General features: G+C 51.0%; 3 protein-coding genes across 6 annotated transcripts in view; 1 reads left to right on the top strand and 2 right to left on the bottom strand.

The window, feature by feature from the left end:
- The window catches only part of gpank1 (G patch domain and ankyrin repeats 1), an 18,997-nt gene extending 9,316 nt beyond the window's left edge, over positions 1-9,681 (top strand). The window contains exon 3 of the mRNA XM_059957500.1: positions 9,178-9,681. Within this exon, the coding sequence (XP_059813483.1) occupies positions 9,178-9,631 (454 nt within the window). The 3' untranslated portion in view covers positions 9,632-9,681. The remainder of the gene's footprint in view (positions 1-9,177) is intronic.
- Positions 9,682-9,989: 308 nt separating this feature from the next.
- On the bottom strand, positions 9,990-25,895 carry LOC132385433 (uncharacterized). Of its 3 annotated transcripts, none has more exons than XM_059957503.1 (6): positions 25,846-25,895; positions 16,926-17,052; positions 14,968-15,327; positions 12,929-13,189; positions 12,301-12,402; positions 9,990-11,925 (listed from the first exon to the last, which is right to left on the bottom strand). In XM_059957503.1, exons 2-6 carry the CDS (start codon positions 16,972-16,974, stop codon positions 11,825-11,827), a joined length of 873 nt encoding a protein of 290 aa, XP_059813486.1. In that variant the 5' UTR covers positions 16,975-17,052; positions 25,846-25,895; the 3' UTR covers positions 9,990-11,824. The 3 variants fall into 3 exon arrangements, with proteins under 3 accessions (XP_059813486.1, XP_059813484.1, XP_059813485.1); XM_059957501.1 differs by lacking the exon at positions 25,846-25,895 and adding an exon at positions 17,612-19,097; XM_059957502.1 differs by lacking the exon at positions 25,846-25,895 and adding an exon at positions 18,497-19,097.
- Positions 25,896-31,235: 5,340 nt separating this feature from the next.
- On the bottom strand, positions 31,236-71,132 carry LOC132385431 (uncharacterized). 2 transcript variants are annotated; one of them, XM_059957499.1, is made up of 6 exons: positions 71,116-71,132; positions 36,685-36,811; positions 34,726-35,085; positions 32,680-32,940; positions 32,050-32,151; positions 31,236-31,659 (listed from the first exon to the last, which is right to left on the bottom strand). In XM_059957499.1, exons 2-6 carry the CDS (start codon positions 36,731-36,733, stop codon positions 31,559-31,561), a joined length of 873 nt encoding a protein of 290 aa, XP_059813482.1. In that variant the 5' UTR covers positions 36,734-36,811; positions 71,116-71,132; the 3' UTR covers positions 31,236-31,558. The 2 variants fall into 2 exon arrangements, with proteins under 2 accessions (XP_059813482.1, XP_059813481.1); XM_059957498.1 differs by lacking the exon at positions 71,116-71,132 and adding an exon at positions 37,371-38,384.
- Positions 71,133-72,089: the final 957 nt, after the last annotated feature.

The following is a 72,089-nucleotide window of genomic DNA, read 5'->3' as shown; positions in this document are numbered from 1 at the left end:
CCCCCCGTCACCTTCCCCCTCACCGATCACCACCCCCGTCACCTTCCCCCTCACCGATCACCACCCCCCTGTCACCTTTCCCCACACCGATCACCACCCCCCTGTCACCTTTCCCCTCACCGATCTCCACCCCCGTCACCTTCCACTTCACCAATCACCACCCCCCCGTCACCTTCCCCCTCACCGATCACCACCCCCCTGTCACCTTCCCCCTCACCGATCACCACCCCCCTGTCACCTTTCCCCTCACCGATCACCACCCCCCCCCGTCACCTTCCCCCTCACCGATCACCACCCCCCCTGTCACCTTCCCCCTCACCGATCACCACCCCCCCTGTCACCTTCCCCCTCACCGATCACCACCCCCCCTGTCACCTTCCACTTCACCGATCACCACCCCCCCTGTCACCTTCCCCCTCACCAATCACCACCCCCCCTGTCTACTTCCCCCTCACCGATCACCACCCCCCGTCACCTTCCACTTCACCGATCACCACCCCCCACCTTCCCCCTCACCGATCACCACCCCCCTGTCACCTTCCCCCTCACCGATCACCACCCCCCTGTCACCTTTCCCCTCACCGATCACCACCCCCCCCGTCACCTTCCCCCTCACCGATCACCACCCCCCGTCACCTTCCCCCTCACCAATCACCACCCCCATCACCTTCCTCCTCACCGATCACCACCCCCCGTCACCTTCCCCCTCACCGATCACCACCCCCGTCACCTTCCCCCTCACCGATCACCACCCCCCCCGTCACGTTCCCCCTCGCCGATCACCACCCCGTCACCTTCCCCCTCACCGATCACCACCCCCCGTCACCTTCCCCCTCACCAATCACCCCCCCGTCACCTTTCCCCTCACCGATCACCACCCCCCGTCACCTTCCCCCTCACCGATCACCACCCCCCTGTCACCTTTCCCCTCACCGATCACCACCCCCCGTCACCTTCCCCCTCACCGATCACCACCCCCCTGTCACCTTCCCCCTCACCAATCACCACCCCCCGTCACCTTCCCCCTCACCGATCACCACCCCCCCTGTCACCTTCCCCCTCACCGATCACCACCCCCCCGTCACCTTCCCCCTCACCGATCACCCCCCCGTCACCTTCCCCCTCACCGATCACCACCCCCCCGTCACCTTCCCCCTCACCGATCACCACCCCCCCCGTCACCTTCCCCCTCACCGATCACCACACCCCCGTCACCTTCCCCCTCACCGATCACCACCCCCCCGTCACCTTCCCCCTCACCGATCACCACCCCCGTCACCTTCCCCCTCACCGATCACCACCCCCCCGTCACCTTCCCCCTCACCGATCACCACCCCCGTCACCTTCCCCCTCACCGATCACCACCCCCCGTCACCTTCCCCCTCACCAATCACCACCCCCCGTCACCTTCCCCCCACTTTTCTCTTGGCTTCTACCCCTATCCTGTGCAGTCCGGATGAAGGTTCTTGGCCCGAATAATCAACCGCTTGTACATTTCCATATATGTTGCCACATCTGCTGAGTTCCTACAGCATTTTGTGGATGATGGCAGATGTTTCCTCAGACTTCCTCGGAGGTCAGCGCTCACACGTTTACTCATGATCCATTGCAAAGTCAGGAAGTTTGGCGATGATTCTACCATACATGGTGGTGTTGCCAAGGAATACATTTAACAAAATTTACAGTGGGACCTTCATCGGCTGGGTAAGTGCACCGGGTAATGGAAACAGAGTTCAATTCTGATCTCCCATCAGGAACCGCCACGACCAAGGACATGCTCTCTCCATCAGGCAGGAGGTACAGGAGCCCCAGCACTCGCACCACCAGGTTCAGGAACAGTTATTACCCCTCAACCAGCAGGAATCCCCACCACCCAGGCCATGCTCTCGTCTCACTGCTACCAGCATCAGGCAGGAGGTTCAGGAGCCTCAGGACCCACACCACCAGGTTCAGAAACAGTTATTACCCCTCAGTCAGCAGGAATCCCCACCACCCAGGCCATGCTCTCGTCTCACTGCTGCCACCATCAGGCAGGAGGTACAGGAACCTCAGGACCCACACCACCAGGTTCAGAAACAGTTATTACCCCTCAGTCAGCAGGAATCCCCACCCAGGCCATGCTCTCGTCTCACATCTGCCACCATCCGGCAGGAGGTACAGGAGCCTCAGGGCTCACACCACCAGGTTCAGGAACAGTTATTACCCCTCAAGCATCTCATCTGACTGCTGCCACCATCAGGCAGGAGGTACAGGAGCCTCAGGGCCCACACCACCAGGTTCAGGAACAGTTATTACCCCTCAACCAGCACGAAGCACCACCACCCAGGCCATGCTCTCGTCTCACATCTGCCACCATCAGGCAGGAGGTACAGGAGCCTCAGGGCCCACACCACCAGGTTCAGGAACAGTTATTACCCCTCAACCAGCACGAAGCACCACCACCCAGGCCATGCTCTCGTCTCACATCTGCCACCATCAGACAGGAGGTACAGGAGCCTCAGGACTCACACCACCAGGTTCAGGAACAGTTATTACCCCTCAACCAGCAGGCTCCTGAACCAGAGAGGATAACCTCACTCACCTTCAGTTGCCCATCACTAAACTGTTTCCAAAATCTATGCACACTTCATCTCACGTTCTAGATATTAATTGATTATTTATTTATTGTTGTTATTTTCTCTCTTTTTTTATCTGCACAGTTTGTTGTCTTTTGCTCATTGGTTGCTAGTCCTGTAGGTTTCGTCTTTTATTGATTCTGGTATGTTTTACTGTGTATGTCCAGAGGAAAGCCAATCTCAGCGATGTATACAAACATACACATTGTGAATTAGCTGTGAACTTTGATAAGAGTGAGGTGTCACGTTTGGGAAGTCAGCTGAGGGAGGACATTCACAGGGAACAGTCAGGTCCTGGGGAGTGTTGCGGAGCAGAGGGATCTGGGAGTACAAGTACCTGGTCCCTGAAGATTGTGTAACGTCAATTCCAGTACAAGCTCCTGGTCCCTGAAGACTGTGTAACGTCAATTCCAGTACAAGCTCCTGGTCCCTGAAGACTGTGTAACGTCAATTCCAGTACAAGGACCTGGTCCCTGAAGGCTGTGTAACGTCAATTCCAGTACAAGCTCCTGGTCCCTGAAGACTGTGTAACGTCAATTCCAGTACAAGGACCTGGTCCCTGAAGACTGTGTAACGTCAATTCCAGTACAAGCTCCTGGTCCCTGAAGACTGTGTAACGTCAATTCCAGTACAAGGACCTGGTCCCTGAAGACTGTGTAACGTCAATTCCAGTACAAGTACCTGGTCCCTGAAGACTGTGTAACGTCAATTCCAGTACAAGCTCCTGGTCCCTGAAGACTGTGTAACGTCAATTCCAGTACAAGTACCTGGTCCCTGAAGACTGTGTAACGTCAATTCCAGTACAAGCTCCTGGTCCCTGAAGACTGTGTAACGTCAATTCCAGTACAAGCTCCTGGTCCCTGAAGACTGTGTAACGTCAATTCCAGTACAAGTACCTGGTCCCTGAAGACTGTGTAACGTCAATTCCAGTACAAGCTCCTGGTCCCTGAAGACTGTGTAACGTCAATTCCAGTACAAGTACCTGGTCCCTGAAGACTGTGTAACGTCAATTCCAGTACAAGTACCTGGTCCCTGAAGACTGTGTAACGTCAATTCCAGTACAAGGACCTGGTCCCTGAAGATTGTGTAACGTCACTTCCAGTACAAGCTCCTGGTCCCTGAAGACTGTGTAACGTCAATTCCAGTACAAGGACCTGGTCCCTGAAGGCTGTGTAACGTCAATTCCAGTACAAGTACCTGGTCCCTGAAGACTGTGTAACGTCAATTCCAGTACAAGCTCCTGGTCCCTGAAGACTGTGTAACGTCAATTCCAGTACAAGTACCTGGTCCCTGAAGACTGTGTAACGTCAATTCCAGTACAAGCTCCTGGTCCCTGAAGACTGTGTAACGTCAATTCCAGTACAAGTACCTGGTCCCTGAAGACTGTGTAACGTCAATTCCAGTACAAGCTCCTGGTCCCTGAAGACTGTGTAACGTCAATTCCAGTACAAGTACCTGGTCCCTGAAGACTGTGTAACGTCAATTCCAGTACAAGCTCCTGGTCCCTGAAGATTGTGTAACGTCAATTCCAGTACAAGCTCCTGGTCCCTGAAGATTGTGTAACGTCAATTCCAGTACAAGAGTAAAGGAGAATGAAATGATTGTTACTCTGGAGCCCATGCAGCACAAGAAACTCAATAGGTTGAAGAACATAATAACATTTTTTAAACAACAGTAAGCCTAAATGCATAAGATGGCTTATGCATTGATTGTATGTCCATAAACTGACCCTAGACGTACGTAAGGTGACTGACAGGAAATAATAAAGTAGTGGTGGGTTAGTGAGTGGAGGTGTTGATCAGCCCTGCTGCTTGGGGAAAGTAACTGTTCTTGAGTCTGGTGGTCCTGGTGTGGATGATACATCGCCTCCTCCCTGATGGGAGTGGGGCAAGCAGTCCATGAGCAGGGTGGGTGGGGTCCTTCGTGATAATACTGGCCCTTTGCCAGCACCTTTCTGTGCATGTGTCTGTGGTCAGTCGGACATTTGACCTTGGAATTTAGTATGTTATGTTGTAGTCCTATAAATGTTCGTGAAGCCATATATGAAACATTCTGATTTGGTTCGTTTTGGTCATCTGGTTATGAGAACGATGCCATTTAGTTGAAAAGACTGCTCAAGTACATTGCTGGGATCCGAGGAGCTGAGTTACGGAGAGATGTTGGGACTTCTTTCATTGTATCATGATAAATTGAGGGATAATCTTGTAGATTATCTTGTGTATCAAATTGTGAGGGGGGTACAGAGAGTCAGTGTGCACAGTCTGTTTCTCAGAGTTGGCAGATCAGGAACTAAAGAGCATGGGTTTAAGGTGAGAGGAGGAATTTTATGGGAATCTGAGGGTAACATTTTTACCCAGAGCACAGCCTGTATGTGGACCGGGGTGCCAGAGCAAGTTGGGCAGGTGTATTAGCATTTTAAAAAAAACACTTGGACAGACAGCTGTGCAGACCAAGCAGAGGTTGAATGGATCTTGGTTAGTAAGGGCATTGAAGGTTACGGGGAGAAGGCAGGAGAATGGGGTTATTATGAAACGAATAAGTGAAATGGGTGAGGTTACGTCACTGAAGGTTGGATGGACTGGGTTTGAGTTCAGAAAAGTGACTTTACTGACATGATGGATGAGGAGGGAGTCTTGCCTCTTATCCAAGAATCTAGACCTGGGGTGGCTATTTAAAATGATTTTTAATCAGTCTCTGAGGATTGTGAGTCTTTGGAAACCTCAAATAAACGTGAATGCAGTCTTCTGAATATTTTTAAGTGCTCGAGAGTGCAAAGAACATGGCTTCAGTCCCAGTAAAGCAAGGCAGAGATATTGGAACAGAATTAGGCCATTTTAGTCTGCTGCACCATTCTCTCGTGGCTGATTTATTGTCCATCTCAACCCCATTCTCCTGCCTTTGCTTCATAATCTTTGACACCCTAACTAATCCAATACCTATCATCCGCCTCTTAAATACACCCAACGACCTGGCCTCCACAGCCATCTGTGGCAGTGAATTCCATGGATACACCGCCCTCTGGCTAAATAAAGTTCTCCCCATTCTGTTCTAAAAGAACACCTGTCTATTCTGAGGCTGTGCCTTTTCATCTTAGACACCCAGACTATAGCAAACATCCTCTCCACATCCACTCTATCTTGGCCTTTGAATATTCGATTGGTTTCAACGAGGACCCCCACCACCACTACGCCTCTTCTGAAGTCCAGTGAATACAGGCCAGGAGCCATTAAATGCACCTCATGTGTTAACCCTTTCTTTCCCAGATTAATCTGGGCCCACTCCAATACCAGCACATATTTTCTTAGATAAGGGCCCAAAACTGCTCACAATAGAACCATAGAACATTACAGCACAGAAACAGGCCTTTTGGCCCTTCTTGGCTGTGCCGAAACATTTTTCTGCCTAGTCCCACTGTCATGCACCTGGCCCATATCCCTCCATACACCTCTCATCCATGTACCTGTCCAAGTTTTTCCTAAATGTTAAGAGTGAGCCCGCATTCACCACTACACCTGGCAGCTTATTCCACACTCCCATCACTCTCTGTGTGAATAAACTCCCCCTAATGTTCCCTTTAAACTTTTCCCTTTTCACCCTTAACTTTTGTCCTCTGGTTTTTTTCTCCCCTAGCCTCAGTGGAAAAAGCCTGCTTGCATTCATCTATACCCATCCATCATAATTTTATATACCTCTATCAAATCACCACTCATTCTTCTACGCTTCAGGGAATGAAGTCCTAACCTATTCAACCTTTCTCTGTAACTCAGTTTCTCAAGTCCCGGCAACATCCTTGTAAACCTTCTCTGTACTCTTTCAACCTTATTAATATCGTTCCTGTAATCCGGTGACCAAAACTGCACACAATACTCCAAATTCGGCCTCACCAATGTCTTATACAACCTCACCAAAACATTCCAACTCTTATATTCAATACTTTGATTTATAAAGGCCAATGTACCAAAAGCTCTCTTTACGACCCTATCTACCTGTGACACCACTTTTAGGGAATTATGTATCTGTACTCCCAGATCCCTCTGTTCTACTACATTCCTCAGTGTCCATCCATTTACCTTGGTCTACCTTGGTCTGTCCTTCCAAAGTGCAATACCTCACGTTTGTCTGCATTAAATTCCATCTGCCATTTTTCTGCCCATTCCTCCAACTGGTCCCAATACCTCTGCAAGCTTTGAAAACCTTCCTCACTGTCCACTACAACTCCAATCTTTGTATCATCAGCAAATTTGATCATCCAATTTACCACATTTTCATCCAGATCATTGACATAGATGACAAATAGCAATGAACCCAGCACTGATCCCTGTGGCACACCACTGGTCACAGGACTAGTCACATACTCCAAATATGGTCTGACAATGCCTTATAAAGCCTCAGCATTATATCCTAGTCCCCTCAAAATGATTTTGCCTTCCTTACCACTAGAAATCTGTATCCAGGGGAATCCAGGAATCGGGCAGGGAGCTGCATTGAGGGGAATATCGGTTCCCACCCGGGTGATGCGGCAGACAGGAGGGACCAAACGGGCTTCCCCTGATTCTCACAAGTGTTAGTTGTGAACTCTGGGATCCAGGGCAGTTAGACCAAACAGTGCCGGGTGAGACTTACCATCCTTAAGAGACAAGTTTCTGTCTTACAAGCTGCTGGAAAGCAAGATATCCCCAAGCTGTGTCAATGTTCCATTCCTGCTGCCCCTCAGTTCAACTGCGTAACTTGCAGACTTTGAGAACCCGACTCCAGAAGAATCTCATTTGAGTTGGCATCTATCTTGATAGGAGCTCCATCACTCTGTCTGTCCCCCTGGCTCATTCATACCTCCCCAGCCACTTTCCCCTGAAAACCTAGAACTTCACAGTTCCAACATTGCTCTCACCACTGCCTACTGGACAGTCTCAGTCATACAGCACCATACAGGTCCTTCGCCCCAACTGTTACAAGATTCCCCTGTAAACTTACCCACTCCAAAATCAATCGAGACTTTCCCTCCCACATGTCCCTCAATTTCACTTTCATCCATGTGCGTAACTAAGAGTTTATTAATGATTCTGCCTCTGCCAGCACCCCCGGCAGAGTGCTCAACACGTCCACTCTCTGTGTAAAGAACTTGCTTCTGACACTGCCCTCCCATTATTTTAAACTAATGCTCCATGGTATTAGCCATTTCCACTCTGGGAAAAAGTCTCTGGCCATCTATACGTCTTATCATTTTGAAAGCTCCTATTAAGTCACCTCTCATCCTTCTCCACTCCAAAGGAAACATTCTGAGCACGCCTCGGCAGTCACACTCTCATTGTGGTATCTGCCAGAGGAAGTGGTTGAGACCAGTGCCACGGTATCATTTCAGGTGAGTGTGTGGGGGAGGGGGTATGGGCCAAATGCAAGGAATTGGGATGATCTGTGGTAGGCAGGGAATGGTTGGGCCGAAGGGCCTGTATCTTTGCTGCATTGCTGAATGGCTCCAGGGTGAAAAACGAGCAAACTTTCAAGGAAGCAGCTGCTTTCTCTGGTTGGACACGTCTACGCAGGAGCTGGGCCCTGAGCAGGACAGTAAATGGCCCGACTATTCTTCTGCCAGTGGCAGTGTAAGGACATAAGACCATGAAATGCAGGGGCCGGATTAGGCCATTTGGCCCATCGAGACTGCTCTGCCATTCAATGATGGTTGTAGTTCTCTCGCCCTCCTGTAACCTCTCAATCCCTGCCTTCAATACACCCCGTGACTTGGCCTCCGCAGCCGTCTTTGACAGTGAATTCCTCTTGAGTACATCTGAACTCGCATTGTATACATCCCAGAGACATAAAGTGTCCATCAAACCCTGGGATTGTTGTTGTGAACCTCCCCCAGGCCAGCACGTCTTTCCTCAGCTATGGGGCTAAAATCACTCTCAATGTGTGGCCAATGGTAGAACTACACTTCGATATTGCAGTCGTTCAGACATTGCCTTTCCCTCAACCTGCAAATTAACCTTTAAGGGAATCCTCGCCTGGCATTCCCAAGTCTCTCTGCACCAGCAACTTCATTTAAAATCTTGTCCATACCTTCTACCAAGGTACATGACCCTACCCCTTATCTAAGGAAAGTGTGCTGGAGTTGGAGAGGGTGCAGAAAAGGTTCACCAGAATTATTCCGGGAATGAAATGGTTAATGTGTGAAAACTCTGGGCCTGTACGCTAGAGCTGAGCAGAGTGAGGTGGGGGGGAGGGGGAATCTCTTTAAAACCTTTCGAATATTGAAAGACCTAGCTGGAGTGGGTGTTTCTTATATTGGGTGAGTCTAGGACCAGAGGGCACAGCCTGAGAATAGAGGGACGTCCATTTAGATCAGAGATGTGGAGGGATTTCTTTAGCCAGTGGGTGATGAATCTGTGGAATTCATTGCCACAGATGGGTGTGGAGGCCCGGTCATTGGGTTCTGGTTGATATCAAAGGTTCTGGGGAGAGGTCAGGAGAACGGTGTGGCCTAATCCTGCCACTCCCCCAAACCGTCCCTGAGCTGCAAAATGGCCACGGTTTGGATGCAAAGTGAAGTTCTTCCTTTCTCTCACAGAGCGAGGCAGCCACAGAAGAAGTTTTGCCAGGCCTGCAGACTGGAATACCAGGAGGACACACTTGAACAGCACGAGAGGTCGACATTGCACTTGCTCAGCACGAGTGATAAGCTGCCACCAACCCATTACTTTATTCCCGAAAGCAACATCGGGTTCCAGATGATGCTGAAAGGCGGCTGGAACCAGGAGACAGGGCTTGGGCCGGACGGGAAAGGCCGGAAGTTTCCCGTGAGAACGGTGCTGAAGAGGGACCAGAAGGGGCTGGGTTTCCAGACTGACCTGAGGCCGAAAGTCACCCACTTCAACGCCCGCGATCCTCAGGCTGTGCAGCAGCCAAGGAGCACCATCGGCCGTGCACCGAGGGCCGCCACGGTCAGCAGGAGGGAGGAGCGCAGGCGAGAGGCGAGGCAGAAAGCGTGGGAGAGGGATCTGAGGACTTACATGAACTTTTAGGGTCTCCTGTTGATTTTGGAATATTTGATTAAAAGCCAGTGTTAAGAACATGGAACTGTCCAGACCTTTAAGTCCACAGTGTTGTGCTGACTTTTCAACCTACTCCAAGATCAATCCCACATTGCCCTGCATTTTCCTATCATCTATGTCCCTACCTGAGGGTTTTGTGTGTATCTGCTTCTGCCACCCCCCCCCCCCCCATAAGGGGGTGTTCCACATGCCCACCACTCGAACATCCCCCTCTCCAATCACCTTAAAGTTCTGCCCCCTTGTATAAGTATATCCACCCTGGCAACAGCTCTCTGTCTATCCACTCGATTTGTGTCTCTGATCACTGAGGTTGGTCCCTGCCAAGTGGCCCTGGTGTGTGGGCGAGGGGTAGAGTGAGGAGAACAATGAATTGGTGATTAATATGGGAGTGCTGTGAACGGGTATGAAAGGCTCTGCATCTCCACCTCGTCTTGTTTCAAAGATTGGCTTTGTCTGTCACACTCTCCCAGGATGTGCCGGGGGCAGCCGCAGGTTCCACTCACGAACCCTGACCGTACGTCTTTGGAAAGCGGGTGGAAACCGGAGCACTCAGAGCAAACAGTCACTGCAGGCAGTGACGAATCGAACCCGCATCGTGCTGGCTGTCACGCTCAGTTCCATCCTTGGGAGCACTCAACCAGGAAAGGTGATGCCAGTGTCCCGGAGGGTGAAAAATTAGTCTGTCACATCATGTCCTTCCACGTGCAAGTTGTCAGTGGTGTTTGACTGCACTGAACTCCTTGCCTGTGAGGTGTTGAGGGCTGGGTCTGAAGCTCTCAGTGGTCCAAGATGAACAGCTCAAATGTTGTCAGGGCCAAGCACACTAACTTCTGCAATCAGATTCCAGTTTATTTTTCACATGCACATTAGAATACACGGTGAAAGGCACTATTTACACAAACAACTACCGTAACCCAACGATCTGCTGGACACAGCCTGCAAGTGTTGTCACACATTTCAGCACCAACATCGTAAGCCTACAATCTCAGAGAAGGAATTTCTTTAGTGAGAGCGTTTTGTTTTTTAAATGGTGTGGAAGAGGCCCCTTGTGCTACGCTGCCCAGCATTCCCCCAGTTTAGTCACAGGACAATTAGCCTATCAACCTGTACGGTCTTTAACACAACAGCCTCTAAACATCCAGGGCTGCAGTTTTCATTTGCATTTGTCACAACAGTTTAGTACGAATGTCTTGCTGGGCTTCAAGACAAGAACTATCTCGGGTACATTTTAAAAACACCTCATTCGCCACTGTTATGCATTGAAACTTCAATGTTAAGTTATTCCAAAGGAAGACAATGGGGTCCAAAATGTGAGTCTAACCTTGTGTTCACTTTAAGCAAGGCACACACGTAACAGGGTGTTATTTTTACATATTCACTTACTTTTACAGAGAGACAGCAATGATTTATTTCAACGAAGAATGTTTAATCAACAATGTACAGAATGATTATACATTCAAACAAAGAATAGATTAACATGAGAATTATTAAACATGTATACACAATAATACACAATCAATCAACATACTTAAATATTAAATACACAACAGAATTCTATACAAGGCATCATTTCAGTACAGGCACTCACAGCAAAATAGAAATTGCGAAAAGCTACTCAATAACAAAAGTGACAGACAACTAAGGTGCAAACTGTAGAAGCCGAGATGATGAGTTGTCGACTTGTTGAAAGTCAGTCAGTGCCGAATGGATTAGGGAGCTGGTCCGATGTAAATCCCGTCTGCACTCTCTCCGTAGTATCCACATCCTTGCTGCACTGAGGTGGCCGCTCTGGGAGCTGGTCCGATGTAAATCCCGTCTGCACTCTCTCCGTAGTATCCACATCCTTGCTGCAGTGAGGTGGCCGCTCTGGGAGCTGGTCCGATGAGGAGAGGTTGAGCGAGCTCGGGATTTTCTCTTTGCAGTGAAGGAGGACGAGAGTGACGTGTACAAGATGACAGGAGGCAGGAACAGAGTGGACAGTCAGAGACTTTTCCCAGGGTGGAAATGGCCCTGTCACAGACAGCATCAACACCCAGCGTCTCAGTGGCACCTGTCCCACAGTGTGAGGTGCAGACGTCCTGTGCTCAGGGGCTGGTGGGTGGAGGTCACGGTGGAGACAGCAGCTGGTGGGAGGGACATGTTCAGCACCGTCCCGGTTCCAGGTCACACAGGGTCAGAGGAACCTCGGGACTTCTGGAGAGGACAGTCCGAACCCTCATTCTCACTGGAACTCTCCTGGCCCTTGGTTTCTGGATGTGCTTGACCTGCGAGAGAAAACGTCACACGTCAGTTCCCAGTCAGTGACGAGGGAGGGTAGTTATTCCTTCCTGAGCACCAGGGACGGTGCATCCATTCTCAGTCCCTGAATACACCCGGTTTACCTGTGGATGTGGGACTGGTGTGGTGCAGGAGGTACTTGGACATATCGAGTATAAATATATCAATCATTAGTTATAACCAAGGATAAAGATAGTAATTAGTTACAATGAGGGTTAAAGATGTTAATAATTATATATATCGGGCCTGTTTATTAGATGCTACCTGACCCGCTGTATCCTCCAGCATGTGTGTGTGTTGTCCCAACATCGGACTCACCTTACACCAGGGTGGGATGGGATGATAGCGAAGAGGATACTCACCAATCAGTACCGATTTCCTGAGCAGATGCTGACCCAAGATTAACATCACAACCACTGAGAGGACTATAAAGCTGAGAACACTTGCCCAATAATTTCTGGACTCTGGGGGACAGAAAGACGGACAGAATTAAACCTCAGTTCACTGATCCATTTCATGGTCAGAGACCCACAACCGGAATCTTTGTCTGGAAACTGGACTCCCTCCCCACCTCTCTCACTCCAGCCCGTCCAGTAGGGTCCTGGGGGACGTTCTGGACTCCAAGCAGTCCTCACTTCACATCCTACTCTAGGAGATGATATCACGAATAACACAGGAGCAAAAAGTAGGCCGTTCAGCCCATCGGGTCTGCTCTGCTATCCCACTGTGGCTGACTCATTGTCCCTCTCAATCCCATTCTCCTGCCTTCTCACTGTAACCTTAGACACCCCGAATAACCAAGAACCAACAACCTCCATTCTAAATACACCCAATGACGGCCTCCACAGCCGTCTGGGGCAATGAATTCCACAGATTCACCACCCTCTGGCTAAAGAAATTCCTCATCTCTGTCCTAAATGGACGCCCCCATATCCTGAGACTCCCCCACCACTGGAAACACCTTCTCCACATCCACTGATTCCCACTCACCGCTGGCTGGGTTGAGGTCTGCGGAGACTGGGAGGCTGATCTGCCGACTGCAGCAATTTTCAGCAATGCATTTGTAGGTGTGGCCACTCAGCCCATCATTCTGCAGGAACAGCAGGGCTCCATGGAAGGTGACGTTCCCACCAGCAGCGTCTGTCTGCCTCTCCCACCGATAGGTGACCTGTCCGGTTCCGAGAGCCGAGCAGTTCAGCGTGACGTGGGAGGCATTCCTGCTGATCTCCACCGTCGGCTCAGACACCGGCTCTGCCAGCAGAGATTTCACTATGAATTAATATCAAATTCCTGAAAACATTCCCCTCAACAAACCCCCCACAGCCAAATCCACTCCACCCCCACTGATACTACCCCTCACTGGGGAAAGGTACATTTGTCAGTGAATCACTCACAAGCTGGTGGAGATCGTCACAGCCGGGAGAGCGGGTAGTGCGGATACAAGCTCCACAATTTGTTAAATGTCCCCCATGGCGAGTCTCAACGAGCAGAACCCAGCAGAATCATTTCCACCAACAGGAGAAGGGCCCAAGGCCTGTTACCGGCACCGTCAGGCAGGTTGCTTCGGGCGAACGGGGCTCCTCGGCTGTGACTGGCAGCTCCCGCAGGAGAAGGGAAACCCACGGGACAGACTTCAGGAGGAAACCCCAAGGAGAAATCCGGAACTGGAGTCCCTGAGAAAGTTTATCGTCAGTTCCACGCTGACTGGCAACTGCAGCGATGCTGCTGGTGTCTGACTGTTTCAGTCCCTTTGGATTGATCAGCTGATGGAGATCAAAGTGGAAGTGAATCCACAGTAGACAGGGCGGTGAAGGAGACGTTTAGCGTGCTGGCCCGTACAGTCAGGGTACTGACTACAGACGTGAGGGCCATCACGGCACAGTTGTACAAGATGTTGGTGAGGCCACGCTCGGTGTACTGTGGGTGGAGTTGTGGTTATCCTGTCACAGGGAAGGTGTGGAAAAAGTGCAGAGGACATTTACAAGGATGTGAGCTACAGGAACACACACACAAAATGCTGGAGGAGAACTCAGTAGGTCAGGCAGCATCTATGGAGTCGACGTTCCAGGCCAAGTCCTGCCTGGACGTGAGGAACCGGCTTCTAGGGTGAGGACAGGCAGGCTGGAACATCATTCCTCCGATTTCCTTCCCGTTACACCTGCTGGTGTTTGGGGCAGCAGTGAAGGTTCTCCATGTCTGTCACTCAGATGTAGAAAGATTTTTCATTGCTGTTTCCTTAACCCTTATACATTACACCTTATAGACGTGTATTATAAAGGGGCTTAGAATGGAGTCAGTACTTTCCCCCCAGGGAAAGCATCAAGAAGTTCACACAAGATTTCAAGGATCCAGAGTGAGGGAGGGGGTACTGGGCTGAGACACAGCCTGCTGTCGGTCACAGTGAGAGGGGGAAGGCATAGTCGGTGGGGGGGGGGGCAGTGACAGGGTCACCTGGGTGGTGTCTGGGTCCTCGGGATCAGAAAGTCTCGTGCTGGGGACCAGCGGGTGGGAGAGGTGGGTACTGTCCCTAAAACATGGACATTGCTGGGATATGAGGACCTGGGTCACAGGGAGAGGTTACAGGTTAACACTTCATTCCTAAACTGAGGGGAAATTTGATAGAGGTATACAAAATTACGTGGGGTAATTGGACAGGGTAAATGCAAGCAGGCCTTTTCCAGTAAGTTTGGGAGAGACTACGAGAGGTCATGTGTTAAGGGTAAAAGGTGAAATATTTAAGGGGAACAGGAGGGGGAACATCAGCACCTAGAGGGTGGTGAGAGCAAGGACTGAGCTGGCAGGGCAAATGGTGGATATGGGTTTGATTTTCATATTTAAGAGAAATTTTGGATGTTACGTGGATGGGACGGGTAGGGAGGGCTATGGTCCAGGTATGGGCCAATGCGACTCGGGAGAATACATGGACTGAATGGCTGTGGCGATCTATGACACTTTCATAATTCAGTACAGACTGGATGGGCTGAATGGCCTGTTTCTGTGCTCTAGTGCTTTCTAACACGACTACTCACCAACAACATTGATCTCGAACTGGTTACAGTCACGGTTTCTCAGCTCCCTCCCAAAGTAGTTTGTCTGCACCTCGTACGTCCCCTGGTCACTCATGTTGATGCCTCGCATCTCGATAACACCATCACTCCGGAAGTGAACCCGGTTCCTGTAGGACGGCCGGATCACGTACGGACTCTCCGGTCGGTCTGACATCCAGGCCAAGATCTTCAGCTGGTTCGGGGACCTTTTCCCCAGAGTCACCTCATACTTGTCTTCACTGACATGGAGGATGGGGAAGTGGACGGATCCACCAGCAAGGACGGTGGTGATTGAGTCTGGGGAGGCCACAGCCACTCTGCACTGGACCACAGTGGGAAGGACTGGAATAAAACATGGAGAAGTTATCACCCTCACACCCGCTACAGGGAGCAGAGAATTCCTGCAGAAATTGGATAGACTTTGGTGCCAGCAAATCTTCTGAAAAACTCCTAATGAAGCATAGCCACTGGTGTGGAAGCTAGGGGAAGACAGGGGATAAAGACAATGTCCAGTCAGGATGGGCCTGGGGCAGTCGTAGTCCACCAGACCTTCAAACTGAGAATGTGCATTCCTGCAGATGGAATAGGTAATGTTGATCGTGAGCATGTGTAATCTACCTGGAGATGGTATGTCAGCAGACAGACATTTTCATCTTGGAAAGGCCTTTGAAGAACCACGATCCTGGAGGTACTGGAGACAGATGACGTAGGAATAACAGAACGATGGGAAACACACTGAACAACTAAGGGTTGGAATTTGGAACTCACGGCCTGGCAGGGCGGTGGAAGCCGAGACCTGTACAATGTTTAACAAGTCTCTCGTCCAACACTTGTACTGCCAAGGTACAGGCCACTGACCAAGGCCACTAGAACAGCATGGCTAGGAAGGGTTGAAGGGCCTAATTCTGTAGTGCACGCTTTTGGCAGGATCTCAGATGGAGACGAGGAGGTGTACAGGAGTGAGATCAGCTGTTTGAGTGGGTTGCAACAACAGCCTCTCCCATGACACAGTAACACCAAGGGGATGATTGTGGGTCAGTCCTCACTGAGGGATCACACTGGAAAGGGTGAGCAGTTTCAGGTTTCTGAGTGTCAACATCTCAGAGTTTCTATCCTGAGACCGAGATATTGATGCAATCATGAAGGTGGCACACCAACAACTCTACTTCATGTGAAGTTTGAGAGGATTTGTTACGTCATCAAAGACATACAGATCTCCACCACGGTCTGTTTTAGCCCGGCTATGAAAGGCTGAGGGTTGGGCACGGGGTGGGTGGCTGGCAACAGAAGCTGCAAAGACCTCATCCCTGGGAGAGGAAGGATCTGGGACGATGGGCTGCATCTGCAGACAACTTGGAACACTGGCCCAGGTCCGAGGAATTTGGCGAGTTGCTGTCAGTGGCCTACATCCCAGTAGAGTAAAAGTTCTCCAGATGTACCAGAGAGAGCATTGTGACTGGTTGCATTACCACCTGGAACTGCACCGGATCAGATGAAGCTGCAGAGGGTTGTAAACTCAGCCAGCTCCATCACAAACACAACCCAACCACCAGCAGATGATCAGAGGCCATGCCTCAGGAAGGCAGCACCCAACATGAAGGCCCCTCACCACCCAGAACATTCCCTCTTCTCATTGCTCCCCACAGGGAGGAGGTACAGGAGCCTGCAGACACACACTCAATGATTCAGGAACAGCTTCTTGCCCTCAGCCAGATATCTGAACTCTCCATGAACACCTCCTCACTGTTTTTCTCTTTATTTGTTTTATAATCGATAGATTTTTATGTCTTTACTCTGTACTGCTGCGATAAAAGACAGAATTTCACACCATAGGACAGAGGTAATAAACCCAATACCGATAGCCGGATGACATCAAACCTACAGTGTTCCAGAATGAACCCACATCTCGGCCCCTTCTCCGGAGTGGGATCTCCCAGTACCTGCCAGTATCCACAGGAGCTTCTCTGCCTTCCCATCGGAGTGTAGCATCCTCACAGTTATCCCAGTCTGTCAGCTCGCTCCAGTTCCTTCTGCAGGCAGAATTCCCAGTTCCAGGGCCGGAAAATCCTGGGACGTAGGAGAGTACAGCGAGGGGTCAGGTCGGGTTAATACTTTATCACCCAAATGTTCAGAACTGAAATCACTTCATTCCCTTAATGTGTGTGTGTCGGTCTGAATGCCCCTAACACACCACAATCATATCTGCTTCCACCCCACCCCGGCCTGTTCCAGGCTCCCATCACTGTGTCAAGCAACTTGCCCCACACATGCCCCCTCCCCATCATCTTTACTCTGTGCCCTCTCCTATTAGACCCTGGCAAACAGACTGACTGCCAAGCCTATTTATTTAGAGACCCGTCCCAGAAGCCCTCGACACCCAATTACCCCCTTGTCAGCAATTAACCTACTAACCAGGTCCTGTTTACCCGGAGGAAACCCGCACGGTCACGGGGAGAAGGTTTTAACTCCTTACAGACTGCGGTGGGAATTGAACCTGGCTCTCGGCGCCGTGATAACCACTACACTACCGCGGCGAGCGAGTTCCCGGCGCGGCTGCGGGTCTGTGAGGGAGGCAGTCAATCCGCGGGAGAGGGAGCGCAGGGTGTCCGGGATAACAGTCACTCACCGGTCCGTGGACACGCTCCGACCACGGTCTGATCCCGTTTTACAGCAAACCGGATCCCGGGCTGATTTGAAATTAAACACCACCACTTTGTTATGTGATTATTTCAAATTCAGCCAATCATCAGGGAAATATGTATTCTGCAGCAGCCAATTACGTCCCGTTAGCAATGGCTTTAAAAGTCCCGCCCCTACCCTAGACTCGGACGGTTCACAACCCGGAACTGGACCCGCTGCTGAAGTTCTTGGGGGAGACGCCAGCAAACCGCTGCTGGTAAATCAGTAACATGATAAAGGAGGCTCCCTAGCAACCTCGACAGCACCAGCAGAGTGAAAAACAGTTCCCTTCCCTTAGTAGAAAGGCTTTTTGTAACCCACCTCTCCGGAGCCGAGCCGTCACTACTTTATCCTGCTAGCTGAGACATTCTGCAGAGGCTGGAAATCCAGAGCAGTTAACACAAAGTGCTGGAGGAACTCCGCAGGTCAGGCAGAGCACAGCGAGGTCTCCGTCGGTCAGGGTCGACCATGGATGTTTCACCCATGACCTTTCATTGTAGTCCCACCCACCCTCAGGACAAAAGCCTGCTTCCATTTACCCTAAGTATACCCCTCATAATTTGTATACCTCATCAAATCTCCTCTCAATCTTCTACGCTCTAAACAACGAAGTCCTAATCTTTCCTGAGAACTCTGACCCGGCAACATCCTTGTAAGTTTTCTCTGCACTCTTTCAAACTTTATTACATTTTTCCTGTATGTAGGTGACCAAAACTGCACTCAATACTCCAAATTAGGCCTCACCAACAGCTCAGCAGCCCATCTTTTGAACAACAAAACTTTGATATATGAAGGCCAATGTGCCAAACGTTTTCTTTACAACCCAGTCTACCTGTGACGCCACTCTCCATGGATTACGGACCTCCATTGCAGACGCCTTTGTTCTACCACACTCCTCAGGGCTGCACTGTTCACTGTGTAAGATGAACTATGGTTGGTCCTCCCGAGTTCAACGGTGAAGTTGACGTTGCTTTGCCTCACTTCTATAGAATCTGTGCCTGTTTCCTGAGTAAGTACGAATGCAAAAACCTAGAGGACATGATTTGAGAGTTAGGGGGCAGAAGTTTAAGGGAAACACGAGGGGGTATTTCTTTACTCAAAGAATGATAGCTGTGTGGAATGAGCTTCCCGTAGAAGTAGTAGAGGCCAGTTCAGTTGTGTCATTTAAGGTAAAATTGGATAGGTATATGGACAGGAAAGGAGTGGAGGGTTATGGGCTGAGTGCGGGTAGGTGGGACTAGGTGAGATTAAGGGTTCGGCACGGACTAGGAGGGCCAAGATGGCCTGTTTCCATGCTGTGATTGTTATATGGTTATATCTCCCCATCGCTGTTGACTCCACACATGAACTAACGTTCTGATCTGCGGAAAACCAATCTTGTCCATTACAATCCTTCAGCTCTGACCGTTTCTGCAGAATCCCCGAGGATTCTCCTTCACCCTGCCTGATAGGGCAACTTCCTGGCTTCTTTATTGTGCTGCTGATTTCTTAAACATTCCCCGGTATTTCCCATGCTCCATTACTACCACATCTGTCCCTCTCTGCTGAAACCTGCCATGCACTTTTTTTCTTAGCTGGGGTCTCGATATTTCCAGAAAACCAACTGGTTATCTTTACCTGTCATCCTGACAGGCACATGCAAGCTTTGTACTCTCAAAACCGCACTTCGGAAGGCCTCCCACTTGCCAAGTATACCTTTCACAGAAAAGAATCTCTCCCACACTTGCCAAATAATTTCTGAAACCATCAAAACTGGCCTTTCTCCAATTTAGATTCTCAACCCGTGGACCAGACCAATTATTTTCCATATTTAATTGGAAACTAATGGCATTGAGGTAACTGGATGCCTCGTGTTCCCCTCACAAACTTCTGTCACCTGCCCTGTCTCATTCCCTGGAGGAAATGAAGCATTGCATCCTCTGTCACTGGGGCTTCTACATACTGATTAAGGAAACTTTCTTGAACACACTTGACAAACTCTATCCTATTTTATCCTTTTACAGTGTGGGAGTCTCAGTCAATATGAGAAAAGTTAAAATAACCTACTGTAACACAATGTTTCTTGCAACAGTTTGTGATCTCTCTGCAAACCTGTTCCTCTATGTGCCTGGACTGTTGCAAGAAAGTCAAGTGCAAAAGAGAAAACCCATTTTAAAGGCATAATGAGTGCAAGGGCACTTTATCTGAATGATCGTAGTATTCGTAACGACGTCAGTGAACTTCTGGAACAAATATGTAGAAAGGGCTATGATTTAGTAGCCATTACAGAAACATAGTTGCAGGGTGGAGAGGTTTGGGAATTAAATATCCAAGGATATCAGGTAATATGGAAGAACAGGCAGAAAGTTAAGGGATGTGTGGTAGGGCTCTTCATTAAAGGTGAGATCAGGGCGATAGTGAGAGATGACGTAAGATCTAAAGAGCAAAATATTGAACCATCTGGGTAGAGATTAGGAATAGTAAAGGGAAAAAAAATCACCGGTGGGAGTTGTCTATCAGCTACCGAATAATAACATGACAGTGGCACAGGCAATAAGCAGAGAATTATCTGAGGCATGTAAGAAAGGAACAGCAGTTGTCATGGGAAGTTTAACTTGCACATAGACTGGGTGAATCAAGGCTGTCTTGAGAACTTCAGACAGTGAATACACGATAACGTTCTTCAACAGCATGTTACCCCTACACACTATCTTAGACCTGGTCCTGTGCAATGAGGCAGGTAAAGTTAGCAATCTTGTAGTTAAGGATCCTCTTGGAAAGAGTGATCGCAGTATGATTGAGTTTCTCATACAAATAGAGGATGCGATAGTTCGATCTAAAACCAGTGTATTATGCCTAAACAAGGGAGACTACAACGGGATGAGGGAGGAGTTGGATAGCGTAGACTGGAAACACAGGCTATATGAGGAACAGCGGATGACTTTCAAACAGATTTTTCACAGTGCTCATGTCCGTATTGGAGCTGTCTGAGTTGACAGCTTTCTACAGCTTTTCCAAACCCGTGCAGTTGCTCCTCCCTATCAGACAGTGATACAATTGTCTGTTTCAGGAAGGTTAGGGACATTGGCCAATGTTGAGGTGGATGAGTTCCCAGGGTCAGACAGTATCTGTCCCAGGAAATGACAGGAAGGACGGGGGTGGGGGGGAGTGTAGTTGAGAGACGATGGTCACTTGTCTGCCATTTGTCTGTCACGGATGGGGTGCCAGATGACCAGAGTATGGCTCATGTTGTTCGCTCACTCAAAGATGCCAGCAAACTACAGGATGGTGAAGTGATTGGAAAACATCCTCATGGATAGCGTCCATGAAATGTAGGAGGGAGGGATTAAGAGTAGTCAGAATGATCAGGTCACAGGAAATGCATTTGTTTTCTCTTGGAAACACGGGAGGGATGGGTTAAGAGGAGTCGGAATGGTTTGGTGCAGGGGAGATCAGGTCACAGGAAATGCATCTGTTTTATCCTGGAAATGCAGGAGGTTGGATAAAGAGGAGTCGGAATGGTTTGGTCCGGGGAGATCAGGTCTCTGAGATGTGATTGCTTTTCCCTGCAGGTGGTAACTGACAAAATGGCTGAAGGTAGGTGGTAAATGTGGTTGGAAGGGTTGTAGCAAGGCTTTCAGAATCAGATCGTTGCTCCAAGGCTCCTCTCACTATAGGAAACATCCTCTGCATGTACATTCGGGTTCACTGATCGAGCAGAAACGGCAGGGACTTGTGGCAGGTTTGGAGCTTTGCACAGTGGCCAATCAGTGTTCCGGATTGATTAGCAAGAAGAAATTAAAGTAGGGCAGTGGAAAGCAGAGTGGCTATCGTCAGAGCGGGCAGAGTTGGAGTGGAGATTTTGAGGCTTTAGCTCTTCTGAGATTCACACAGAGAAGGAGAGAATGAAAGCTGCAGTTTCTTTCCAGCTTCTTTACATTTCCTCATTTTGAACAGTTGAGATGCCAGGCAGGATAGTGGAATGCCCCTCTTGCATGGTGTGGGAAGTCAGCGAGCCCTCCAGTGCCCGGACAACTTCACCTGAAGAAATGCATCCAGCTGCAGCTTCTAACAAACCAATCTGGCCTGACTTGAGAACGGCCATGAGTGGGAGCTGGAACTGGATGAACTCCGGATCATTCAAGAGGCTGAAGGGGTGATAGACAGGTAAGACTTATAGAGAGGTGTCCTCCCAGGGTGCAGGACACAGATAACACAGGATGGGAAAAGGGGTTAACCAGCCACTGCAGAGTACCCCTGTGGCCACCCCCCTCAACAACAGGTATATTACTTTCGATAGTTGGGGGGAATGACCCAACAGAGCAATGGTACGTTGCTTCCTGGGTGCCAGTGTCCAGGGCATCTCAGATCGAGTCCTCAGCATTCTTAAGTGGGAGGGTGAGCAGCCGAGGTCATAGTCCGTGTAGGTAGGGATCTCTGACATAGGCAGGAAGAGTGACAAGGTTCTGCAAAGGGAGTTCAGGGAGTTAAAGGGCAGGGCCTCCAGGGCTGTGATCTCAGGATTGCTACCATGACACATGCTAGTGAGGCCAGAAACAGGAAGATTACACAGTTCAACAGGTGGCTAAGGAGGGAGGGAGTTGGGGTTGGATCATGGGGCTCTCTTCCAGACAAAGTGGGACCTGTACAGAAGACAACACACACAAAATGCTGGTGGAACACAGCAGGCCAGGCAGCATCTATAAGGAGAAGCACTGTCGATGTTTCGGGCTGAGCCTGCTGTGTTCCACCAGCATTTTGTGTGAGTTGTTTGAATTTCCAGCATCTGCAGATTTCCTCATGTTTGCCCTGTACGGACGAGACAGTTTGCACCTGAACTGGAGGGGGACGAATGTCTCTGTGGGATGGGTTGATAGTTAAATTAGAGTTGCAGGGGGATGGGAACCGAGAACCAGAAGAGATAGTGGAGAGGTCATAGAGACTGATGTTGATTAGACCTCAAAGTCAGGAGTCAAAAGGTTAATCATAGTGTGATTTGTCCTGAACTGTGTATATTTCAAAGGAAGAAGTATCATAGGAAAGGTGGGTGAGCTCAGAGCATGGATCAACACCTGGAATTATGATGTTGTAGGCATTAGTGAGACTTGATTGCAGGAGGGGTAGGAGTGGCAGCTCAATAATCTGGGGTTCTGTTTTTCAAACACGACAGAGCAGGAGGGATTAAAGGAAGAGGGGTGGTGTTCCTCGTCAGGGAGAATGTCACAGCAGTGCTCACTCTGGAGAGACTGGAGAACTGGCCTAGCGAGTCTTTACAGATCGAACTGAGAAGTACGAGACGTAGGACCACATTAATAGGGTTCTAATACAGACCACGCAACAGTCCAGGCATAGAAAGGCACAAATTTGCAGAGAGATCACAGACTGTTGCAAGAAACATAATGCTGTTACAGTAGGTTATTTTAATTTTTCACATATTGACTGAGACTCCCACACTGTAATAGGATAGGATAGAGTTTGTCAAATGTGTTCAAAAAGTTTCCTTAATCAGTATGTGGAAGCCCCAGTGACAGAGGATGCAATGCTTCATTTCCTCCAGGGAATGAGACAGGGCAGGTGACAGAGGTTTGTGGGGGCTTCTGGGACGGGTCTCACAATGCAATTAGTTTCAAACTGAATATGGAAAAGAATTGGTCTGGTCCACGGGTTGAGAATCTAAATTGGAGAAAGGCCAGTTTTGAAGGTTTCAGAAATTATTTAGCAAGTGTCGACTGGGAAAGGTTCTTTTCTGGGAAAGGTATACTTGGCAAGTGGGAGGCCTTCCGAAGTGCGGTTTTGAGAGTACAAAGCTTGCATGTGCCTGTCAGGATGACAGTGTAGGGAAGCTGGGTTTTCAGGAAATTTCAAGGCCCTAGCTAAGAAAAAAAAATGCATGTTAGGTTTTGACAGGTAGGAAAAAATGTGGTAGTTATGGAGCATGAGAAATACCAGGGAACGTTTAAGAAATCAGGAGAGATAAAAAGAAGCCAGGAAGTTGCCCTATCAGGCAGGGTGAAGGAGAATCCTCGGGGATTCTGGAGATACGGTCGGATTGTAGTGGACGAGATCAGAACGTTAGTCCGTGTGTGGAGCCAACAGAGATGGGGAGATCTGAAAGAGGTTTTTTGCATTCGTATTTACTCAGGAGACAGGCACAGATTCTATAGAAGTGAGGCAAAGCGACATCAACTTCACAGACCCTATACTGATGAGCAGGTGTTTACCGACCAGAGGCAAATCCCCAGAGCCTGACAAGAGGTTCCCTCAGACCCCACGGGAGGCAAGTGCAGAAACTGCTGGAGCCATAGCAGAGATATTTTAATCACCCTTAACAACGAGAGAGGTACTCTATTGGCTGCTGTTGTGGAGGGGTAGGATTTTCAGTTCTGTCAGCTAATGTTGCTCAGCTGCTTAAAAAGGCTCTAAACATAAAGCAGATTATAGGTCGACGAGTCTGACATCATTGGTGGGAAAGTTATTGGAAGATATCCTAAAGCATCAGACATTGACATTTGGATCGACGTGGACTGATTAAGGATCATCAGCATGGCTGGTGTGGGGTAAGGTCAACGACGACCATCGGAGTTTGCAGTAGGATCTGGGTCAGCTGCAAAAATAAGCTGTAGAGTGGCAGATAGAATTTAATGCCGACAGTTCGGTAGGACCAACCATAGTTCATCTTACACAGTGAACAGTGGAGCCCTGAGGAGTGTGGTAGAACAAAGGCGTCTGCAATGGAGGTCCGTCATTAATTGAAATCATAGGTAGACTGGGTCATAAAGAAAACTTTTGGCACATTGGCCGTCATATATCAAACACAAAGTACACTGCAGATGCTGAGGCCAAATCAACATGTACAAACAAGCTGGATGAACTCAGCAGGTCAGGCAGCATCCGTTGAAATGAGCAGTCAACGTTTCGGACCGAGACCCTTCGGCAGGAGGGGGCAGGTGCCCTATAAAGAAGGTGGGGGGAGGGTGAAAAACCAATCAGAGGAAAGATCAAGGGGTGGGGGAGGGGATAGGCAGGAGAGGTGAAGAAGGAATGTAAGGGGAAAGCACTATGGGTAGTAGATGAAGGCAGAATCATGAGGGAGGTGATAGGCAGCTGGAAGAGGAGGCAGAGTGAAAATGGGATGGGGGAAGGGAGAGGGAGGGAATTACTGGAAGTTGGAGAATTCGATGTTCATGCCAAGGGGCTGGAGACTACCCAGATGGTAGATGAAGTGTTGCTCCTCCAACCTGAGATTGGCCTCATCATGGCAGTAGAGGAGGCCAAGTACGGACATATCCGAATGGGAATGTGAAGCAGAGTTGAAGTGGGTGGCAACCGGGAGATCCTGTCTGTTGTGGTGGGTGGAACGGAGGAGCTCGACAAAACGGTCCCCCAATCTGCGTCAGGTCTCACCGACATACAGGATGTATGTCCTCCCTCCCTCTTCCCCCATCCCACTTTCACTCTGCCTCCTCTTCCAGCTGCCTATCACCTCTCTCATGATTCTGCCCCGTAGTGCTTTCCCCTTACATTCCTTCTTCGCCTCTCCTGCCTATCCCCTCCCCCACCCCTTGATCTTCCCTCTGATTGGTTTTCCACCCTCCCCCCACCTTCTTTATAGGGTCGCTGCCCCCTCCTTCTTCAGTCCTGACCCGAAACCTTGACTGTTCATTTTGGCGGATGCTGCCCAACCTGCTGAGTTCATCCAGCTTGTTTGTATGGGCCGTCATGTATTTGAAAGCGTGCAGAGAAAATTTACAAGGATGTTGCCGGGTCAGAGTTCTCAGGAAAAATTAGGACTTCGTTCTTTAGAGCGTAGAAGATTGAGAGGAGATTTGATGAAGTATATAAATTATGAGGGGTATACTTAGGGTAAATGGAAGCAGGCTTTGGTACTGAGGGTGGGTGGGACTACAACGAAAGGTCATGGGTTAAGGGTGATGGGTGAAAGTCTAAAGGGGATATGAGGGAACATCTTCATTCAGAGGGTGGTGAGAGTGAGGAATGAGCTGCCAACACAAGTGATCCGTGTGAGCTCGACTCTGCTGCTGAGAGTCTCTGCGTTGCGTCGAGAGGGGTGGGGGTGCCCGGGGGGGCGGGGGCTACACGGGCAGCAGATTGCTCTCCATGTTGTACTGCCCCGGGTTGGGAATCTGGACAAGCTGGACGCAACATCCATGGTCGACCCTGACCGACGGAGACCTCACTGACCTGCTGAGTTCCTCCAGCACTTTGTGTTAACTGCTCTGGATTTCCAGCCTCTGCAGAATGTCTCAGCTGGCAGGATAAAGTAGTGGCGGCTCGGCTCCGGAGAGGTGGGTTACAAAAAGCCTTTCTACTAAGGGAAGGGAACTGTTTTTCACTCTGCTGGTGCTGTCGAGGTTGCTAGGGAGCCTCCTTTATCATGTTACTGATTTACCAGCAGCGGTTTGCTGGCGTCTCCCCAACAACTTCAGCAGCGGGTCCAGTTCCGGGTTGTGAACCGACCCAGTCTCGGGTAGGGGCGGGGCGTTTAAAGCGATTGCTAGCGGGGACGTAATTGGCTGCTGCAGAATACATCTGGTTAGATTTCCCTGATGATTGGCTGAATTTGAACTAATCACTTAACAATTTAATTTTAAATCAGCCCGGGATCCGGTTTGCTGTAAAACGGGATCAGACCGTGGTCGGGGCGTGTCTACGGACCGGTGAGTGACTGTTATCCCGGACACCCTGCGCTCCCTCTCCCGCGGATTGACTGCCTCCCTCACAGACCCACAGCCGCGCTGGGAACTCGCTCGCCGCGGTAGTGTAGTGGTTAACACGGCGCCGAGAGCCAGGTTCAATTCCCACCGCAGTCTGTAAGGAGTTAAAACCTTCTCCCCGTGACCGTGCGGGTTTCCTCCGGGTAAACAGGTCCTGGTTAGTAGGTTAATTGCTGACAAGGGGGTAATTGGGTGTCGAGGGCTTCTGGGACGGGTCTCTAAATAAATAGGCTTGGTGGTCAGTCAAATAGGAAAGGGCACAGGGTAAAGATGACGGGATGTGGGGTGGGGGACGCTGAGGGGAGATGTGTGGAGCAAGTTGCTTGAGCCTGGAACAGGCCGGGGTGGGGTGGAAGCAGATATGATTGTGGTGTGTTAGGGGCATTCAGACCGACACACACACAGTAAGGGAATGGAGTGATTTCAGTTCTGTACATTTGGGTGATAAAGTATTAACCCGACCTGACCCCTCGCTGTACTCTCCTCCGTCCCAGGTTTTTCCAGCCCTGGAACTGGGAATTCTGCCTGCAGAAGGAACTGGAGCGAGCTGACAGACTGGGATAACTGTGAGGATGCTACACTCCGATGGGAAGGCAGAGAAGCTCCTGTGGATACTGGCAGGTACTGGGAGATCCCACTCCGGAGAAGGGGCCGAGATGTGGGTTCAATCTGGAACACTGTAGGTTTGATGTCATCCGGCTATCGGTATTGGGTTTATTACCTCTGTCCTATGGTGTGAAATTCTGTCTTTTATCGCAGCAGTACAGTGTAAAGACATAAAAATCTATCGATTATAAAACAAATAAAGAGAAAAACAGTGAGGAGGTGTTCATGGAGAGTTCAGATATCTGGCTGAGGGCTCTCACGTACCCCATGTCCGGGTTACCAAACCAGCAGAAATAGAATAATACTTTGGAGTCCAGTATTACTGTAACTAATAGTGTTTATTAGTAAACTAAGTAATACAGTACTATAAAATGCAAATATATATAAAAACAGGTTAGCGGTAATATATACTGAAGTGTGGAAATAGGAATCAAAACCAAGCTCTATCAAAGTCTAGGGGTAAATGAATTGTCATAAGATGGTGCAGAATTCAGTTCAGTTTAAGTCGAGGTTGTTGCTCTTGTAATGTTGGAGAGAGAGGGGGAGAGGGAGACAGGGAGAGGGAGAGGGTGATTCCGTTGTCTTCTTGTCCTGTTGTGGTCACCGACTGTGACCCCTCCGTACCAGGCACGATCGTTCTTCAGTGGTGAGCCTGTCACCCAGGCGATGGTGGACACACACACAACCCCCCACCGGTCTGCCTTCACCCCCTGTGAGCCCGAATCGATCCTCCAAACCCCCACCTTCGCGTGGGTACACAATGTTCTTCCAGTGTCCCGTGGTGTGTCTGAGCAGACTCGTCTTTTACCTCCCCTGCCGGGCTACCGGCCATCCATCAACTCCATGTCCATCACCTGGGACGGCATTGCGGGCTCAGCAGGAATCTGCACGAGCAGGCAAAGTGAGTGGCCTTGGAGCAAAAGTAAATAATCAGGCATGGAGCCATGACTTTAAATCTTTGTCGCTCTCTCTGTCACATCAGCGCTGGGTGCTGCCCCCCCCCCTCTTTTTCTCTCTCTCCCGTTAGCTGCATAAAGTGTCCAAAAGCCAGTATCATTCTCCCGCCATTTTAAAGTGGTTGTCAACAGAAAATATGACCCCGAGGGGTACCAAACAGGGCAAGAAGCTGTTCCTGAATCATTGAGTGTGCGTCTACAGGCTCCTGTACCTCCTCCCTGTGGGGAGCAATGAGAAGAGGGAACGTTCTGGGTGGTGAGGGGCCTTCATGTTGGGTGCTGCCTTCCTGAGGCATGGCCTCTGATCATCTGCTGGTGGTTGGGTTGTGTTTGTGATGGAGCTGGCTGAGTTTACAACCCTCTGCAGCTTCATCTGATCCGGTGCAGTTCCAGGTGGTAATGCAACCAGTCACAATGCTCTCTCTGGTACATCTGGAGAACTTTTACTCTACTGGGACGTAGGCCACTGACAGCAACTCGCCAAATTCCTCGGACCTGGGCCAGTGTTCCAAGTTGTCTGCAGATGCAGCCCATCGTCCCAGATCCTTCCTCTCCCAGGGATGAGGTCTTTGCAGCTTCTGTTGCCAGCCACCCACCCCGTGCCCAACCCTCAGCCTTTCATAGCCGGGCTAAAACAGACCGTGGTGGAGATCTGTATGTCTTTGATGACGTAACAAATCCTCTCAAACTTCACATGAAGTAGAGTTGTTGGTGTGCCACCTTCATGATTGCATCAATATCTCGGTCTCAGGATAGAAACTCTGAGATGTTGGCACCCAGAAACTTGAAACTGCTCACCCTTTCCAGTGTGATCCCTCAGTGAGGACTGACCCACAGTCTTTCCTTGGTCTTACTCTTGTCATGGGAGAGGCTGTTGTTGCAACCCACTCAAGCAGCTAATCGATCTCGTTGCTTCTGCAGGCAGAATTCCCAGTTCCAGGGCTGGAAAAACCTCGGACGTAAGACACCACGCCGGTTTCAACAAATCCCACCCAAGTGCACAGGATTCAAATCACTCCATTCCCTAATGGGTGTTTATCTGCGGTGGGAATTGAACCTGACTCTCGGCGCCGTGTTAACCACTACACTACCGCGGCGAGCGAGTTCCCAGCGCGGCTGCGGGTCTGTGAGGGAGGCAGTCAATCCGCGGGAGAGGGAGCGCAGGGTGTCCGGGATAACAGTCACTCACCGGTCCGTGGACTCGCTCCGATCTGTTTCCTGGCAAACTGTTTCCCGGGATGAATGGAAATTAAATACAACCACTTTGTTATGTGATGTTGAAATTCAACCAATCATCAGGGAAATCCTGCTAGATGTAATCAGCGGTAGCCAATTACGTCCCCGCTAGCAATGGCTTTAAAAGCCCCGCCCCTACCCGAGACTGGGTCGGAGGCAGGAACAGAGTGGACAGTCAGAGACTTTTCCCAGGGTGGAAATGGCCAACACAGACAGCATCAATTTATGGTGATTGGAGGGAAGTACGAGGGGGGATATCGGATGGATGCAAGGAACAAGCTGCCAGGGGTGTGGTGGAGGCATTTAAAGGAACATGGATGATAGAAAAGTGGAGTGCTAGGTCTGAGGGGAGGGTTCGATTGACGTTAGACTGGATTACAAGGTCAGCACAGCATTATGGGCCAAAGGGCCTGTGTTGTGCTGTAATGTTCAGTGTAAAACCTGAGACAGAACAAATAAATAGGACACAGGAACAGACACCCCGAGCTCCCATCTCAATGCACACCCGTTCCCCAGTAGTTGCTACAGTCAGGAATTGCCCCACACCGGGCAGCCCAACTTCTCAGTGGCACCTGCCCCACAGTGTGAGGTGCAGACATCTCTAAATAAATAGGCTTGGCTGTCAGTCTGTCTGCCTAGCGTCAAATGTGAGATAGGAGAGGGCAGAGGGTAGAGATGCCAGTGAGCGGGGGAGAGCCTTGAGGGGAGATGTGTGGGGCAAGTTGTTTTACACAGTGATGGGAGCCTGGAACGGGCTCCGGGGTGGGGTGGAAGCGGATATGATTGTGTTGCGTCAGGGGGCATTTAGACAGACACAGAAACATTAAGGGAATGGAGTGATTTCAATTCTGTGCATTTGGGCGATATTAGTTAAACCGGGCGTGATGACAGTGGCCTGATCCCTCGCTGTACTCTCCTACGTCCGAGGTTTTTCCAGCCCTGGAACTGGGAATTCTGCCTGCAGAAGGAACTGGAGTGAGCTGACAGACTGGGATAACTGTGAGGATGCTACACTCCGATGGGAAGGCAGAGAAGCTCCTGTGGATACTGGCAGGTACTGGGAGATCCCACTCCGGAGAAGGGGCCGAGATGTGGGTTCATTCTGGAACTCTGTAGGTTTGATGTCATCCGGCTATCGGTATTGGGTTTATTACCTCTGGCCTATGGTGTGAAATTCTGTCTTTTATCGCAGCAGTACAGAGTAAAGACATAAAAATCTATCAATTATAAAAACAAATAAAGAGAAAAACAGTGAGGAGGTGTTCATGGAGAGTTCAGATATCTGGCTGAGGGCTCTCACGTACCCCATGTCCGGGTTACCAAACCAGCAGAAATAGAATAATACTTTGGAGTCCAGTATTACTGTAACTAATAGTGTTTATTAGTAAACTAAGTAATACAGTACTATAAAATGCAAATATATATAAAAACAGGTTAGCGATGATGTATACAGAAGTATAGAAATAGGAATCAAAACCAAGCTTTATCAAAGTCTAGGGGTAAATGAATTGTCTTAAGGTGGTGCAGAGTTCAGTTCAGTTTAGTTTAGTCGAGGTAGTTGCAGTTGTAATGTTGGAGGGAGGGAGGGAGAGGGGGAGGGAGAGGGAGAGGGGGAGGGAGAGGGGGAGGGAGAGGGGGAGGGAGAGGGGGAGGGAGAGGGGGAGGGAGAGGGGGAGGGAGAGGGGGAGGGAGAGGGGGAGGGAGAGGGGGAGGGAGAGGGGGAGGGAGAGGGGGAGGGAGAGGGGGAGGGAGAGGGGGAGGGAGAGAGAGAGGGAGAGAGGGAGGGAGAGAGGGAGAGGGAGGGAGAGAGAGAGAGGGAGGGAGAGAGAGAGAGAGGGAGGGAGAGAGAGAGAGAGGGAGGGAGAGAGAGAGGGAGGGAGGGAGAGAGAGGGAGAGGGAGGGAGAGGGAGAGGGAGGGAGAGAGAGAGGGGGAGGGAGAGAGAGAGGGGGAGGGAGAGAGAGAGGGGGAGGGAGAGAGAGAGGGGGAGGGAGAGAGAGAGGGGGAGGGAGAGAGAGGGGGAGGGAGAGAGAGAGGGGGAGGGAGAGGGAGGGAGATTGATGTTAGACTGGATTACAAGGTCAGCACAGCATTATGGGCCAAAGGGCCTGTGTTGTGCTGTAATGTTCTGTGTAAAACCTGAGACAGAACAAATAAATAGGACACAGGAACAGACACCCCGAGTTCCCATCTCAATGCACACCCATTCCCCAGTAGTTGCTACAGTCAGGAATTGCCCCACACTGGGCAATCCAGCATCTCAGTGGCACCTGCCCCACAGTGTGAGGTGCAGACGTCCTGTGCTCAGGGGCTGGGTGGGTGGAGGTCACGGTGGAGACAGCAGCTGGTGGGAGAGACATGTTCAGCACCGTCCCGGTTCCAGGTCACACAGGGTCAGAGGAACCTCGGGACTTCCGGAGAGGACAGTCCGAACCATCATCCTCACTGGAACTCTCCTGGCCCTTGGTTTCTGGATGTGCTTGACCTGTGAGAGAAAACGTCACACGTCAGTTCCCAGTCAGTGACGAGGGAGGGTAGTTATTCCTTCCCGAGCACCAGGGACGGTGCATCCATTCTCAGTCCCTGAATACACCCGGTTTACCTGTGGATGTGGGACTGGTGTGGTGCAGGAGGTACTTGGACATATCGAGTATAAATATATCAATCATTAGTTATAACCAAGGATAAAGATAGTAATTAGTTATAATCAGGGTTAAAGATGTTAATAATTAGGTATATCGGGCCTGTTTATTAGATGCTACCTGACCCGCTGTATCCTCCAGCATGTGTGTGTGTTGTCCCAACATCGGACTCACCTTACACCAGGGTGGGATGGGATGAAAGGGAGTGGGATGATAGCGAAGAGGATACTCACCAATCAGTACCGATTTCCTGAGCAGATGCTGACCCAAGATTAACATCACAACCACTGAGAGGACTATAAAGCTGAGAACGCTTGCCCAATAATTTCTGGACTCTGGGGGACAGAAAGACGGACAGAATTAAACCTCAGTTCACTGATCCATTTCATGGTCAGAGACCTACAACCAGAATCTTTGTCTGGAAACTGGACTCCCTCCCCTCCTCTCTCAGTCCAGCCCCTGTCCAGTAGGGTCCTGGGGCACATTCTGGACTCCAAGCAGTCCTCACTTCACATCCGACTCTAGGAGATGATATCACGAATAACACAGGAGCAAAAAGTAGGCCGTTCAGCCCGTCGGGTCTGCTCTGCTATCCCACTGTGGCTGATTCATTGTCCCTCTCAATCCCATTCCCCTGACTTCTCACTGTAACCTTAGACACCCCGAATAACCAAGAACTGATAAACTCTGTTTTAAATACACCCAATGACGGCCTCCACAGCCGTCTGGGGCAATTAATTCCACAGATTCACCACCCTCTGGCTAAAGAAATTCCTCATCTCTGTCCTAAATGGACGCCCCCGTTTCCTGAGACTCCCCCACCACTGGAAACACCTTCTCCACATCCACTGATTCCCACTCACCGCTGGCTGGGTTGAGGTCTGCAGAGACTGGGAGGCTGATCTGCCGACTGCAGCAATTTTCAGCAATGCAGTTGTAGGTGTGGCCACTCAGCCCATCATTCTGCAGGAACAGCAGGGCTCCATGGAAGGTGACGTTCCCACCAGCAGCGTCTGTCTGCCTCTCCCACCGATAGGTGACCTGTCCGGTTCCGAGAGCCGAGCAGTTCAGCGTGACGTGGGAGGCATTCCTGCTGATCTCCACCGTCGGCTCAGACACCGGCTCTGCCAGCAGAGATTTCACTATGAATTAATATCAAATTCCTGAAAACATTCCCCTCAACAAACCCCCCACAGCCAAATCCACTCCACCCCCACTGATACTACCCCTCACTTGGGAAAGTACATTTGTCAGTGAATCACTCACAAGCTGGTGGAGATCGTCACAGCCGGGAGAGCGGGTAGTGCGGATACAAGCTCCACAATTTGTTAAATGTCCCCCATGGCGAGTCTCAACTAGCAGAACCCAGCAGAATCATTTCCACCAACAGGAGAAGGGCCCAAGGCCTGTTACCGGCACCGTCAGGCAGGTTGCTTCGGGCGAACGGGGCTCCTCGGCTGTGACTGGCAGCTCCCGCAGGAGAAGGGAAACCCACGGGACAGACTTCAGGAGGAAACCCCAAGGAGAAATCCGGAACTGGAGTCCCTGAGAAAGTTTATCGTCAGTTCCACGCTGACTGGCAACTGCAGCGATGCTGCTGGTGTCTGACTGTTTCAGTCCCTTTGGATTGATCAGCTGATGGAGATCAAAGTGGAAATGAATCCACAGTAGACAGGGCGGTGAAGGAGACGTTTAGCGTGCTGGCCCGTACAGTCAGGGTACTGACTACAGACGTGAGGGCCATCACGGCACAGTTGTACAAGATGTTGGTGAGGCCACGCTCGGTGTACTGTGGGTGGAGTTGTGGTTATCCTGTCACAGGGAAGGTGTGGAAAAAGTGCAGAGGACATTTACAAGGATGTGAGCTACAGGAACACACACACAAAATGCTGGAGGAGAACTCAGTAGGTCAGGCAGCATCTATGGAGTCGACGTTCCAGGCCAAGTCCTGCCTGGACGTGAGGAACCGGCTTCTAGGGTGAGGACAGGCAGGCTGGAACATCATTCCTCCGATTTCCTTCCCGTTACACCTGCTGGTGTTTGGGGCAGCAGTGAAGGTTCTCCATGTCTGTCACTCAGATGTAGAAAGATTTTTCATTGCTGTTTCCTTAACCATTACACTTTATAGACGTGTATTATAAAGGGGCTTAGAATGGAGTCAGTACTTTCCCCCCAGGGAAAAGCATCAAGAAATTCACACGAGATTTCAAGGATCCAGAGTGAGGGAGGGGGTACTGGGCTGAGACACAGCCTGCTGTCGGTCACAGTGAGAGGGGGAAGGCATAGTCGGGGGGGGGGGGGGGCGGTGACAGGGTCACCTGGGTGGTGTCTGGGTCCTCGGGATCAGAAAGTCTCGTGCTGGGGACCAGCGGGTGGGAGAGGTGGGTACTGCCCCTAAAACATGGACATTGCTGGGACATGATGACCTGGGTCACAGGGAGAGGTTAAACCGGTTAACACTGCATTCCTTGGAACATAGCCGACTGAGGGGAGATTTGAAAGGGGTATACAAAATTACGTGGGGTAATTGGACAGGGTAAATGCAAGCAGGCCTTTTCCAGTAAGTTTGGGAGAGACTACAAGAGGTCATGTGTTAAGGGTAAAAGGTGAAATATTTAAGGGGAACAGGAGGGGGAACATCAGCACCTAGAGGGTGGTGAGAGCAAGGACTGAGCTGGCAGGGCAAATGGTGGATATGGGTTTGATTTTCATATTTAAGAGAAATTTTGGATGTTACGTGGATGGGACGGGTAGGGAGGGCTATGGTCCAGGTATGGGCCAATGCGACTCGGGAGAATACATGGACTGAATGGCTGTGGCGATCTATGACACTTTCATAATTTAGTACAGACTAGATGGGCTGAATGGCCTGTTTCTATGCTCTCGTGCTTTCTAACACGACTACTCACCGACAACATGGATCTCAAACTGCTCACGGTCACGGTTTCTCAGCTCCCTCCCAAAGTAGTTTGTCTGCACCTCGTACGTCCCCTGGTCACTCATGTTGATGCCTCGCATCTCGATAACACCATCACTCCGGAAGTGAACCCGGTTCCTGTAGGACGGATGGATCACGTACGGACTCTCCGGTCGGTCTGACATCCAGGCCAAGATATTCAGCTGGTTCGGGGACGTTTTCCACAGAGTCACCTCATACTTGTCTTCACTGACGTGGAGGATGGGGAAGTGGACGGATCCACCAGCAAGGACGGTGGTGATTGAGTCTGGGGAGGCCACAGCCACTCTGCACTGGACCACAGTGGGAAGCACTGGAATAAAACATGGAGAAGTTATCACCCTCACACCCGCTGCAGGGAGCAGAGAATTCCTGCAGAAATTGGATAGACTTTGGTGCCAGCAAATCTTCTGAAAAACTCCTAATGAAGCATAGCCACTGGTGTGGAAGTTAGGGTAAGACAGGGGATAAAGACAATGTCCAGTCAGGATGGGCCTGGGGCAGTCGTAGTCCACCAGACCTTCAAACTGAGAATGTGCATTACTGCAGATGGAATAGGTAATGTTGATCGTGATCATGTGTAATCTACCTGGAGATGGTATGTCAGCAGACAGACATTTTCATCTTGGAAAGGCCTTTGAAGAACCACGATCCTGGAGGTACTGGAGACAGATGACGTAGGAATAACAGAACGATGGGAAACACACTGAACAACTAAGGGTTGGAATTTGGAACTCACGGCCTGGCAGGGCGGTGGAAGCCGAGACCTGTACAATGTTTAACAAGTCTCTCGTCCAACACTTGTACTGCCAAGGTACAGGCCACTGACCAAGGCCACTAGAACAGCATGGCTAGGAAGGGTTGAAGGGCCTAATTCTGTAGTGCACGCTTTTGGCAGGATCTCAGATGGAGATGAGGAGGCGTACAGGAGTGAGATCAGCTGCTTGAGTGGGTTGCAACAACAGCCTCTCCCATGACACAGTAACACCAAGGGGATGATTGTGGGTCAGTCCTCACTGAGGGATCACACTGGAAAGGGTGAGCAGTTTCATGTTTCTGGGTGTCAACATCTCAGAGTTTCTATCCTGAGACCGAGATATTGATGCAATCATGAAGGTGGCACACCAACAACTCTACTTCAAGTGAAGTTTGAGAGGATTTGTTACGTCATCAAAGACATACAGATCTCCACCACGGTCTGTTTTAGCCCGGCTATGAAAGGCTGAGGGTTGGGCACGGGGTGGGTGGCTGGCAACAGAAGCTCCAGAGACCTCATCCCTGGGAGAGGAAGGATCTGGGACGATGGGCTGCATCTGCAGACAACTTGGAACACTGGCCCAGGTCCGAGGAATTTGGCGAGTTGCTGTCAGTGGCCTACATCCCAGTAGAGTAAAAGTTCTCCAGATGTACCAGAGAGAGCATTGTGACTGGTTGCATTACCACCTGGAACTGCACCGGATCAGATGAAGCTGCAGAGGGTTGTAAACTCAGCCAGCTCCATCACAAACACAACCCAACCACCAGCAGATGATCAGAGGCCATGCCTCAGGAAGGCAGCACCCAACATGAAGGCCCCTCACCACCCAGAACGTTCCCTCTTCTCATTGCTCCCCACAGGGAGGAGGTACAGGAGCCTGCAGACACACACTCAATGATTCAGGAACAGCTTCTTGCCCTCAGCCAGATATCTGAACTCTCCATGAACACCTCCTCACTGTTATTCTCTTTATTTGTTTTTATAATCGATAGATTTTTATGTCTTTACTCTGTACTGCTGCGATAAAAGACAGAATTTCACACCATAGGACAGAGGTAATAAACCCAATACCGATAGCCGGATGACATCAAACCTACAGAGTTCCAGAATGAACCCACATCTCGGCCCCTTCTCCGGAGTGGGATCTCCCAGTACCTGCCAGTATCCACAGGAGCTTCTCTGCCTTCCCATCGGAGTGTAGCATCCTCACAGTTATCCCAGTCTGTCAGCTCGCTCCAGTTCCTTCTGCAGGCAGAATTCCCAGTTCCAGGGCCGGAAAATCCTGGGACGTAGGAGAGTACAGCGAGGGGTCAGGTCGGGTTAATACTTTATCACCCAAATGTTCAGAACTGAAATCACTTCATTCCCTTACTGTGTGTGTGTCGGTCTGAATACCCCTGACACACCACAATCATATCTGCTTCCACCCCACCCCGGCCTGTTCCAGGCTCCCATCACTGTGTCAAGCAACTTGCCCCACACATGCCCCCTCCCCATCATCTTTACTCTGTGCCCTCTCCTATTAGACCCTGGCAAACAGACTGACTGCCAAGCCTATTTATTTAGAGACCCGTCCCAGAAGCCCTCGACACCCAATTACCCCCTTGTCAGCAATTAACCTACTAACCAGGTCCTGTTTACCCGGAGGAAACCCGCACGGTCACGGGGAGAAGGTTTTAACTCCTTACAGACTGCGGTGGGAATTGAACCTGACTCTCGGCGCTGTGTTAACCACTACACTGCCGCGGCGAGCGAGTTCCCAGCGCGGCTGCGGGTCTGTGAGGGAGGCAGTCAATCCGCGGGAGAGGGAGCGCAGGGTGTCCGGGATAACAGTCACTCACCGGTCCGTAGACACGCTCCGACCACGGTCTGATCCCGTTTTACAGCAAACTGTTTCCCGGGCTGATTTGAAATTAAATTGTTAAGTGATTAGTTCAAATTCAGCCAATCATCAGGGAAATCTAACCAGATGTATTCTGCAGCAGCCAATTACGTCCCCGCTAGCAATCGCTTTAAACGCCCCGCCCCTACCCGAGACTGGGTCGGTTCACAACCCGGAACTGGACCCGCTGCTGAAGTTGTTGGGGAGACGCCAGCAAACCGCTGCTGCTAAATCAGTAACATGATAAAGGAGGCTCCCTAGCAACCTCGACAGGACCAGCAGAGTGAAAAACAGTTCCCTTAGAAAGGCTTTTTGTAACCCACCTCCTCACAGCCCAGCCGCCACTACTTTATCCTGCCAGCTGAGACATTCTGCAGAGGCTGGAAATCCAGAGCAGTTAACACAAAGTGCTGGAGGAACTCAGCAGGTCAGTGAGGTCTCCGTCGGTCAGGGTCGACCATGGATGTTGCGTCCAGCTTGTCCAGATTCCCAACCCGGGGCAGTACAACATGGAGAGCAATCTGCTGCCCGTGTAGCCCCCGCCCCCCCGGGCACCCCCACCCCTCTCGACGCAACGCAGAGACTCTCAGCAGCAGAGTCGAGCTCACACGGATCACTTGTGTTGGCAGCTCATTCCTCACTCTCACCACCCTCTGAATGAAGATGTTCCCTCATATCCCCTTTAGACTTTCACCCATCACCCTTAACCCATGACCTTTCGTTGTAGTCCCACCCACCCTCAGTACCAAAGCCTGCTTCCATTTACCCTAAGTATACCCCTCATAATTTATATACTTCATCAAATCTCCTCTCAATCTTCTACGCTCTAAAGAACGAAGTCCTAATTTTTCCTGAGAACTCTGACCCGGCAACATCCTTGTAAATTTTCTCTGCACGCTTTCAAATACATGACGGCCCATACAAACAAGCTGGATGAACTCAGCAGGTTGGGCAGCATCCGCCAAAATGAACAGTCAAGGTTTCGGGTCAGGACTGAAGAAGGAGGGGGCAGCGACCCTATAAAGAAGGTGGGGGGAGGGTGGAAAACCAATCAGAGGGAAGATCAAGGGGTGGGGGAGGGGATAGGCAGGAGAGGTGAAGAAGGAATGTAAGGGGAAAGCACTACGGGGCAGAATCATGAGAGAGGTGATAGGCAGCTGGAAGAGGAGGCAGAGTGAAAGTGGGATGGGGGAAGAGGGAGGGAGGACATACATCCTGTATGTCGGTGAGACCTGACGCAGATTGGGGGACCGTTTTGTCGAGCTCCTCCATTCCACCCACCACAACAGACAGGATCTCCCGGTTGCCACCCACTTCAACTCTGCTTCACATTCCCATTCGGATATGTCCGTACTTGGCCTCCTCTACTGCCATGATGAGGCCAATCTCAGGTTGGAGGAGCAACACCTCATATACCATCTGGGTAGTCTCCAGCCCCTTGGCATGAACATCGAATTCTCCAACTTCCGGTAATTCCTCCCTCTCCCTTCCCCCATCCCATTTTCACTCTGCCTCCTCTTCCAGCTGCCTATCACCTCCCTCATGATTCTGCCTTCATCTACTACCCATAGTGCTTTCCCCTTACATTCCTTCTTCACCTCTCCTGCCTATCCCCTCCCCCACCCCTTGATCTTTCCTCTGATTGGTTTTTCACCCTCCCCCCACCTTCTTTATAGGGCACCTGCCCCCTCCTGCCGAAGGGTCTCGGTCCGAAACGTTGACTGCTCATTTCAACGGATGCTGCCTGACCTGCTGAGTTCATCCAGCTTGTTTGTACATGTTGATTTGGCCTCAGCATCTGCAGTGTACTTTGTGTTTGATATATGACGGCCAATGTGCCAAAAGTTTTCTTTATGACCCAGTCTACCTATGATTTCAATTAATGACGGACCTCCATTGCAGACGCCTTTGTTCTACCACACTCCTCAGGGCTCCACTGTTCACTGTGTAAGATGAACTATGGTTGGTCCTACCGAACTGTCGGCATTAAATTCTATCTGCCACTCTACAGCTTATTTTTGCAGCTGACCCAGATCCTACTGCAAACTCCGATGGTCGTCGTTGACCTTACCCCACACCAGCCATGCTGATGATCCTTAATCAGTCCACGTCGATCCAAATGTCAATGTCTGATGCTTTAGGATATCTTCCAATAACTTTCCCACCAATGATGTCAGACTCGTCGACCTATAATCTGCTTTATGTTTAGAGCCTTTTTAAGCAGCTGAGCAACATTAGCTGACAGAACTGAAAATCCTACCCCTCCACAACAGCAGCCAATAGAGTACCTCTCTCGTTGTTAAGGGTGATTAAAATATCTCTGCTATGGCTCCAGCAGTTTCTGCACTTGCCTCCCGTGGGGTCTGAGGGAACCTCTTGTCAGGCTCTGGGGATTAAACACCTGCTCATCAGTATAGGGTCTGTGAAGTTGATGTCGCTTTGCCTCACTTCTATAGAATCTGTGCCTGTCTCCTGAGTAAATACGAATGCAAAAAACCTCTTTCAGATCTCCCCATCTCTGTTGGCTCCACACACGGACTAACGTTCTGATCTCGTCCACTACAATCCGACCGTATCTCCAGAATCCCCGAGGATTCTCCTTCACCCTGCCTGATAGGGCAACTTCCTGGCTTCTTTTTATCTCTCCTGATTTCTTAAACGTTCCCTGGTATTTCTCATGCTCCATAACTACCACATTTTTTCCTACCTGTCAAAACCTAACATGTACTTTTTTTTTCTTAGCTAGGGCCTTGAAATTTCCTGAAAACCCAGCTTCCCTACACTGTCATCCTGACAGGCACATGCAAGCTTTGTACTCTCAAAACCGCACTTCGGAAGGCCTCCCACTTGCCAAGTATACCTTTCCCAGAAAAGAACCTTTCCCAGTCGACACTTGCTAAATAATTTCTGAAACCTTCAAAACTGGCCTTTCTCCAATTTAGATTCTCAACCCGAGGACCAGATCAATTCTTTTCCATATTCAGTTTGATACTAATGGCATTGAGGTAACCAGCTGCCATGTGCTCCCCTCACAAACGTCTGTCACCTACTCTGCCTCATTCCTTGTAGGAAATATATAACCATACAATAATTACGGCATGGAAAAACGCCATCTCAGCCCTTCTAGACCATGCCGAATGCTACTCTCACCTAGTCCTGCCGACCTGCACTCAGCCCATAACCCTCCATTCCTTTCCTGTCCATATCCAATTTTACTTTAAATGACAATACCGAACCTGCCTCTACCACTTCTACTGGAAGCTCGTTCCACACAGCTACCACTCTCTGAGTAAAGAAATTCCCCCTCGTGTTACCCCTAAACTTTTTCCCCCAACTCTCAACTCATGTCCCTGTGCCGAAGAAGTCTTCAGTGTCCTGCCTAAATGACTACCGTCCCGTTGCACTCACATCCATTATCATGAAGTGCTTCGAGAGGCTCATCATGAGGCATATAGAGACCCTGCTGCCCCCCTCACTGGACCCACTGCAGTTTACGTACAGTCCCAACCGCTCAACAGACGATGCCATTGCCACCACCCTCCACCTGGCCCTCGCCCACCTGCACAAAAAAGACACGTATGTCCGGATGCTGTTCATAGACTTCAGTTCAGCATTCAACACAATCATCCCTCAGAAACTGATTGGAAAGCTGAGCCTACTGGGCCTGAACACCTCCCTCTGCAACTGGATCCTAGACTTCCTGACTGGGAGACCTCAGTCAGTCCGGATCGGGAGCAGCATCTCCAACACCATCACACACTGAGCACGGGGGCTCCCCAGGGCTGTGTGCTCAGTCCACTGCTGTTCACTCTGCTGACCCACGACTGTGTGCTCAGTCCACTGCTGTTCTCTCTGCTGACCCACGACTGTGTGCTCAGTCCACTGCTGTTCACTCTGCTGACCCACGACTGTGTGCTCAGTCCACTGCTGTTCACTCTGCTGACCCACGACTGTGTGCTCAGTCCACTGCTGACCCACGACTGTGTGCTCAGTCCACTGCTGTTCACTCTGCTGACCCACGACTGTGTGCTCAGTCCACTGCTGTTCTCTCTGCTGACCCACGACTGTGTGCTCAGTCCACTGCTGTTCTCTCTGCTGACCCACGACTGTGTGCTCAGTCCACTGCTGACCCACGACTGTGTGCTCAGTCCACTGCTGTTCACTCTGCTGACCCACGACTGTGTGCTCAGTCCACTGCTGTTCTCTCTGCTGACCCACGACTGTGTGCTCAGTCCACTGCTGTTCACTCTGCTGACCCACGACTGTGTGCTCAGTCCACTGCTGTTCTCTCTGCTGACCCACGACTGTGTGCTCAGTCCACTGCTGTTCTCTCTGCTGACCCACGACTGTGTGCTCAGTCCACTGCTGACCCACGACTGTGTGCTCAGTCCACTGCTGTTCACTCTGCTGACCCACGACTGTGTGCTCAGTCCACTGCTGTTCTCTCTGCTGACCCACGACTGTGTGCTCAGTCCACTGCTGTTCTCTCTGCTGACCCACGACTGTGTGCTCAGTCCACTGCTGTTCACTCTGCTGACCCACGACTGTGTGCTCAGTCCACTGCTGTTCTCTCTGCTGACCCACGACTGTGTGCTCAGTCCACTGCTGTTCACTCTGCTGACCCACGACTGTGTGCTCAGTCCACTGCTGTTCTCTCTGCTGACCCACGACTGTGTGCTCAGTCCACTGCTGACCCACGACTGTGTGCTCAGTCCACTGCTGTTCTCTCTGCTGACCCACGACTGTGTGCTCAGTCCACTGCTGTTCACTCTGCTGACCCACGACTGTGTGCTCAGTCCACTGCTGTTCACTCTGCTGACCCACGACTGTGTGCTCAGTCCACTGCTGACCCACGACTGTGTGCTCAGTCCACTGCTGTTCACTCTGCTGACCCACGACTGTGTGCTCAGTCCACTGCTGACCCACGACTGTGTGCTCAGTCCACTGCTGTTCACTCTGCTGACCCACGACTGTGTGCTCAGTCCACTGCTGTTCACTCTGCTGACCCACGACTGTGTGCTCAGTCCACTGCTGTTCACTCTGCTGACCCACGACTGTGTGCTCAGTCCACTGCTGTTCACTCTGCTGACCCACGACTGTGTGCTCAGTCCACTGCTGTTCACTCTGCTGACCCACGACTGTGTGCTCAGTCCACTGCTGACCCACGACTGTGTGCTCAGTCCACTGCTGTTCACTCTGCTGACCCACGACTGTGTGCTCAGTCCACTGCTGACCCACGACTGTGTGCTCAGTCCACTGCTGTTCTCTCTGCTGACCCACGACTGTGTGCTCAGTCCACTGCTGTTCACTCTGCTGACCCACGACTGTGTGCTCAGTCCACTGCTGACCCACGACTGTGCTCAGTCCACTGCTGTTCACTCTGCTGACCCACGACTGTGTGCTCAGTCCACTGCTGACCCACGACTGTGTGCTCAGTCCACTGCTGTTCTCTCTGCTGACCCACGACTGTGTGCTCAGTCCACTGCTGTTCACTCTGCTGACCCACGACTGTGTGCTCAGTCCACTGCTGTTCACTCTGCTGACCCACGACTGTGTGCTCAGTCCACTGCTGTTCTCTCTGCTGACCCACGACTGTGTGCTCAGTCCACTGCTGTTCTCTCTGCTGACCCACGACTGTGTGCTCAGTCCACTGCTGTTCACTCTGCTGACCCACGACTGTGTGCTCAGTCCACTGCTGACCCACGACTGTGTGCTCAGTCCACTGCTGTTCACTCTGCTGACCCACGACTGTGTGCTCAGTCCACTGCTGACCCACGACTGTGTGCTCAGTCCACTGCTGTTCTCTCTGCTGACCCACGACTGTGTGCTCAGTCCACTGCTGTTCACTCTGCTGACCCACGACTGTGTGCTCAGTCCACTGCTGTTCTCTCTGCTGACCCACGACTGTGTGCTCAGTCCACTGCTGTTCACTCTGCTGACCCACGACTGTGTGCTCAGTCCACTGCTGACCCACGACTGTGTGCTCAGTCCACTGCTGTTCACTCTGCTGACCCACGACTGTGTGCTCAGTCCACTGCTGACCCACGACTGTGTGCTCAGTCCACTGCTGTTCTCTCTGCTGACCCACGACTGTGTGCTCAGTCCACTGCTGTTCACTCTGCTGACCCACGACTGTGTGCTCAGTCCACTGCTGACCCACGACTGTGTGCTCAGTCCACTGCTGTTCTCTCTGCTGACCCACGACTGTGTGCTCAGTCCACTGCTGTTCTCTCTGCTGACCCACGACTGTGTGCTCAGTCCACTGCTGTTCTCTCTGCTGACCCACGACTGTGTGCTCAGTCCACTGCTGTTCTCTCTGCTGACCCACGACTGTGTGCTCAGTCCACTGCTGTTCTCTCTGCTGACCCACGACTGTGTGCTCAGTCCACTGCTGTTCACTCTGCTGACCCACGACTGTGTGCTCAGTCCACTGCTGTTCACTCTGCTGACCCACGACTGTGTGCTCAGTCCACTGCTGACCCACGACTGTGTGCTCAGTCCACTGCTGTTCTCTCTGCTGACCCACGACTGTGTGCTCAGTCCACTGCTGTTCACTCTGCTGACCCACGACTGTGTGCTCAGTCCACTGCTGTTCTCTCTGCTGACCCACGACTGTGTGCTCAGTCCACTGCTGTTCACTCTGCTGACCCACGACTGTGTGCTCAGTCCACTGCTGTTCTCTCTGCTGACCCACGACTGTGTGCTCAGTCCACTGCTGACCCACGACTGTGTGCTCAGTCCACTGCTGACCCACGACTGTGTGCTCAGTCCACTGCTGACCCACGACTGTGTGCTCAGTCCACTGCTGACCCACGACTGTGTGCTCAGTCCACTGCTGACCCACGACTGTGTGCTCAGTCCACTGCTGACCCACGACTGTGTGCTCAGTCCACTGCTGTTCTCTCTGCTGAGCCACGACTGTGTGCTCAGTCCACTGCTGTTCACTCTGCTGACCCACGACTGTGTGCTCAGTCCACTGCTGTTCACTCTGCTGACCCACGACTGTGTGCTCAGTCCACTGCTGACCCACGACTGTGTGCTCAGTCCACTGCTGTTCACTCTGCTGACCCACGACTGTGTGCTCAGTCCACTGCTGTTCTCTCTGCTGACCCACGACTGTGTGCTCAGTCCACTGCTGTTCACTCTGCTGACCCACGACTGTGTGCTCAGTCCACTGCTGTTCTCTCTGCTGACCCACGACTGTGTGCTCAGTCCACTGCTGTTCACTCTGCTGACCCACGACTGTGTGCTCAGTCCACTGCTGTTCACTCTGCTGACCCACGACTGTGTGCTCAGTCCACTGCTGTTCACTCTGCTGACCCACGACTGTGTGCTCAGTCCACTGCTGACCCACGACTGTGTGCTCAGTCCACTGCTGTTCACTCTGCTGACCCACGACTGTGTGCTCAGTCCACTGCTGTTCTCTCTGCTGACCCACGACTGTGTGCTCAGTCCACTGCTGTTCTCTCTGCTGACCCACGACTGTGTGCTCAGTCCACTGCTGTTCACTCTGCTGACCCACGACTGTGTGCTCAGTCCACTGCTGACCCACGACTGTGTGCTCAGTCCACTGCTGTTCTCTCTGCTGACCCACGACTGTGTGCTCAGTCCACTGCTGTTCTCTCTGCTGACCCACGACTGTGTGCTCAGTCCACTGCTGTTCACTCTGCTGACCCACGACTGTGTGCTCAGTCCACTGCTGTTCTCTCTGCTGACCCACGACTGTGTGCTCAGTCCACTGCTGTTCTCTCTGCTGACCCACGACTGTGTGCTCAGTCCACTGCTGTTCACTCTGCTGACCCACGACTGTGTGCTCAGTCCACTGCTGACCCACGACTGTGTGCTCAGTCCACTGCTGTTCTCTCTGCTGACCCACGACTGTGTGCTCAGTCCACTGCTGTTCTCTCTGCTGACCCACGACTGTGTGCTCAGTCCACTGCTGTTCACTCTGCTGACCCACGACTGTGTGCTCAGTCCACTGCTGTTCTCTCTGCTGACCCACGACTGTGTGCTCAGTCCACTGCTGTTCTCTCTGCTGACCCACGACTGTGTGCTCAGTCCACTGCTGTTCACTCTGCTGACCCACGACTGTGTGCTCAGTCCACTGCTGTTCACTCTGCTGACCCACGACTGTGTGCTCAGTCCACTGCTGACCCACGACTGTGTGCTCAGTCCACTGCTGACCCACGACTGTGTGCTCAGTCCACTGCTGACCCACGACTGTGTGCTCAGTCCACTGCTGACCCACGACTGTGTGCTCAGTCCACTGCTGTTCTCTCTGCTGACCCACGACTGTGTGCTCAGTCCACTGCTGTTCACTCTGCTGACCCACGACTGTGTGCTCAGTCCACTGCTGTTCTCTCTGCTGACCCACGACTGTGTGCTCAGTCCACTGCTGTTCACTCTGCTGACCCACGACTGTGTGCTCAGTCCACTGCTGTTCTCTCTGCTGACCCACGACTGTGTGCTCAGTCCACTGCTGTTCTCTCTGCTGACCCACGACTGTGTGCTCAGTCCACTGCTGACCCACGACTGTGTGCTCAGTCCACTGCTGACCCACGACTGTGTGCTCAGTCCACTGCTGTTCACTCTGCTGACCCACGACTGTGTGCTCAGTCCACTGCTGTTCACTCTGCTGACCCACGACTGTGTGCTCAGTCCACTGCTGTTCTCTCTGCTGACCCACGACTGTGTGCTCAGTCCACCGCTGTTCTCTCTGCTGACCCACGACTGTGTGCTCAGTCCACTGCTGTTCTCTCTGCTGACCCACGACTGTGTGCTCAGTCCACTGCTGTTCACTCTGCTGACCCACGACTGTGTGCTCAGTCCACTGCTGTTCACTCTGCTGACCCACGACTGTGTGCTCAGTCCACCGCTGTTCTCTCTGCTGACCCACGACTGTGTGCTCAGTCCACTGCTGACCCACGACTGTGTGCTCAGTCCACTGCTGACCCACGACTGTGTGCTCAGTCCACTGCTGTTCACTCTGCTGACCCACGACTGTGTGCTCAGTCCACTGCTGTTCTCTCTGCTGACCCACGACTGTGTGCTCAGTCCACCGCTGTTCACTCTGCTGACCCACGACTGTGTGCTCAGTCCACTGCTGTTCTCTCTGCTGACCCACGACTGTGTGCTCAGTCCACTGCTGTTCACTCTGCTGACCCACGACTGTGTGCTCAGTCCACTGCTGTTCACTCTGCTGACCCACGACTGTGTGCTCAGTCCACTGCTGTTCACTCTGCTGACCCACGACTGTGCTGCAACTCACAGCTCGAACTACATCAAGTTCACCGATGACACGACCGTGGTGGGTCTCATCAGCAAGAACGACGAGTCAGCTTACAGAGAGGAGGTGCAGCGGCTAACAGACTGATGCAAAGACAATAACCTGTCTCTGAATGTGAACAAAACAAAAGATGTGATTGTTGACTTCAGGAGGGCACGGAGCAACCACTCCCCGCTGAACATCGACGGCTCCTCGGTAGAGATCGTAAAGAACACCAAATTTCTTGGTGTTCACCTGACGGAGAATCTCACCTGGTCCCTCAACACCAGCTCCATAGCAAAGAAAGCCCAGCAGCGTCTCTACTTTCAGCGAAGGCTGGGGAAAGTCCATCTCCCACCCCCCATCCTCATCACATCCTACAGGGGTTGTATTGAGAGCATCCTGAGCAGCTGCATCACTGCCTGGTTGGGAAATTGCACCATCTCGGATCGCAAGACCCTGCAGCGGATAGTGAGGTCAGCTGAGAAGATCATCGGGGCCTCTGTTCCCGCCATCACAGACATTTACACTACACGCTGCATCCGCAAAGGAAACAGCATTATGACGGACCCCATGCACCCCTCACACAATGTCTTCTCCCTCCTGCCATCTGGGAAAAGGCACCGAAGCATTCGGGCTCTCACGACCAGTTTCTTCCCCCAAGCTATCAGACTCCTCAATACCCAGAGCCTGGACTGACACCTTGCCCTACTGTCCTGTTTATTATTTATTGTAATGCCTGCACTGTTTTGTGTACTTTATGCAGTCCTGGGTAGGTCTGTAGTCTAGCGTAGTTGTTGTGTGTGTTTTTTTTCTCTGTGTTGTTTTTTTTTACATAGTTCGTTCTAGTTTTTGTACTGTGTCATGTAACACCATGGTCCTGAAAAACGTTGTCTCATTTTTACCATGTACTGTACCAGCAGTTATGGTCAAATGACAATAAACGTGACTTGACTTGAATCTCCCCTACTCTCAATGGAAAAGCTTATCCACGTCAACTCTGTCTATCCCCCTCATAATTTTAAATACCTCTATCAAGTCCCCCCTCAACCCTCTACGCTCCGAAGAACTTATACAGATTGGAGAGGAGGAGGTGCTTGCTGTCTTGAGGCAAATCAGAGTAGATAAATCCCCAGGACCTGACAGGGTATTCCCTCAGACCTTGAAGGAGACTAGTGTTGAAATTGCAGGGGCCCTGGCAGAAATATTTTTAAAATGTCGATATCCGCGGGTCAGGTGCCAGAGGATTGGAGGACAGCTCATGTGGTTCCGTTGTTTAAAAAAGGCTCAAAAAGTAATCCGGGAAATTATAGGCTGGTAAGTTTGACATCAGTAGTAGGAAAATTATTGGAAGGAATACTAAGAGATTGGATCTACAAGTTTTTGAATAGAGAGGGACTTATTAGGAAAAAGTCAGCATGGCTTTGTGCCTGGTAGGTCATGTTTAACCAATCTATTAGAGTTTTTCGAGGAAGTTAGCAGGAAAGTGGATGAAGGGAAGGCAGTGGATGTTGTCTACATGGACTTCAGTAAGGCCTTTGACAAGGTCCCGCATGGGAGGTTAGTTAGGAAGATTCAGTCACTAGGCATACATGGAGAGGTAGTAAATTGGATTAGACATTGGCTCAATGGAAGAAGCCAGAGAATGGTAGTGGAGGATTGCTATGAGTGGAGGCCTGTGACTAGTGGTGTGCCACAGGGATCAGTGCTGGATCCATTGTTATTTGTCATCTATCTCAATGATCTGGATGATAATGTAGCAAATTGGATCAGCAAATTTGCTGATGATACACAGATTGGAGTTGTAGTGGACAGCGGGGAAGGTTTTCAAAGCTCGCAGAGGGATTTGGACCTGTTGGAAGAATGGGCTGAAAAATGGCAGATGGAGTTTAATACAAACAAGTGTGAAGTATTGCACTTCGGAAGGTCAAACCAAGGTAGAACATACAAGGTAAATGTCAGGACACTGAGGAATGTAGTAGAACAGAGGGATCTGGGAATACAGATACATAATTCCCTAAAAGTGGCGTCACAAGTAGATAGAGTTGTAAGGAGAACTTTTGGTACATTGGCCTTTATAAATCAAAGTATTGAGTATAAGAGTTGGAATGTAATGGTGAGGTTGTATAAGACATTAATGAGACTGAATTTGGAGTATTGTGTGCAGTTTTGGTCACCTAATTACAGGAAGGATATTAATAAGGTTGAAAGAGTGCAGAGAAGGTTTACAAGGATGTTGCCGGGACTTGAGAAACTGAGTTACAGAGAAAGGTTGAATAGGTTAGGACTTTATTCCCTGGAGCGTAGAAGAATGAGGGGAGACTTGATAGAGGTGTATAAAATTATGATGGGTATAGATAGAGTGAATGCAAGCAGGCTTTTTCCACTGAGGCCAGAGGAGGAAAAAAACCAGAGGTCATGGGTTAAGGGTGAAGGGGGAAAAGTTTAAAGGGAACATTGGTGGGGGGCTTCTTCACACAGAGGGTGGTGGGAGTGTGGAATGAGCTGCCAGATGAAGTGGTGAATGTGGGCTCACTTTTGACATTTAAGAAAAACTTGGACAGGTACGTGGATGAAAGGTGTATGGAGGGATATGGTTCTGGTGCAGGTCAGTAGGACTAGGCAGAAAAATGGTTGGGCACAGACAAGAAGGGCCAAAGGGCCTGTTTCTGTGCTGTGATGTTCTGTGGTTCTATGGTTCTAATAAAGACATAACTTGTTCAACCTTTCTCTGTAACTTAGTTGCTGAAACCCAGGTAACATTCTAGTAAATCTCCTTCGTACTCTCTCTGTTTTGTTGACATCTTTCCTATATGAAATGAAGCATTGCATCCTCTGTCACTGGGGCTTCTACATACTGATTAAGGAAACTTCCTGGAACATTGTTCACAAACTCTATCCTATCCTTTTACAGTGTGGGAGTCTCAGTCAATATGTGAAAAGTTAAAATAACCTACTGTAACAGCATTATGTTTCTTGCAATAGTCTGTGATCTCTTTACAAATTTGTTCCTCTCTATGCCTGGACTGTTGGGTGGTCTGTACATACACTCACAGACAGACAGAGACACGTACATACACTCACAGACAGACAGAGACACGTACATACACTCACGGACAAAGAGATGTGTACATACACTCACAGGCAGAGAGAGACACGTACATACACTCACAGACAGAGAGAGACACGTACATACACTCACGGACAGAGAGAGACACGTACATACACTCACAGACAGAGAGAGACACGTACATACACTCACAGACAGACAGAGACACGTACATACACTCACGGACAAAGAGATGTGTACATACACTCAAAGACAGAGAGAGATGTGTACATACACTTACGGACAGGCAGAGACGCGTACATACACTCACGGACAGGCAGAGACGTGTACATACACGCACGGACAGGCAGAGAGGCGTACATACACGCACGGACAGGCAGAGAGGCGTACATACACTCACGGACAGGCAGAGAGGCGTACATACACTCACAGGCAGAGAGAGACACGTACATACACTCACAGACAGAGAGAGACACGTACATACACTCACAGACAGAGAGAGACACGTACATACACTCACAGACAGAGAGAAACACGTACATACACTCACAGACAGAGAGAGACGAGTACATACACTCACGGACAGGCAGAGACACGTACATACACTCACAGACAGAGACGTGTACATACACTCACAGACAGAGAGAGACGCGTACATACACTCACGGACAGGCAGAGAGGCGTATATACACTCACAGTGAGAGACGCGTACATACACTCACGGACAGACAGAGACACGTACATACACTCACAGACAGAGAGAGACACGTACATACACTCACAGACAGACAGAGACACGTACATACACTCACAGACAGAGAGAGACGCGTACATACACTCACAGACAGAGACGTGTTAATACACTCACGGAGAGAGACACGTACATACACTCACAGACAGAGAGAGACACGTACATACACTCACGGACAGACAGAGACACGTACATACACTCACAGACAGACAGAGACACGTACATACACTCACAGACAGAGAGAGACACGTACATACACTCACAGACAGAGAGAGACGAGTACATACACTCACGGACAGGCAGAGACACGTACATACACTCACAGACAGAGAGAGACACGTACATACACTCACAGACAGAGAGAGACGAGTACATACAGTCACGGACAGGCAGAGAGGCGTACATACACTCACAGACAGAGAGAGACGTGTACATACACTCACAGACAGGCAGAGACACGTACATACACTCACAGACAGAGACGCGTACATACACTCACGGACAGACAGAGACACGTACATACACTCACAGACAGAGAGAGACACGTACATACACTCACAGACAGAGAGAGACGCGTACATACACTCACGGACAGATAGAGACACGTACATACACTCACAGACAGAGACGCGTACATACACTCACGGACAGACAGAGACACGTACATACACTCACAGACAGAGAGAGACACGTACATACACTCACAGACAGAGAGAGACGAGTACATACACTCACGGACAGGCAGAGAGGCGTACATACACTCACAGACAGAGAGAGACACGTACATACACTCACGGACAGACAGAGACACGTACATACACTCACGGACAGATAGAGACACGTACATACACTCACAGACAGAGACGTGTACATACACTCACAGACAGAGAGAGACGCGTACATACACTCACAGACAGAGAGAGAGGCGTACATACACTTACGGACAGGCAGAAACGAGTACATACACTCACAGACAAACAGAGACGAGTACATACACTCACGGACAGGCAGAGACGTGTACATACACTTACGGACAGGCAGAGACGAGTACATACACTCACAGACAAACAGAGACGAGTACATACACTCACGGACAGGCAGAGACGTGTACATACACTTACGGACAGGCAGAGACGCGTACATACACTCACGGACAGGCAGAGAGGCGTACATACACTCACGGACAGGCAGAGACGCGTACATACACTCACGGACAGGCAGAGAGGCGTACATACACTCACGGACAGGCAGAGACGTGTACATACACTCACGGACAGGCAGAGAGGCGTACATACACTCACGGACAGGCAGAGACGTGTACATACACTCACGGACAGGCAGAGAGGCGTACATACACTCACGGACAGGCAGAGAGGCGTACATACACTCACGGACAGGCAGAGAGGCGTACATACACTCACGGACAGGCAGAGACGCGTACATACACTCACGGACAGGCAGAGAGGCGTACATACACTCACGGACAGAGAGAGACGCGTACATACACTCACAGACAGAGAGAGACACGTACATACACTCACAGACAGAGAGAGACGCGTACATACACTCACGGACAGGCAGAGAGGCGTACATACACTCACGGACAGAGAGAGACACGTACATACACTCACAGACAGAGAGAGACGCGTACATACACTCACAGACAGAGAGAGACATGTACATACACTCACGGACAGGCAGAGAGGCGTACATACACTCACAGACAGAGAGAGACACGTACATACACTCACGGACAGAGAGAGACGCGGACATACACTCACGGACAGGCAGAGAGGCGTACATACACTCACGGACAGGCAGAGAGGCGTACATACACTCACGGACAGGCAGAGAGCGTACATACACTCACGGATAGGCAGAGACGCGTACATACACTCACGGACAGGCAGAAACGCGTACATACACTCACGGACAGGCAGAGAGGCGTACATACACTCACGGACAGGCAGAGAGGCGTACATACACTCACAGACAGAGAGAGACGAGTACATACACTCACGGACAGATAGAGACACGTACATACACTCACGGACAGGCAGAGACGTGTACATACACTCACGGACAGGCAGAGACACGTACATACACTCACAGACAGAGAGAGACACGTACATACACTCACAGACAGAGAGAGACGCGTACATACACTCACGGACAGGCAGAGACACGTACATACACTCACAGACAGGCAGAGACGCGGACATACACTCACGGACAGGCAGAGAGGCGTACATACACTCACGGACAGGCAGAGAGGCGTACATACACTCACAGACAGAGAGAGACACGTACATACACTCACGGACAGGCAGAGACACGTACATACACTCACGGACAGACAGAGACGTGTACATACACTCACGGACAGGCAGAGAGGCGTACATACACTCACGGACAGGCAGAGAGCGTACATACACTCACGGACAGGCAGAGACGTGTACATACACTCACGGACAGGCAGAGACACGTACATACACTCACAGACAGAGAGAGACGCGTACATACACTCACGGACAGGCAGAGACACGTACATACACTCACAGACAGGCAGAGACGCGGACATACACTCACGGACAGGCAGAGAGGCGTACATACACTCACGGACAGGCAGAGAGGCGTACATACACTCACAGACAGGCAGAGAGGCGTACATACACTCACGGACAGACAGAGACGTGTACATACACTCACGGACAGGCAGAGAGGCGTACATACACTCACGGACAGGCAGAGACGTGTACATACACTCACGGACAGGCAGAGAGGCGTACATACACTCACGGACAGGCAGAGAGGCGTACATACACTCACAGAGAGAGACGCGTACATACACTCACGGACAGAGGGAGACGCGTACATACACTCACGGACAGAGGGAGACACGTACATACACTCACAGACAGAGAGAGACACGTACATACACTCACAGACAGAGAGAGACACGTACATACACTCACAGACAGAGAGAGACGTGTACATACACTCACAGACAGGCAGAGACGTGTACATACACTCACAGACAGGCAGAGAGGCGTACATACACTCACAGACAGGCAGAGAGGCGTACATACACTCACGGACAGGCAGAGACACGTACATACACTCACGGACAGGCAGAGAGGCGTACATACACTCACAGACAGAGAGAGAGGCGTACATACACTCACGGACAGGCAGAGAGGCGTACATACACTCACAGACAGAGAGAGACGTGTACATACACTCACGGACAGGCAGAGACGTGTACATACACTCACAGACAGAGAGAGACGTGTACATACACTCACAGACAGAGAGAGACGCGTACATACACTCACGGACAGAGAGAGACACGTACATACACTCACGGACAGGCAGAGACGCGTACATACACTCACAGACAGAGAGAGACGAGTACATACACTCACGGACAGCCAGAGACACGTACATACACTCACGGACAGGCAGAGAGGCGTACATACACTCACAGACAGAGAGAGACACGTACATACACTCACAGACAGGCAGAGACGTGTACATACACTCACGGACAGGCAGAGAGGCGTACATACACTCACGGACGGGCAGAGACGTGTACATACACTCACGGACAGCCAGAGACGTGTACATACACTCACGGACAGGCAGAGACGTGTACATACACTCACGGACAGGCAGAGAGAGACGCGTACATACACTCCCGGACAGGCAGAGAGCGTACATACACTCACGGACAGGCAGAGAGAGACGTGTACATACACTCACAGACAGAGACGTGTTAATACACTCACGGAGAGAGACACGTACATACACTCACAGACAGAGAGAGACGCGTACATACACTCACAGACAGATAGAGACACGTACATACACTCACAGACAGAGACGTGTTAATACACTCACGGAGAGAGACACGTACATACACTCACAGACAGAGAGAGACACGTACATACACTCACGGACAGGCAGAGAGGCGTACATACACTCACGGACAGGCAGAGACACGTACATACACTCACGGACAGGCAGAGACACGTACATACTCTCACGGACAGGCAGAGACGAGTACATACACTCACGGACAGACAGAGAGCGTACATACACTCACGGACAGGCAGAGACGTGTACATACACTCACAGACAGGCAGAGACACGTACATACACTCACAGACAGAGACGCGTACATACACTCACAGACAGAGAGAGACACGTACATACACTCACAGACAGATAGAGACACGTACATACACTCACAGACAGAGAGAGACGTGTACATACACTCACAGACAGGCAGAGACACGTACATACACTCACAGACAGAGAGAGACGCGTACATACACTCACAGACAGAGAGAGACGCGTACATACACTCACAGACAGGCAGAGAGACGTGTACATACACTCACAGACAGGCAGAGACACGTACATACACTCACAGACAGAGAGAGACGCGTACATACACTCACAGACAGAGAGAGACGCGTACATACACTCACAGACAGAGAGAGACGTGTACATACACTCACAGACAGGCAGAGACGCGTACATACACTCACGGACAGAGAGAGAGACGTACATACACTCACGGACAGAGAGAGACGCGGACATACACTCACAGACAGAGAGAGACGCGTACATACAGTCACGGACAGGCAGAGAGGCGTACATACACTCACAGACAGAGAGAGACGCGTACATACAGTCACAGACAGACAGAGACACGTACATACACTCACAGACCGACAGAGACACGTACATACACTCACAGACAGAGAGAGACGCGTACATACACTCACAGACAGAGACGTGTTAATACACTCACGGAGAGAGACACGTACATACACTCACAGACAGAGAGAGACGCGTACATACACTCACAGACAGAGGGAGACGAGTACATACACTCACGGACAGGCAGAGAGAGACGCGTACATACACTCACAGACAGAGAGAGACGCGGACATACACTCACGGACAGGCAGAGAGGCGTACATACACTCACGGACAGGCAGAGACGTGTACATACACTCATGCACAGGCAGAGACACGTACATACACTCACGGACAGGCAGAGACATGTACATACACTCACAGACAGGCAGAGAGAGACACGTACATACACTCACAGACAGAGAGGCGTACATACACTCACAGACAGGCAGAGAGGCGTACATACACTCACGGACAGGCAGAGAGGCGTACATACTCTCACGGACAGGCAGAGACGTGTACATACACTCACGGACAGGCAGAGAGGCGTACATACACTCACGGACAGGCAGAGACGTGTACATACACTCACAGACAGGCAGAGAGGCGTACATACACTCACGGACAGGCAGAGACGTGTACATACACTCACGGACAGGCAGAGAGGTGTACATACACTCACGGACAGGCAGAGAGGCGTACATACACTCACGGACAGACAGAGACACGTACATACACTCACAGACAGAGAGGCGTACATACACTCACGGACAGGCAGAGAGGCGTACATACACTCACAGACAGGCAGAGACGCGTACATACACTCACGGACAGGCAGAGACGCGTACATACACTCACGGACAGGCAGAGACGCGTACATACACTCACGGACAGGCAGAGAGGCGTACATACACTCACAGACAGGCAGAGAGGCGTACATACACTCACAGACAGACAGAGAGAGACACGTACATACACTCACGGACAGGCAGAGAGGCGTACATACACTCACGGACAGGCAGAGAGGCGTACATACACTCACGGACAGAGAGAGACACGTACATACACTCACGGACAGGCAGAGACGCGTACATACACTCACGGACAGGCAGAGAGGCGTACATACACTCACGGACAGGCAGAGAGGCGTACATACACTCACGGACAGAGAGAGACACGTACATACACTCACGGACAGGCAGAGACGCGTACATACACTCACGGACAGGCAGAGAGGCGTACATACACTCACGGACAGGCAGAGACGCGTACATACACTCACGGACAGGCAGAGAGGCGTACATACACTCACGGACAGACAGAGACACGTACATACACTCACGGACAGGCAGAGACGCGTACATACACTCACGGACAGGCAGAGACGTGTACATACACTCACAGACAGGCAGAGAGGCGTACATACACTCACGGACAGATAGAGACACGTACATACACTCACAGACAGGCAGAGACGCGTACATACACTCACAGACAGGCAGAGAGGCGTACATACACTCACGGACAGGCAGAGACGTGTACGTACACTCACGGACAGACAGAGACACGTACATACACTCACAGACAGAGAGAGACACGTACATACACTCACAGACAGAGAGAGACGAGTACATACACTCACAGACAGACAGAGACACGTACATACACTCACAGACAGGCAGAGACACGTACATACACTCACAGACAGGCAGAGAGGCGTACATACACTCACGGACAGGCAGAGACGTGTACATACACTCACGGACAGGCAGAGACGTGTACATACACTCACGGACAGGCAGAGAGGCGTACATACACTCACGGACAGGCAGAGACGTGTACATACACTCACGGACAGGCAGAGACGTGTACATACACTCACGGACAGGCAGAGAGCGTACATACACTCACGGACAGGCAGAGAGCGTACATACACTCATGGACAGGCAGAGAGGCGTACATACACTCACAGACAGGCAGAGACACGTACATACACTCACAGACAGGCAGAGACACGTACATACACTCACAGGCAGAGAGAGACACGTACATACACTCACAGACAGAGAGAGACGCGTACATACACTCACAGACAGAGAGAGACGTGTACATACACTCACAGACAGGCAGAGACACGTACATACACTCACAGACAGAGAGAGACACGTACATACACTCACAGACAGAGAGACGTACATACACTCACGGACAGACAGAGACACGTACATACACTCACAGACAGAGAGAGACACGTACATACACTCACGGACAGGCAGAGACGTGTACATACACTCACAGACAGAGAGAGACGAGTACATACACTCACGGACAGGCAGAGACGCGTACATACACTCACGGACAGAGAGAGACGAGTACATACACTCACAGACAGGCAGAGAGGCGTACATACACTCACGGACAGGCAGAGACGAGTACATACACTCACAGACAGGCAGAGAGGCGTACATACACTCACGGACAGGCAGAGACGTGTACATACACTCACGGACAGGCAGAGACGTGTACATACACTCACAGACAGGCAGAGAGGCGTACATACACTCACGGACAGGCAGAGACGTGTACATACACTCACGGACAGGCAGAGACGTGTACATACACTCACGGACAGGCAGAGACGTGTACATACACTCACGGACAGGCAGAGAGCGTACATACACTCACGGACAGGCAGAGAGCGTACATACACTCACGGACAGGCAGAGAGGCGTATATACACTCACAGACAGGCAGAGAGGCGTACATACACTCACAGACAGGCAGAGAGACGTACATACACTCACAGACAGGCAGAGACACGTACATACACTCACAGACAGGCAGAGACGCGTACATACACTCACAGACAGGCAGAGAGGCGTACATACACTCACAGACAGGCAGAGAGACGTACATACACTCACAGACAGGCAGAGACACGTACATACACTCACAGACAGGCAGAGACGCGTACATACACTCACAGACAGGCAGAGACACGTACATACACTCACAGACAGGCAGAGACACGTACATACACTCACAGGCAGAGAGAGACACGTACATACACTCACAGACAGAGAGAGACACGTACATACACTCACGGACAGATAGAGACACGTACATACACTCACAGACAGAGAGAGACACGTACATACACTCACAGACAGAGAGAGACGAGTACATACACTCACAGACAGGCAGAGAGGCGTACATACACTCACGGACAGGCAGAGACGTGTACGTACACTCACGGACAGACAGAGACACGTACATACACTCACAGACAGAGAGAGACACGTACATACACTCACAGACAGAGAGAGACGAGTACATACACTCACAGACAGACAGAGACACGTACATACACTCACAGACAGAGAGATGTGTACATACACTCACAGACAGGCAGAGACACGTACATACACTCACAGACAGAGAGAGACGAGTACATACACTCACAGACAGGCAGAGAGGCGTACATACACTCACAGACAGAGACACGTACATACACTCACGGACAGGCAGAGACACGTACATACACTCACAGACAGGCAGAGAGGCGTACATACACTCACGGACAGGCAGAGACGTGTACATACACTCACGGACAGGCAGAGACGTGTACATACATTCACGGACAGGCAGAGAGGCGTACATACACTCACGGACAGACAGAGAGGCGTACATACACTCACGGACAGACAGAGAGGCGTACATACACTCACAGACAGAGAGAGACGCGTACATACACTCACAGACAGACAGAGACGCGTACATACACTCACAGACAGAGAGAGACACGTACATACACTCACAGACAGAGAGACGTACAAACACTCATGGACAGGCAGAGAGGCGTACATACACTCACGGACAGGCAGAGACGCGTACATACACTCATGGACAGGCAGAGACGTGTACATACACTCACGGACAGGCAGAGAGGCGTACATACACTCACGGACAGGCAGAGACGTGTACATACACACACGGACAGGCAGAGAGGCGTACATACACTCACGGACAGACAGAGAGGCGTACATACACTCACAGACAGGCAGAGAGGCGTACATACACTCACGGACAGGCAGAGAGGCGTACATACACTCACGGACAGGCAGAGAGGCGTACATACACTCACGGACAGACAGAGAGGCGTACATACACTCACGGACAGGCAGAGAGGCGTACATACACTCACGGACAGGCAGAGAGGCGTACATACACTCACGGACAGAGAGAGACGTGTACATACACTCACAGACAGGCAGAGAGGTGTACATACACTCACAGACAGGCAGAGACGTGTACATACACTCACGGACAGACAGAGAGGCGTACATACACTCACGGACAGACAGAGAGGCGTACATACACTCACGGACAGGCAGAGACACGTACATACACTCACGGACAGGCAGAGAGGCGTACATACACTCACGGACAGGCAGAGAGGCGTACATACACTCACGGACAGGCAGAGAGGCGTACATACACTCACAGACAGACAGAGAGGCGTACATACACTCACAGACAGGCAGAGACGTGTACATACACTCACGGACAGACAGAGAGGCGTACATACACTCACAGACAGACAGAGACACGTACATACACTCACGGACAGGCAGAGAGCGTACATACACTCACGGACAGATAGAGACACGTACATACACTCACGGACAGACAGAGAGGCGTACATACACTCACGGACAGGCAGAGACACGTACATACACTCACAGACAGAGACGTGTACATACACTCACAGACAGAGAGAGACGCGTACATACACTCACGGACAGGCAGAGAGGCGTATATACACTCACAGTGAGAGACGTGTACATACACTCACAGACAGACAGAGACACGTACATACACTCACAGACAGGCAGAGACACGTACATACACTCACAGACAGACAGAGACACGTACATACACTCACAGACAGAGAGAGACGCGTACATACACTCACGGACAGGCAGAGACACGTACATACACTCACAGACAGAGAGAGACGTGTACATACACTCACGGACAGGCAGAGACACGTACATACACTCACAGACAGAGAGAGACGAGTACATACACTCACGGACAGGCAGAGACACGTACATACACTCACAGACAGAGAGAGACGTGTACATACACTCACAGACAGGCAGAGACGTGTACATACACTCACGGACAGGCAGAGAGGCGTACATACACTCACAGACAGACAGAGACACGTACATACACTCACAGACAGAGAGAGACACGTACATACACTCACAGACAGAGAGAGACGAGTACATACAGTCACGGACAGGCAGAGAGGCGTACATACACTCATGGACAGGCAGAGACGTGTACATACACTCACGGACAGGCAGAGACACGTACATACACTCACAGACAGAGAGAGACGAGTACATACACTCACGGACAGAGAGAGACACGTACATACACTCACAGACAGAGACGCGTACATACACTCACGGACAGACAGAGACACGTACATACACTCACAGACAGAGAGAGACACGTACATACACTCACGGACAGAGAGAGACACGTACATACACTCACAGACAGGCAGAGACGTGTACATACACTCACGGACAGAGACGCGTACATACACTCACGGACAGACAGAGACACGTACATACACTCACGGACAGACAGAGACACGTACATACACTCACAGACAGAGAGCGTACATACACTCACGGACAGACAGAGACACGTACATACACTCACAGACAGACAGAGACACGTACATACACTCACGGACAGACAGAGACACGTACATACACTCACAGACAGAGAGCGTACATACACTCACAGACAGAGAGAGACGAGTACATACACTCACGGACAGGCAGAGACACGTACATACACTCACAGACAGAGAGAGACACGTACATACACTCACAGACAGAGAGAGACGCGTACATACACTCACGGACAGATAGAGACACGTACATACACTCACAGACAGAGACGCGTACATACACTCACGGACAGACAGAGACACGTACATACACTCACGGACAGACAGAGACACGTACATACACTCACAGACAGAGAGAGACGAGTACATACACTCACAGACAGAGAGAGACGCGTACATACACACACAGACAGAGAGAGACACGTACATACACTCACAGACAGAGAGAGACACGTACATACACTCACAGACAGGCAGAGACACGTACATACACTCACGGACAGATAGAGACACGTACATACACTCACAGACAGAGACGTGTACATACACTCACAGACAGAGAGAGACGCGTACATACACTCACAGACAGAGAGAGAGGCGTACATACACTTACGGACAGGCAGAGACACGTACATACACTCACAGACAGGCAGAGAGGCGTACATACACTCACGGACAGGCAGAGAGGCGTACATACACTCACGGACAGGCAGAGAGGCGTACATACACTCACAGACAGACAGAGAGGCGTACATACACTCACAGACAGGCAGAGACGTGTACATACACTCACGGACAGACAGAGAGGCGTACATACACTCACAGACAGACAGAGACACGTACATACACTCACGGACAGGCAGAGAGCGTACATACACTCACGGACAGATAGAGACACGTACATACACTCACGGACAGACAGAGAGGCGTACATACACTCACGGACAGGCAGAGACACGTACATACACTCACAGACAGAGACGTGTACATACACTCACAGACAGAGAGAGACGCGTACATACACTCACGGACAGGCAGAGAGGCGTATATACACTCACAGTGAGAGACACGTACATACACTCACAGACAGACAGAGACACGTACATACACTCACAGACAGGCAGAGACACGTACATACACTCACAGACAGACAGAGACACGTACATACACTCACAGACAGAGAGAGACACGTACATACACTCACAGACAGAGAGAGACGAGTACATACACTCACGGACAGGCAGAGACACGTACATACACTCACAGACAGAGAGAGACGTGTACATACACTCACAGACAGGCAGAGACGTGTACATACACTCACGGACAGGCAGAGAGGCGTACATACACTCACAGACAGACAGAGACACGTACATACACTCACAGACAGAGAGAGACACGTACATACACTCACAGACAGAGAGAGACACGTACATACACTCACAGACAGAGAGAGACGAGTACATACAGTCACGGACAGGCAGAGAGGCGTACATACACTCACAGACAGAGACGCGTACATACACTCACGGACAGACAGAGACACGTACATACACTCACAGACAGAGAGAGACACGTACATACACTCACGGACAGAGAGAGACGCGTACATACACTCACGGACAGAGACGCGTACATACACTCACGGACAGACAGAGACACGTACATACACTCACGGACAGACAGAGACACGTACATACACTCACAGACAGAGAGCGTACATACACTCACGGACAGACAGAGACACGTACATACACTCACAGACAGACAGAGACACGTACATACACTCACGGACAGACAGAGACACGTACATACACTCACGGACAGAGAGAGACACGTACATACACTCACGGACAGAGAGCGTACATACACTCACAGACAGAGAGAGACGAGTACATACACTCACGGACAGAGAGAGACACGTACATACACTCACAGACAGAGAGAGACGCGTACATACACTCACGGACAGATAGAGACACGTACATACACTCACAGACAGAGACGCGTACATACACTCACGGACAGACAGAGACACGTACATACACTCACGGACAGACAGAGACACGTACATACACTCACAGACAGAGAGAGACGAGTACATACACTCACAGACAGAGAGAGACGCGTACATACACACACAGACAGAGAGAGACACGTACATACACTCACAGACAGAGAGAGACACGTACATACACTCACAGACAGGCAGAGACACGTACATACACTCACGGACAGATAGAGACACGTACATACACTCACAGACAGAGACGTGTACATACACTCACAGACAGAGAGAGACGCGTACATACACTCACAGACAGAGAGAGAGGCGTACATACACTTACGGACAGGCAGAAACGAGTACATACACTCACAGACAAACAGAGACGAGTACATACACTCACGGACAGGCAGAGACGTGTACATACACTTACGGACAGGCAGAGACGAGTACATACACTCACAGACAAACAGAGACGAGTACATACACTCACGGACAGGCAGAGACGTGTACATACACTTACGGACAGGCAGAGACGCGTACATACACTCACGGACAGGCAGAGAGGCGTACATACACTCACGGACAGGCAGAGACGCGTACATACACTCACGGACAGGCAGAGAGGCGTACATACACTCACGGACAGGCAGAGACGTGTACATACACTCACGGACAGGCAGAGAGGCGTACATACACTCACGGACAGGCAGAGACGTGTACATACACTCACGGACAGGCAGAGAGGCGTACATACACTCACGGACAGGCAGAGAGGCGTACATACACTCACGGACAGGCAGAGAGGCGTACATACACTCACGGACAGGCAGAGACGCGTACATACACTCACAGACAGAGAGAGACGCGTACATACACTCACAGACAGAGAGAGACACGTACATACACTCACAGACAGAGAGAGACGCGTACATACACTCACAGACAGAGAGAGACGCGTACATACACTCACAGACAGAGAGAGACATGTACATACACTCACGGACAGGCAGAGAGGCGTACATACACTCACAGACAGAGAGAGACACGTACATACACTCACGGACAGAGAGAGACGCGGACATACACTCACGGACAGGCAGAGAGGCGTACATACACTCACGGACAGGCAGAGAGGCGTACATACACTCACGGACAGGCAGAGAGCGTACATACACTCACGGATAGGCAGAGACGCGTACATACACTCACGGACAGGCAGAAACGCGTACATACACTCACGGACAGGCAGAGAGGCGTACATACACTCACGGACAGGCAGAGAGGCGTACATACACTCACAGACAGAGAGAGACGAGTACATACACTCACGGACAGATAGAGACACGTACATACACTCACGGACAGGCAGAGACGTGTACATACACTCACGGACAGGCAGAGACACGTACATACACTCACAGACAGAGAGAGACACGTACATACACTCACAGACAGAGAGAGACGCGTACATACACTCACGGACAGGCAGAGACACGTACATACACTCACAGACAGGCAGAGACGCGGACATACACTCACGGACAGGCAGAGAGGCGTACATACACTCACGGACAGGCAGAGAGGCGTACATACACTCACAGACAGAGAGAGACACGTACATACACTCACGGACAGGCAGAGACACGTACATACACTCACGGACAGACAGAGACGTGTACATACACTCACGGACAGGCAGAGAGGCGTACATACACTCACGGACAGGCAGAGAGCGTACATACACTCACGGACAGGCAGAGACGTGTACATACACTCACGGACAGGCAGAGACACGTACATACACTCACAGACAGGCAGAGACGCGGACATACACTCACGGACAGGCAGAGAGGCGTACATACACTCACGGACAGGCAGAGAGGCGTACATACACTCACAGACAGAGAGAGACGCGTACATACACTCACAGACAGGCAGAGAGGCGTACATACACTCACGGACAGACAGAGACGTGTACATACACTCACGGACAGGCAGAGAGGCGTACATACACTCACGGACAGGCAGAGACGTGTACATACACTCACGGACAGGCAGAGAGGCGTACATACACTCACGGACAGGCAGAGAGGCGTACATACACTCACAGAGAGAGACGCGTACATACACTCACGGACAGAGGGAGACGCGTACATACACTCACGGACAGAGGGAGACACGTACATACACTCACAGACAGAGAGAGACACGTACATACACTCACAGACAGAGAGAGACGTGTACATACACTCACGGACAGGCAGAGAGGCGTACATACACTCACAGACAGAGAGAGAGGCGTACATACACTCACGGACAGGCAGAGACACGTACATACACTCACGGACAGGCAGAGAGGCGTACATACACTCACAGACAGAGAGAGAGGCGTACATACACTCACGGACAGGCAGAGAGGCGTACATACACTCACAGACAGAGAGAGACGTGTACATACACTCACGGACAGGCAGAGACGTGTACATACACTCACAGACAGAGAGAGACGTGTACATACACTCACAGACAGAGAGAGACGCGTACATACACTCACGGACAGGCAGAGACGCGTACATACACTCACAGACAGAGAGAGACGAGTACATACACTCACGGACAGGCAGAGACGTGTACATACACTCACGGACAGGCAGAGAGGCGTACATACACTCACGGACAGGCAGAGACGTGTACATACACTCACGGACAGCCAGAGACGTGTACATACACTCACGGACAGGCAGAGACGTGTACATACACTCACGGACAGGCAGAGAGAGACGCGTACATACACTCCCGGACAGGCAGAGAGCGTACATACACTCACGGACAGGCAGAGAGAGACGTGTACATACACTCACAGACAGAGACGTGTTAATACACTCACGGAGAGAGACACGTACATACACTCACAGACAGAGAGAGACGCGTACATACACTCACAGACAGATAGAGACACGTACATACACTCACAGACAGAGACGTGTTAATACACTCACGGAGAGAGACACGTACATACACTCACAGACAGAGAGAGACACGTACATACACTCACGGACAGGCAGAGAGGCGTACATACTCTCACGGACAGGCAGAGACGTGTACATACACTCACAGACAGACAGAGAGCGTACATACACTCACGGACAGGCAGAGACGTGTACATACACTCACAGACAGGCAGAGACACGTACATACACTCACAGACAGAGACGCGTACATACACTCACAGACAGAGAGAGACACGTACATACACTCACAGACAGATAGAGACACGTACATACACTCACAGACAGAGAGAGACGTGTACATACACTCACAGACAGGCAGAGACACGTACATACACTCACAGACAGAGAGAGACGCGTACATACACTCACAGACAGAGAGAGACGCGTACATACACTCACAGACAGGCAGAGAGACGTGTACATACACTCACAGACAGGCAGAGACACGTACATACACTCACAGACAGAGAGGCGTACATACACTCACAGACAGAGAGAGACGCGTACATACACTCACAGACAGAGAGAGACGCGTACATACACTCACAGACAGAGAGAGACGTGTACATACACTCACAGACAGGCAGAGACGCGTACATACACTCACAGACCGACAGAGACACGTACATACACTCACAGACAGAGAGAGACGCGTACATACACTCACAGACAGAGACGTGTTAATACACTCACGGAGAGAGACACGTACATACACTCACAGACAGAGAGAGACGCGTACATACACTCACAGACAGAGGGAGACGAGTACATACACTCACGGACAGGCAGAGAGCGTACATACACTCACAGACAGAGAGAGACGAGTACATACACTCACGGACAGGCAGAGAGAGACGCGTACATACACTCACAGACAGAGAGAGACGCGGACATACACTCACGGACAGGCAGAGAGGCGTACATACACTCACGGACAGGCAGAGACGTGTACATACACTCATGCACAGGCAGAGACACGTACATACACTCACGGACAGGCAGAGACATGTACATACACTCACAGACAGGCAGAGAGAGACACGTACATACACTCACAGACAGAGAGGCGTACATACACTCACAGACAGGCAGAGAGGCGTACATACACTCACGGACAGGCAGAGAGGCGTACATACTCTCACGGACAGGCAGAGACGTGTACATACACTCACGGACAGGCAGAGAGGCGTACATACACTCACGGACAGGCAGAGACGTGTACATACACTCACAGACAGGCAGAGAGGCGTACATACACTCACGGACAGGCAGAGACGTGTACATACACTCACGGACAGGCAGAGAGGTGTACATACACTCACGGACAGGCAGAGAGGCGTACATACACTCACGGACAGACAGAGACACGTACATACACTCACAGACAGAGAGGCGTACATACACTCACGGACAGGCAGAGAGGCGTACATACACTCACAGACAGGCAGAGACGCGTACATACACTCACGGACAGGCAGAGACGCGTACATACACTCACGGACAGGCAGAGACGCGTACATACACTCACGGACAGGCAGAGAGGCGTACATACACTCACAGACAGGCAGAGAGGCGTACATACACTCACAGACAGACAGAGAGAGACACGTACATACACTCACGGACAGGCAGAGAGGCGTACATACACTCACGGACAGGCAGAGAGGCGTACATACACTCACGGACAGAGAGAGACGAGTACATACACTCACGGACAGGCAGAGAGACACGTACATACACTCACGGACAGGCAGAGACGCGTACATACACTCACGGACAGGCAGAGAGGCGTACATACACTCACGGACAGGCAGAGACACGTACATACACTCACGGACAGGCAGAGACGCGTACATACACTCACGGACAGGCAGAGACGTGTACATACACTCACAGACAGGCAGAGAGGCGTACATACACTCACGGACAGATAGAGACACGTACATACACTCACGGACAGGCAGAGACGCGTACATACACTCACGGACAGGCAGAGAGGCGTACATACACTCACGGACAGACAGAGACACGTACATACACTCACGGACAGGCAGAGACGCGTACATACACTCACGGACAGGCAGAGACGTGTACATACACTCACAGACAGGCAGAGAGGCGTACATACACTCACGGACAGATAGAGACACGTACATACACTCACAGACAGGCAGAGACGCGTACATACACTCACAGACAGGCAGAGAGGCGTACATACACTCACGGACAGGCAGAGACGTGTACGTACACTCACGGACAGACAGAGACACGTACATACACTCACAGACAGAGAGAGACACGTACATACACTCACAGACAGAGAGAGACGAGTACATACACTCACAGACAGACAGAGACACGTACATACACTCACAGACAGAGAGATGTGTACATACACTCACAGACAGGCAGAGACACGTACATACACTCACAGACAGAGAGAGACGAGTACATACACTCACAGACAGGCAGAGAGGCGTACATACACTCACGGACAGGCAGAGACGTGTACATACACTCACGGACAGGCAGAGACGTGTACATACACTCACAGACAGGCAGAGAGGCGTACATACACTCACGGACAGGCAGAGACGTGTACATACACTCACGGACAGGCAGAGACGTGTACATACACTCACGGACAGGCAGAGAGCGTACATACACTCACGGACAGGCAGAGAGCGTACATACACTCATGGACAGGCAGAGAGGCGTACATACACTCACAGACAGGCAGAGACACGTACATACACTCACAGACAGGCAGAGACACGTACATACACTCACAGGCAGAGAGAGACACGTACATACACTCACAGACAGAGAGAGACGTGTACATACACTCACAGACAGGCAGAGACACGTACATACACTCACAGACAGAGAGAGACGCGTACATACACTCACAGACAGAGAGAGACGTGTACATACACTCACAGACAGGCAGAGACACGTACATACACTCACAGACAGAGAGACGTACATACACTCACGGACAGACAGAGACACGTACATACACTCACAGACAGAGAGAGACACGTACATACACTCACAGACAGAGAGAGACACGTACATACACTCACAGACAGAGAGACGTACATACACTCACGGACAGACAGAGACACGTACATACACTCACAGACAGAGAGAGACACGTACATACACTCACGGACAGGCAGAGACGTGTACATACACTCACAGACAGAGAGAGACGCGTACATACACTCACGGACAGGCAGAGACGCGTACATACACTCACGGACAGGCAGAGACGTGTACATACACTCACAGACAGAGAGAGACACGTACATACACTCACAGACAGAGAGAGACACGTACATACACTCACGGACAGGCAGAGACGCGTACATACACTCATGGACAGGCAGAGACGTGTACATACACTCACGGACAGGCAGAGAGGCGTACATACACTCACGGACAGGCAGAGACGTGTACATACACACACGGACAGGCAGAGAGGCGTACATACACTCACGGACAGACAGAGAGGCGTACATACACTCACAGACAGGCAGAGAGGCGTACATACACTCACGGACAGGCAGAGAGGCGTACATACACTCACGGACAGGCAGAGAGGCGTACATACACTCACGGACAGACAGAGAGGCGTACATACACTCACGGACAGGCAGAGAGGCGTACATACACTCACGGACAGGCAGAGAGGCGTACATACACTCACGGACAGAGAGAGACGTGTACATACACTCACAGACAGGCAGAGAGGTGTACATACACTCACAGACAGGCAGAGACGTGTACATACACTCACGGACAGACAGAGAGGCGTACATACACTCACGGACAGGCAGAGAGGCGTACATACACTCACGGACAGGCAGAGAGGCGTACATACACTCACGGACAGGCAGAGAGGCGTACATACACTCACAGACAGACAGAGAGGCGTACATACACTCACAGACAGGCAGAGACGTGTACATACACTCACGGACAGACAGAGAGGCGTACATACACTCACAGACAGACAGAGAGGCGTACATACACTCACGGACAGACAGAGAGGCGTACATACACTCACGGACAGGCAGAGACACGTACATACACTCACAGACAGAGAGAGACGAGTACATACACTCACGGACAGGCAGAGACACGTACATACACTCACGGACAGGCAGAGACACGTACATACACTCACGGACAGGCAGAGAGGCGTACATACACTCACGGACAGGCAGAGAGCGTACATACACTCACGGACAGACAGAGACACGTACATACACTCACGGACAGACAGAGAGGCGTACATACACTCACAGACAGACAGAGAGGCGTACATACACTCACGGACAGGCAGAGAGCGTACATACACTCACAGACAGACAGAGACACGTACATACACTCACGGACAGGCAGAGACGTGTACATACACTCACAGACAGACAGAGAGGCGTACATACACTCACAGACAGGCAGAGACACGTACATACACTCACGGACAGGCAGAGACGTGTACATACACTCACAGACAGGCAGAGACGTGTACATACACTCACGGACAGGCAGAGAGGCGTACATACACTCACGGACGGAGAGAGACGTGTACATACACTCACGGACAGGCAGAGACGTGTACATACACTCACGGACAGACAGAGAGGCGTACAAACACTCACAGACAGGCAGAGAGGCGTACATACACTCACGGACAGGCAGAGAGGCGTACATACACTCACGGACAGGCAGAGACACGTACAAACACTCACAGACAGGCAGAGAGGCGTACATACACTCATGGACAAGTACTTGAACACGCTGACACAGAAACATATCCATACACACAAAAATACAACTGCAGATGCTGTGGATCGAAGAATACATACACAACGCTGGAAGAACTCAGCAGGTCAGGCAGCATCCGTGAGAAAAGAGTCGCCAACGTTTTGGGCCGAGACCCTTCATCAGGAATGGGGGGGAAGAGAGGGCCGAAGCCCAGTAGTAGAGATAGGGGAGGGGGTAGGGCCTAGAGGCACCCGGTGAAAAACCAATCAGAGGAAAGATAAAGGGGGGAGGGGGAGGGGATAAGCATGAAAGAACTGTAGAGATAAAGAAGCAGAAAGCTGAAAGGGGAGACAGGCAGAGAGGGACCTGGGATACGGGAAGGGGAGAGGGAGGGAATTACCAGAAATTGGAGAATTCAGTGTTCATACCACCAGGCTGGAGGCTACCCAGATGGTAGATGAGGTGTTGCTCCTCCAACCTGAATTTGGCCTCATCATGGCAGTAGAGGAGGCCATGTATGGACATATCTAGATGGGAATAAGAGGCAGAGTTGAAGTGGGTGGCAATCGGGAGATCCTGTCTATTGTGACGGACGGAGCGGAGGTGCTCGACGAAGCGATCCCCCAATCTGTGTCGGGTCTTGCCGATGTAGAGGAGGCCGCACCGGGAGCACCGGATGCAATAGACGACTCCAGCAGACTCGCAGGTGAAGTGTTGCCTCACCTGGAAGGACTGTCTGGGGCCCGGAATGGTGGTAAGGGGGGAGGTGTTGGGACAGGTGTAGCATTTGCGCTTACAGGGATAAGTGCCGGGTGGGAGTTCTGTGGGGAGGGACGTGTGGACCAGGTAGTCGCGGAGGGAACGATCCCTGCGAAAAGCTGAGAGGGGTAGGGAGGGAAAGATGTGCTGGGTGGTGGGGTCCTGTTGAAGGTGGCGGAAGTTGCGGAGGATAATGTGTTGGATCCGGAGGCTGGTGGGGTGGTAGGTGAGGACAAGGGGAACCCTGTCCATGTTGTGGTGACGGGAGGATGGGCTAAGGGCTGAAGTGTGGGAAGTGGAGGAGATGTGGGTGAGGGCATCTTTGATGACGCCAGAAGGGAAACCACGATCCTGAAAGAAAGAGGACATTTGAGAAGTCCTGGAACGGAAAGCCTCATCCTAGGAGCAGATGCGGTGGAGACGGAGGAACTGGGAATAGGGAATGGCATTTTTACATTGGGCAGGGTGGGAAGAGGTATAGTCAAGATAGTTATGGGAGTCAGTGGGTTTATAGAAGATGTCAGTGGACAGTCTGTCTCCAGAGATGGAGACCGAGAGATCAAGAAAGGGGAGAGAAGTGTCCGAGATGGACCAAGTGAATTTAAGGGCTGGGTG

This window comes from Hypanus sabinus (assembly GCF_030144855.1).
Source record: "Hypanus sabinus isolate sHypSab1 chromosome 5 unlocalized genomic scaffold, sHypSab1.hap1 SUPER_5_unloc_1, whole genome shotgun sequence".
Taxonomy (NCBI): domain Eukaryota; kingdom Metazoa; phylum Chordata; class Chondrichthyes; order Myliobatiformes; family Dasyatidae; genus Hypanus; species Hypanus sabinus.
This window is presented reverse-complemented; position numbering and strand designations above follow the sequence as displayed.

Coding starts and splice junctions, on each gene's coding strand:
- LOC132385431 (XM_059957499.1), bottom strand. CDS start 36,733: ATGCTACACTCCGATGGGAAGGCAGAGAAGCTCCTGTGGATACTGGCA. Junction 32,941..34,725: donor GTTTGAGATCCATGTTGTCG/GTGAGTAGTCGT, acceptor CTCTGCTGGCAG/AGCCGGTGTCTGAGCCGACG. Junction 31,660..32,049: donor CAGGAAATCGGTACTGATTG/GTGAGTATCCTC, acceptor TTTCTCTCACAG/GTCAAGCACATCCAGAAACC.
- LOC132385433 (XM_059957503.1), bottom strand. CDS start 16,974: ATGCTACACTCCGATGGGAAGGCAGAGAAGCTCCTGTGGATACTGGCA. Junction 12,403..12,928: donor AGACCTCAACCCAGCCAGCG/GTGAGTGGGAAT, acceptor TCTGTCCCCCAG/AGTCCAGAAATTATTGGGCA. Junction 11,926..12,300: donor CAGGAAATCGGTACTGATTG/GTGAGTATCCTC, acceptor TTTCTCTCGCAG/GTCAAGCACATCCAGAAACC.